At 45.7% G+C, this 72,089-nt stretch overlaps 1 protein-coding gene and 1 long non-coding RNA gene across 3 annotated transcripts; both read right to left on the reverse strand.

Annotated features, from left to right (window-relative positions):
- Nucleotides 1-7,297: 7,297 nt before the first annotated feature.
- On the reverse strand, nucleotides 7,298-9,336 carry LOC123408176. The gene is made up of 3 exons (XR_006612715.1): nucleotides 8,832-9,336; nucleotides 8,641-8,751; nucleotides 7,298-7,949 (listed from the first exon to the last, which is right to left on the reverse strand). It is a non-coding gene; the product is annotated as an uncharacterized LOC123408176 (long non-coding RNA).
- A 2,168-nt stretch (nucleotides 9,337-11,504) lies between these two features.
- On the reverse strand, nucleotides 11,505-45,580 carry LOC123427242 (NADP-dependent malic enzyme, chloroplastic-like). 2 transcript variants are annotated; one of them, XM_045111244.1, is made up of 10 exons: nucleotides 45,357-45,580; nucleotides 13,861-14,208; nucleotides 13,650-13,755; nucleotides 13,497-13,562; nucleotides 13,142-13,393; nucleotides 12,870-13,016; nucleotides 12,727-12,780; nucleotides 12,450-12,638; nucleotides 12,124-12,367; nucleotides 11,505-12,036 (listed from the first exon to the last, which is right to left on the reverse strand). In XM_045111244.1, exons 1-10 carry the CDS (start codon nucleotides 45,479-45,481, stop codon nucleotides 11,819-11,821), a joined length of 1,749 nt encoding a protein of 582 aa, XP_044967179.1. In that variant the 5' UTR covers nucleotides 45,482-45,580; the 3' UTR covers nucleotides 11,505-11,818. The 2 variants fall into 2 exon arrangements, with proteins under 2 accessions (XP_044967179.1, XP_044967187.1); XM_045111252.1 differs by lacking the exon at nucleotides 45,357-45,580 and adding an exon at nucleotides 14,840-15,277.
- Nucleotides 45,581-72,089: the final 26,509 nt, after the last annotated feature.

Consider the following 72,089-nt stretch of genomic DNA (forward strand, 5'->3'; position numbering starts at 1 on the left):
CTTTTGTGACATCTTCCCCGAAGTAATCATCAGGATTGGTACCGGGCACCATCTCCGGATGATTAGCGACGACGATATCGAGCTCGGGAATTGTTTTCCCACTTCTTCGTTCGGCTAACCTTGCATCACTAGAAGTAGTTCCCGACCGCACTCCTTGTGTTAATATATGTACATACCTTCGGGCTTAATTAATATATATACCTCGTCGGACATTGCAACATCTCCCTCCTCCTTTCGTTCACCGGAGCCGTCATCATGGTCTCCTTCTTCCTCCGGCCTTCGGTAACCGGAGCCATCATGATCGTACTTGCTCCTCCATTGTTTGATCATCCAAGCCGTCATCCTCTCCTTCCAGACCATCGGTGTCGTTGAGATACGAAAAATAATCACTCACCATTATCTCCCCCAACAATTGTTCTCTTTGATCCATATAGTTGTTGCAAATAATCACCGAGCATTATCTCCCCCAACAAATTTTTATTAGTATAATGAAATTTATATATTAAGATTTTGTTAAATCTCAGGTAACCTCAAATATTTCAAAGCTAGCAACATACAGATATAAAACAACACCGGTTGATCTCGCGAGCTACATTAAAATAGATCATTTGTATTTTTCTTATATTATCCGTTTAGTGCTACATGACTAGAATAGGTAAGTTTTTCTCTTTCACCTACAAAAATGTCGTTTAAAAATGTCGTTTGATATGTATTTTTTCTAGACTTTGGCATGTGCCTCCCTAGCGCCGGATGACACTATCTGGATGCTGCACCATTGGGAACATTTGTCGAACCGACGAATCCTACTTTATACTTTGCTACAGTTGCATGTTACAAGATACTATTATTGTTCTCCTCTCCCGTTGCAACGCACGGGCATGCTTACTAGTAATATATAATGCAATAGATCTCAAGAGGAAAAAAAGTTTTCTTTCAGTTAGAACCAATAATCAACTTAATACATCTCGAATTTAATCTCAAATACATCTCTAGTATAATCTATATATGAACAAAATTTGTATGAACAGCAATATGCACGGGCGGCGGCGGTGACAAGCAGAGCACGCACAAAGGAGGAGCTCACCAGGGCCGACGGGCTCGGGGCAGCGACGACGATGGGCTCGGGGCGGCGACGATGATGGGCTCGGGGCGGCGATGACGACGGGCTCGGGCGGCGACGACGACGCGCTCGGGGTGACGGCGACAGGCTCGGGGGAGGCGACGGCGACGTGCTCTGGGCATCGACGGCGGCGAGGAGGACTAGATCGAGGGCGGCGGCGACGACGACGTGCTCGGGGCGACGGCGACGGGCTCGGGGACGGCGGCGACGACGAGGAGGACTGGATCAGGGGCGGCGATGACGACGACTGGCTCGGGGGCGACAACGAGCAATGGGAGAGTTTTGGGGGAAATTTCGACAACTCCCGCCTATATGCGAAAACCTTCTATCCCGGTTGGTGGCCTGAACCGGCACCAATACCACCCTTTCGTCCCAGTTGACTCAGCAAACCGGGACTAAAGATCAATTTTCAGTTGCCAAATGGCGGGGAAGAAGATACCTTTACTCCCGGTTTGCGGAACCAACCGGGACGAAAGGGTGCCATTTGTCCCGGTTTGTTCCACCAACTGTTATTAAAGTCCTTTTCTGGTACCGGTTTGTGCCACAAACCGACACGAAAGGCATGTGCCTAGCACAGCCGGAGTGTGGTTAGATGTTTAGTCCCACCTCGCTAGCCAAGGGAGATGTGTAGTGGTTTATAAGCGCTTGTGCGCACACTGTCTCGAGCTCCTCTCATATGCAGGCTTCTGGGCCTAATCTGTCACTAGCTGTTGGGCTTTCTGCGGGCCTGAATCCTGGCCCAACTGTCTAGTTGGGTTTCTAGTTGTATTTAGGCCGTGGTGGCCCATTAGTTTACATTTTTTTAAATATAGTTTTTTGTTCCTACTTACTGGTTTTCGGTGATTCTTTCATTTTTTGGAATTATTTGAACTCCAGACCTTTTGTGTGTTCAACATGCACCATTCAAAGCCACATCATCAATTTTTCAACTATTTCTGACTTCATTTGGTATTTTTCGTGCATTTATTGATTTTTTTAGCTAAATGACCCATAAATTGAAAAGCACTACAAATGAACTCCGAAAATGTTTAAAGTTGGCATGGTATCATCATTTCGCCCACATAGCATGTGCTAAAAAGTTCAGAGGGTTGCGGCAAAAACTCGACGCACTTCGTGTACAAATCGGACAATCTCTTTCGAAGTATGAGGGTTTCATATGAAAACTCATCTGTTACAAAAGGGATTTCATTTTTTGGAATTATTTGAAGTCCAAACCTTTTGTGTGTTCAAAATGCACCATTCAAAGCCACATCATCAATTTTCAAGTATTTCCGACTTCATTTGGTATTTTTCATGCATTTATTGATTTTTTAAGCTAAATGATCTAGAAATTGAAAAGCACTACAAATGAACTCTGAATAGGTTGAAAGTTGGCATGGTATCATCATTTTACCCACATATCATGTGCTAAAAAGTTGAGAGGATTGCGGCAAAAACTGGATGCACTTCGTGTACAAATCGGACAATCTCTTTCGAAGTATCACGGTTTCATACGAAAACTCATCTATCACAGAAGAGATTTCATTTTTTGGAATTATTTCAACTCCATACCTTTTATGTGTTCAAAATGCACCATACAAAGCCACATTATCAATTTTCAACTATTTCTGACTTCATCTGGTATTTTTCATGCACTTATTGATTTTTTTAGCTAAATGACCCAGATATTGAAAAGCACTACAAATGAACTCTGAAAATGTTGAAAGTTGGCATGGTATCATCATTTCACTCACATAGCATGTGCTAAAAATTTGAGAGGGTTGCGGCAAAAAATGAACGCACTTCGTGTACAAATCGGACAATCTCTTTCGAGGTATCACGGTTTCATACGAAAACTCATCTGTTACAAAAGGGATTTCATTTTTTGAATTATTTGAACTCCAGACCTTTTGTGTGTTCAAAATGCACCATTCAAAGCCACATCATCAATTTTTAACTATTTCTGACTTCATTTGGTATTTTACATGGATTTATTGATTTTTTGAGCTAAATGACCCAGAAATTGAAAAGCACTACAAATGAACTCTGAAAATGTTGAAAGTTGGCATGGTATCATCATTTCATTCACATAGCATGTGCTAAAAATTTGAGAGGGTTGCGGCAAAAACTGGACGCACTTCGTGTACAAATCGGACAATCTCTTTTGAAGTATCACGGTTTCATACGAAAACTCATCTGTTACAAAAAGGGATTTCAGTTTTTGGAATTATTTGAACTCCAGACCTTTTGTGTGTTCAAAATGCACCATTCAAATCCACATCATCAATTTTCAACTATTTCTGACTTCATTTGGTATTTTCATGCATTTATTGATTCTTTTGAGCTAAATGACCCAGAAATTGAAAAGCACTACAAATGAACTGTGAATAGGTTGAAAGTTGGCATGGTATCATCATTTCACCCGCATAGCATGTGCTAAAAAGTTGAGAGGGTTTCGACAAAAACTGGACGCACTTCGTGTAGAAATCGGACAATCTCTTTCGAAGTATTAGAGTTCCATACGAAAACTCATGTGTTACAAAAGGGATTTCATTTTTTGGAATTATTTGAACTCCAGACATTTTTGTGTGTCCAAAATGCACCATACAAAGCCACATCAGCAATTTTCAACTATTTCTGACTTCATTTGGTATTTTTCATGCATTTATTGATTCTTTTGAGCTAAATGACCCAGAAATTGAAAAGCACTACAAATGAACTGTGAATAGGTTGAAAGTTGGCATGGTATCATCATTTCACCCACATAGAATTTTGTGTTTGCGCCAACTAAGACCTTTGGGATGGTCTACGGTGTTTGCAATTTAATTTTGCTGAAAAAACAGAAACTTTCAACCTCAGTCCAGGAATTTTTTTAATTCACTGGAACGTGTTTTTGATCTCAATTTCTTACACAAGATTCATATACAATTTACCCAAATTGTCTTAATTTTTCATAATTTTTGGAGTTACATAAGTATTCGAATTATACAGATTACTTCCGACTATTCTGATTTTGACAGATTCTTTTTTCTTTGTGTTGTTTGCTTATATCGATGTATCTATGGGTTGTATCGGGGGGTATAAACCATGGAGAAGTTTGAATACAGTAAATATTACCCCAATATGAATAAAGAATTAGTTCACAACAATACCTAAAGTGGTGATGAATAATGAAAGGACTAAATAACCATTCAAATTTGGAAACTCTATATAATGGCACAAACAGAAACTAGATATATATAAATTGATCCAAGAAGTACGTAATAATACATGCAAGCAGTACATAATAATAGCTAGCATACATATATATACAAGTGTTCGCCATTCTGAACACTACTCGTCTGAATCTGAATCTGCATCAGAATGTCCCAAAGCTGGTTCTTCGAGGTGACGCTGGCCATATCTCACGGTTTTAATCTTGCGGTACAACTCGTATGCAACGTATGCATCTTTTGCTGCATACTCAAGGTTGATAGGGTCAAGTGAGGTCTTCCCCCACTTCTTGTGTTGAGCCTTCAGGAAAGCCTTCTTCATATCATGGTACTCGTCGATCAACGCGACAACCATATGAGCCATCTAAGTCCTCAAATAATCAAGCTGGAATAGGCCTTGGAGATCAATGTGGCACGCAGCTGGTATCTCAATACCAAAGTTGCGCCTCATATTCGTCATGTCGTTCGTTATGTCAACGCTAGTGAAACGTATGCCGCTGCGAAGGAAGTCCATGAGTTTTGGACATTTCTTGTCACTACTGCAACATCAACAAAATAAAATGAAACAAATGTTACATACCGTTGCAACAAGGAAAAGTGTTTCAATACAACTAAAGAGAAATTTATCATAACGATTCAAATGGAACATATTGCTATTCTATGCAATTTTCATATCCTATGAATTGATCTTTATAGGATTCCAATATTGTAATATATTGCGATCCGATGCAATTTTCATATCCTTGGATCAAAGAAAGCCTATGTTGTAATATATCCAATGGAACCTAGGGAGATCAATATATGCTATCCAATGGAACCTAGGGAGATCAATATATCCAATGTTGTAACACATATTGCTATTCTATGCAATTTTCATATTGCTATCAAATGGAACATATAAAGAAACTCCATATTGCTATCAAATGGAACCTAGAGAAGATCAATACATGCAATTTTCATATCCTTGTATCAAAGAAAGTCTATGTTGTAATATATCCAATGGAACCTAGGGAGATCAATATATGTTATCCAATGGAACCTAGGGAGATCAATATATCCAATGTTGTAACACATATTGCTATTCTATGCAATTTTCATATTGCTATCAAATGGAACATATAAAGGAACTCCATATTGCTATCAAATGGAACCTAGAGAAGATCAATACATGCAATTTTCATATCCTTGTATCAAAGAAAGTCTATGTTGTAATATATCCAATGGAACCTAGGGAGATCAATATATGTTATCCGATGGAACCTAGAGAGATCAATATATCCAATGTTGTAACACATATTGTTATCCTATGTAACTTTCATATTGCTATCAAATGGAACATATAAAGAAACTCCATATTTCTATCAAATGGAACCTAGAGAAGATCAATACATCAATTTTCATAACCTTGGATCAAAGAAAGCCTATGTTGTAATATATCCAATGGAACCTAAGGAGATCAATATATGTTATCCAATGGAACCTAGGGAGATCAATATATCCAATGTTGTAACACATATTGCTATCTTATGCAATTCTCATATTGCTATCGAATGGAACATATAAAGAAACACCATATTTCTATCAAATGAAACCTAGAAAGATCAATACATGCAATTTTCATAACCTTGGATCAAAGAAAGACACAAAACTTACCTCGCCCATTGGAAGATCAAGACATGATGTTTGAAACACGGCTGGATGACGGCAACACCTTGATGGTTGGGCGTGAACTCCACATCAAGCCCCAAGAACACCTCATGCTCCGACGCGGCGTCAACCCACTCCCGGAACCATGACAGAAAATTTGGCACCACCCTGCTCTCGTTCGTGTACCCGCACGTGAGCCAGGTCATGTCATGTGCGTGCACCTCTCTGACTAGATATGTCATGGTGGAAGAAGAATGGAAGAAGAGAGGGGAAGAAGAGAGGAAGAAGAAGAACAGAGAATGGCGGGAGACTCTGCTTCGGTTGCAGTTTTCATTGTTGGAAACGAAGCGGGGGGCGAACCGTTTGGACCTTTAGTCCCGTGTTTGACGACAAACCGGCACTAAAGGGGTGATTCGAAGGGCCGCCACCCCGGTTTGATCCACCAACCGGGACTAAAGGTCCATACGAACGGTTGCACGAACGCCCGCCACCACACTTTAGTCCCGGTTTGATCCACCAACCGGGACTAAAGGGGATACAAACGGTTGCCGGCTTATTAGTCCCGGTTCTTGACTGAAACCGGGACAAAAGGGGTGAGACGAACCGGGACCAATGTCCCACGATGCCCGACCGGCGCCCTCGCCTCACGAACCGGGACCAATGTCACCATAGGTCTCGGTTCGTATCAGGACCTGGACCAAAGCCCTCTTTTCTACTAGTGTAGAGTATGTTGTAACTGAAGTGAATAACTAACAAAAAATGTTTCACATAATTTTAATTAACACGGATGGTTTCACTTGATTTTAAATAACTGAAACGGTTTAAGTTAATTAAAGGATAAGGTTTCAGTATATCTTAATTAACAAAAAAATGCTAATTACTGCAAGAGGACTTATTAACAGAAATATATATTGGAGGGCAAAAGAGAGCAACCACCCCTCTTATTTACTTCAAGAGGAATTACTTACAGAAATCACTACTCCTATTAATTAAAGGATAAGAAATTCTGCAACCACATTCTCGTGATGCCCCATGCTAACGAGTATGTGTGCAGTTTTGCTTCACTGAATTTTTAGTAACTGTAGTATTTCAGAGTACTCTAGCATTCCAGCATATTTTCAGTTAAATGTACCATTTCAGAATACTATAGTTAACTGAAATTATTCAGTTAAATGAAAATGAGTAGCATATTTTCACTTGATCACTTAATCATTTGATCACTTGATCATTTGGTCACTTTATCACTTGGTTACTTGAGAATTTGATAATTTGGCCGCTTGTCACCTGATCATTTGATCATTTTGTCAATTGGTCACTCGATCATTTGATCACTTGATCATTCGACAAGTTTCAGTTATATTCAGTTAAGGAAAAAATTCGTTTGGAGCCATTTGGTTTCCTTTGAAAGAGAAGAGAAAAGAGAAAGATAACAGAAAGAGAAGAGGGAAGAAGAGGAATATACTACGGTAGCTCTCTTCTTGCAAGTCCTACACTAAACTACTACTCCCTCCGTCCCAAAATTCATGTCACGCGTGCAGTACAGTGTTCTTTTTGCAAAAAACGCTCGTACTGTTAAGACAGTATCAAACAGGTCCCTGACTCCTTCTACTTCCTGTGTGTGTCACCCGCGCGTCGCCATCGTCCGGCGTCGTTGGATTCCACCGCCGTGATCGTGATTCCGGCGCTCACAGCCCGCATACCACCACCCACCCGCCACCAGATACCCGCCGATTCCGCCCCTACCGTCGTGACCACGGAGGCGAGCTGGTCCCCAGTCCGTCAGGACCAGCCGGCGCGCAGTTGCGCGATTTCGGCGCCCAGCCGTCGCTCAGGTGCGCAGCCGCCCACCTCCGTGATTCCGCAAAGATCCTTCCTCGCGCCCCGTGTCTGTTGCTGCGTGATTCCAATCATCGGCCCATCTCTTCTTCCCCGCCGGCTCTGCTGCTGATGTACTCGTTCCCTGCCAGCTCCTTCCCCGCACCTCGTCTCTGCTACACAAGCACAAAACAGTAGTGGAATTTGATGCCATTTGAACAGGCGGAATTCAATGCTACTCATACATAATCAAGGTACATATGTGTGTTGCAATTTACTGAATCAAGGTAAATCATCACACAATGTACAGCTGTAGGTACTAATCAAATGGAGCTCTCTTGGTCTCTTCACCCCTGCCAGCCTTCTGCATCTTTTGCATCTCTTGATCTAAAAATTACTGTATGACAGTACAAAACTTGCGTGCAATAAAAGCCCAACTCTCTAAAACTACTTTAACTGAATTTTAGACTGAATTTTTACTCCAACTTTTTTTATATTCAGATCATTTTAACTGAAATTTCGACTGACTTCTAGATTGAATTTTAAACTTGCTTGCTTGCATTAAGCCTGCAGTACACTTTATATTCAGATCAGGAGCCAAGCTCTAAAATTGAATTTTTAACTGACTTTTCAACTGAATTTTTACTACAGCACCTGTTACAATTTCAGTTTGAGATAGGGTTTATATTCAGATCAAGAGACTGACTTTTTATTCAGTTTAAGATAAGGACATCAGAGAATCTACAATTCTATTGTAACATTCCAATGAATTCTACTTAAGCAAAGAATCTATAATACTCAGGACAATCAGTATGAAAGCATCTTTGTAAGCAATCAAAGAATCTACAACACCGACGAGGAGCAAACCTTCAAGTTGGTGTGCTTGGCGATGGAGTCTCAGAACGGGCGGATGAACATGTCGGAGCTGGCCGCTCCCCTGCCGCCGCGGCTGCTGCGTGGCCGTAGTGAGACCTGCGCCTGATGCACAAACCGGCTCGAGTGTATGAGCATGACGAAGGCGTCCAGGTAGCCGCCGCTCCAGGAGACGAGCTCCTCACCTGACGACCGGCAGAAGCAGCCCTGGGCAGGCGACCGAAACAATCAGCTTCGTTGCACCTTCTTGTTAGTACCCTCCGTAGATCGAGCACGCCCGCTGGAGATCAGAGCGCCGGGCAGGAAAAAAAATCACATTTTCACTGATACGGAGGGACATGCGAGAGGAAGAGAGCGCCGGCGACGAGCGCAAGGCAGAGGGCGCTGGTGCGGGTGAGGGAAAGAAGGCACAGTCGACATGGAGCTACGCTAAGGGGAGCGGCGCCGGCCGATATGGCATGAAGGAGGAAGAGAGTGACTACAGAGAGGGACTTCGGGTTTAGTCGGGAAAAGTCTGAGGACTGAATTGCAAAATAAGCGCTGCGACATTAATTTTGGGACAAAGGGAGTACTTGCAAGTGCTACACTAAACTAAGCAACCACTAATGCTTGCAAGTCCTACACTAAACTAAGCAATCACTACTGCTTGCAAGTTCTACAATAAGCTAAGGCCCTGTTTGGTTTCAATAAGTCAGGTGACTTAAAACCAGTGACTTATAAGTCACGTCTGTTTGGTTGTCATCTGACTTATAAGTCATCTGTTCATGCAAAAGTAGGTGACTTATAAGTTTTAAGTTGGGGTGGAGCAACTTATGACTTATAAGTTGGGGTGACTTATAAGTTGGGTCTGTTTGGTAAAATAAGTCACTTTTTACACTTTTCAACTTATAAGTTGGTGACTTATTTGAAACCAAACAGGGCCTAAGCAAGCACTACTTATTTTGATTTCAGATTTACTCCTCTCTTGAATCACTCAATATTTTCACATAAAACTTCAGTGAATCACTGGATATTTTCAGCTAGAGAAGCTACACATTCATTTCTAAGACAATTTTATAAAAACTACTCCTCTCTTAAGAAGTTGGACAATTTTCATAAGATTAACATGACTAAGATACAGAAGTTCCCTCACCGAAGCAATGAACATTCATGACTAGCAAGGGAACTGCAAGATTAACAAATGTTCATGACTAACAAAAACTACACATTTAACTCCTGAAATTGCAAGTTCAACAAGATGCACATCCAAACCATGAAAGCAGCATGTTCATGACTACAGAAACTCAAACAATGTTCATGACTAAGCTACAAAAGTTCAACAAGATACATGCTTGATCTCTGTATACCTTCTTATTTGCCTTGAATCTGATGATTTGGCGCTTCTCTTGCTTCGGTCGCCCTGTTTCTTGATCGGTGACTAATTGTCGGAGTCTCACTCGGTTTCGAGAGCCTCATTCCTTGAGATTGTTTCCCCCGGGCAAGTTGTGATCAAAACAATGCAGCAGGTGAGACAGAACACTGGTGTGTCTCTATCAATCTCCTTCCAAACTGCAGATCAAAGAAGCAGGCCTACTACATCAAGCTAGAACTACTCCAAATCAGTAAATTTCTGCACATTGGATTAATCCATGATTTACTGCAACTACTCAAAATTAGTGTAAGTCGGTGCTACAACTACTGCTACTCCAAATTAGTGCAACTTAGTGCTACAGCTACTGAAGCTTGATGAGAAGACGAGGATATTACCATGCGGACGACGATGACCTGCCGCCGTGGCGTGGCGGGGCAGGGGTCGCGCTACCGTCAGGTGCTCCGCTGCTCCATCGCTCCAGCGCTTCGTTGCTCCGCTGCTCCACCGTCGCTCTAGATCCAACGCTTGGTCTGTGCTCTAGGTCCGTCGCTCCACATCCAACGCCTCCATCGCACACACAACATCGACGCACGCCTCCGTCGCGTAGAAGCTCATCAACGGTGCAAAAAAAACGATCTTTTCACCGACGGACACACACATCATAGATTGAGTTGCGGGGTGATGGGGAGAAAGTGGGTGGTGGAAGAGGACTGCAACGTCAAGAGGGAGAGGCACACGGGAGCCCGACGTCAAGAGAGAGAGGCCACCGACGAGCTGATCTGAGAGGAAGAGAGCGACAGGGAGAGGGAGGGAGCTTCTGGAGAGCGAGCGATGGGTTCGAGTGTGAGTGGGCAAGCGGTGGAGGGCAGTTTGGGAAAATTAGAAAGTTCCGTAATGTGATGAAAATTACACTAAGGCCCTGTTTAGAATCACTCAGATTATATAATTCAGTTTTTATAATCTATTCTGTCTTCGAACAAGACAGATTATGGTGCAAATTATAAAAACTAAATGGACAGATTATTAAAAACTCATAATCTACTCTACAACAGCTAAAATCAGATTATGGTTTGCTAATGATCCATTACCCTTGTAAAGTTGAAGACATTTCTACCACCGCCACCCTCCTATTTTAAAAAAGAACAGAGGACAGACCGATCATTATGCAATATAAAACCTGGATTACAGTTTATATAATTTGGCCTCCAAACATGTCCACCTGAATTATTTTTATAAACCAGATTATATAATCTACCTTCGTAATCCAGATTATCATAATCTATTGTGGTTTTAAACAAGGCCTAAAAAAAACTTAACGGACAGGCGAGCGGTTGCTCAAATCTTGGAGCCGGGCCTTGAGAGAGGACCAACACATGTTTGATGGATGTTCACCAGCGACGAATTGTTGACGCAACAGAAACATGTTTGATGCATGTTTGAAAGAGGACCAAACACATCAAACAACTTTTCAAAAAAAAACATCAAACAATTCGTCGAGCGTGAGAACTGAATGAGCAATCCTGGTGACACAAATCATCAAACTATTACACTCGTTTAACTCAAAATCTGACAAAAGAATCGATCCTCGACACAGATAGACAGGCGCATGCCGTGCTCCCGTAAACAGTAGAGTAGAGTAGAGTAGAGTAGAGTAGAGTAAAGTAGAACACCACAAGAGTATACATACGCATAGACGGACACAGAAGAAAACAAGCCTATGTTTTAGGTTGCGTCGGTGAAGCTTGAGCTGGCATATGGGGAGGGGAATTTGATTTTATTGGTTGGCTCCGTCCTCGCCGCACCGCAAGGCTGCCGCCACGCTCACCTGTAGCTGCGGTAGAGCGGGGTGTACATGCAGCTCTCGGCGTACTTGACCAAGTCGTCGGGCCGCGGCAGCCGGCTCGCCAGGCCCAGGTCATAGGCCTTTGCGGCCACCTTGGCGGCGATGTTGGCCGAGATCTTGCGGATGTTGGTGAAGGGCGGGAAGATGAGCCCCTTGTCGAAGTTCTCCTGGGTCACCTGCTCCGCCAGCGCCTCCGCTGCACCCAACCAAACACCATTCACCATCAGATTCAGATTCAATCACCATCCACCGCAAACGCGTGCGAGGAGATGCAGATACTTACAGGCGGCGAGGAGCATGTCGTCGTGGACGCGGATGGCGCCGGAGATGACGACGCCGAGCCCGAACCCGGGGAACACGTAGGCGTTGTTGGACTGCCCGGGCACGTACGTCTTCCCCTCGTACTCCACGGGGTCGAACGGGCTCCCGCTCGCGAACACGGCGGTGCCCTTGCTCCAGGTGTAGGCTTCCTCGGCCGTGCACTCCGAGTGCGACGTCGGGTTCGACAGCGAGAAGATGACAGGTTTCTGCATTTTTCACACGGCCTCTGTTTAGCGTTCCTGCACCTCAAATGAAGCAATAAATCGAGCTGACAGGTCTGCGTCCTACCTCGTTGAAGGAGGCCATGGCCTCGATCACTTCTTGGGTGAAGGTCTTCCCGACGCCAGATGTTCCGATCAGCACGGTTGGCTTGATGGACTGGACGGCCTCCAGCAGGGTCTTCAGTTCTTCATGCTCATGAGCGAACGGCTTCTTGAAGTGCTGCAGAGACTCTTTTCTAGACTCCACAAGCAGACCCTGCACAATACCACGACACAGAGCCCTACGTGTCAGAGAAAAAAATCTAGATGCATGCATGGTTTCTGGGATGAGATGAGCAACCAACCTTCGAGTCCACCAGCCAGATCTTCTTGCGGCAGTCGTCGACAGGGAGATCAGTCTGTAAAAACAGCAACTCGATGTCAGTGATAGGTAGTAATACACCATCGACCGACTGATCCATAAACAATGCAGAGCTTGCTGTCTTACGTGTTTGGACATCTCAAGCGCAATGAGTTCTGCAATGCCAGTTCCAGCCTCTCCAGCACCAAGAAAGAGGTAAGTCTGATCCACAAGGCCTCCACCGATCACCTTGAGCGCCGCCAAGAGGCCTGCGAGGACCACTGATGCTGTGCCCTGCAATATCACCATTTCCCGTTCAGTAACTCTGAAGATAAAAGACAATAAAAATAACCAAATGGTTCACCTCGTGGTGACCAGACCACTGCTTGGTAGGAACAGTGTGGGAATGAATGAAGCACCTGGATATCATCATTGAAGACGAGATGGCTCTTGCTGTACTTTGCGAGCAAATCGAATGCATTGTGGTTGGCAAAGTCCTCAAACTGGACCAGGACTTTCTCGCCGTAGTTTTGCTTGACTGCGGTCATGAACTCTTGAAGAAGCTCATGGTATTCGTCGCCGGTAGCACGCCGTTGACGGAGCCCGATGTAGTACTCGTCGTTGAGCAATGTCTCGTTGTTGGTGCCAACATCGATCGTAATTGGCAGGCACTGCACCACGATCGTTGCATTATTAATATAATAAATCGGTCAGCAGAACGATCCACTGGTTTTGATCCTTGCGTGCTTTCAGAACATTCAGAGCCACACTTACAGCTGATGGGCGAACTCCTCCGAGGGCGGTGTACAGAGACAGCTTGCCAACCGGAATCCCCATACCCTGCACAAGATCATCACAACATGCATGAGCATTCAGAATCATATAAAGGTTGGTGGTGGATCATCATCGATCATATTTATGCAGTACCTGGCAACCCAGATCTCCGAGGCCCAAAATGCGCTCGCCGTCGGTGACGACGATGACCTGGATGCTCCTCTCAGGCCAGTTCTTGAGCACCTCAAGCACCTTGCCCCTGAAAAGTGCTTGACATGTCAGACATGTACTCGGGTCTTGAACAGAGAGAAATGCACGGCGCGCTAGAGAGAGTAGGGAAGAGAGGGAAGACAACGAGACGCACTTGTCCTTGAGGCTGATGTAGAGCCCCTGCGGGCGGCGGTAGATGCTGCCGTACTTCTGGCAGGCCTCGCCGACGACGGGCGTGTACACGACGGGGAGCAGCTCCTCGACGTTGTCGATGAGGAGCTTGTAGAAGAGCCTCTCGTTCCTCTCCTGGAGGTCCATCATGGCGATGTAGCGCTGGAGGGGCACGGTGTACTGGCGGAGGTTGTGCATGATCTTCTTCTCCTGGTGCTCCTGGGAGACGATGGCCGGGGGGAGGAGGCCCCGGAGGTAGTGCGCGTCGCGCTCCGCCTCGGAGAAGGCCAGCCCCTTGTTATGCCGGGGGTCCCTCAGCAGCGAGTGCCCGCTGTTGGTTGATTGCACACAAGGAAATTGTCATCATTCATGTGTTTGAATGGAGAAGACGACGAAGAAACGTCAACGTCACGAAACAGAGTGACGCAAACGAGCACTGCGATACCGATACTAAGGCAGAAGCAGGATATCGATCTCAAAACTAAGCAACTCCATATGTTTTTTTTTAAATGAGGAACGAAGCCTCCGACCATTGCATCAATCGATGTATTATTGAATAAGCTCAAAAACAAGGTTTTAGAAGGAAATCCATATGTTGGCAGGGTTAAGGAAGGAAAAGATGCTTTACAGCGTACCCTAAATACTGTAGTTGCAATCGCGATAACAAGTTGCCGACTAATGCCTAAGTCACACGAGACCAGAACCGAAATCGCATGATCTCGCCGTGCCCATGCGAAACACACGCACCAACAAAACTCCTCCAGAGGGCGGAGGAGGTGGAATCGCCATCAAACTTCATTTCCGGCCGGAGGGGATTCGCCGTAACAAGACTCGGATCACGCGGGGGGGGGGGGGGGGGGGGGGGGGGGCAGAAGAAGAACAAGACGAAGGGATGGACAGGATAACCGCCAGGCCCAACTCTACAGCTCGGTTTCGTTAGGGGTATTATTAGTTAGTGTTACCTTGCGACGGAGAAGGACCATGGCGTGACGAGCTGCTCCTCGGTGGCCCTGTCCTCGCCGTAGGCGTCCTCGACACCGCCGCCGGCCATCTCCTCAAACTCTCGGCCTCGGAATCGGAAACGCACGGACGGAAGGAGCGCGATACGTAACACGAGACCTGGTTTGAATCGAGCTCTCGTCCTTCTTTTTTTTAATCTCGTGGACGGACGGATGGATGGATGGAATGCGGTGGTGTGGAGACCGGAGGGAGCAGCGGTGCCTATTTATGGAGGCGACCCCGACGCCCGTGGCCGCCGGGGAGGGCCCGCCAGGCAGAGAGGGGAGGGGAGCGGAGGGCGCGCCGTGGGAAAGGGAGGAATGGTCGGGGACGCGGATGGTGAGAGGAGAGGAGAGGAGAGGAGGCTCCTTCCCGGGTTGGTTCGTTGGTTGCCCATGACAAAGACAAGGGGAAACGAAACGAGGACTAAACAAACTCTTCTTTACAATACGTACACGATACAAGTGGGAAACGAACGTGGTGGGGAAACGGGGAGATGAGGAGGGCAGCAGCCGATGGGACGGAGAAGGTTGTCGGCGCGGGGCGCTCGGAATAGCATAGCAGTCTCCTGCTCAATCATGCTCGCGTTTGGTTTTGTTTGATGTGGTACGCACGCGTCCCCACGGCTGCTACCGGGCTAGTAGTAGCAGGTATCGTCGGCCCTCTCTCCCTCGGGTACGGAAGGACAGCGCCCCGGTGGAGCCGCGAGACAGGAGGGGGACACCAAGTCGGCTAGCTATGGTCGGGCCTAAGATGGTGTTTCTTTAAAGGGACTACACTAAAAAAGAAAATTAGTTCCTAGATAAAGAAAAACAGAAGGGCTTTTCCTTAAGAGATTAGAAAAAGATTTTATTTTAAGTATTTTTTCTTTAGTTCTTGGATTAAAAAATATCTAGTCCCTTAAAAAGAAACATCATCTAAGAGCATGGTTAATAGTATAGCCAACTGCTGGCTATAAGTCATCTTATAGCCATCTTATAGCTAGCTTGTACAATAGTTAGCTATAAAAGAGTAATACTTTTATTATATATGGCCCACATTTCATTCTCACAAAGTACCTAGGAGCACGTGCTAGAGCTGACTCTTCACAAAGAGCCCGCTTTCCTTCTCTCTTCTCTTCTCTCTCATCCAACTCAGCAAAAATATAATATTTTAATCCTTACAGCCTGCTGACTGTACCTTATTGTACTTGCTCTAAGGCTGGTCGTAATGGTAGTATCATAGCTAGCATCATGCATGCCAACTAAGCAATTTTGATGAGGTGGCATAGAATTAAATGAAGAAAAAGAGGGTTGAGTATCATATTAGGTTGGTTGTAATGGATAGTATCATATACTAGTATCATGCATATGATACTAGTTTATGATATCACATCCATAATGCATAGTATCATATGTTAGAATCATAAGGTAGTTCATTTATTGTCATGCAAGACACATAGTAGCACATCATTTAATATGATACGGTATCATGATATGATACTCAATCCTCTCTTTCTTCATTTAATTCTATGTCACCTCATCAAAATTACCTAGTTGGCATGTATGATACTACCTATGATACTTCCATTACGAACAGCCTTATGGTAACATATCATATTAAATGTTGTGCTACTATGTGTCATGCATGGCAATAAATGATCCATTCTATGATATTAAGATACGATATTATACATTACGGATGTAGTATCATACACTAGTATAATACTCTCCATTACAACCAGCCTAAGAGCACACGACAAATGGAGAAGATTAAGGACACAATGTGAACCCTTAAACTTCCACAATCGCATATACTCCCTCCGTCACAAATTCCACAATCCCATATACTCCTTCCGTAATGAAATAAGTGTCTCACTTTATACTAACTATAATATAAAATTATATTAAGCTTAAGATATTTATTTTAAAACGAAAAAATACATAGTTCCGCGAATTGGTTTGGATGTTTATTTTTCGTAAGCCAGAAACAAACAAAAGAGGCTTTGCAAGAGTCTGAATATCCGAACGGAATCAAATAATACAACATCATCACATATCTTTTCCTTGCGGACGGCGAAAGACCGTTGTTTTTTGGTGAAAATTAAGGACAGGGAGATTTTGTTTACGGTCGTAGTACCCCCGAACCGTAGTGTCGTTGTACTCGGGGTTAGATGTTATTGTAAACTTAGCTTTGAATGAGAGGCCTCCATCAGTAATGAAAATCTCCTTTACCACCGCAAAAAGAAATGACTATTTAATGACGAAAATACTAAGACATAAACATTACTTGAGAGAAGGCACATATGTAAATACTTATCCGACGGAAGGCTACGTTGGACGGAAGCATACATCATGGATATTTGATGGACAAAACACATTAAATCATGGATGTTCCGTGTATATTTGGCACAAGGCATACCAAATAGGGTGATTGAATCAAGGGATGCTTTAGTGTTTGGATGTTGGACGGAAGCACACACCATGGATATTTGATGGACAACACGCATTAAATCATGGATGTTCCGTGTATATTTGACACAAGGCATATCAAATAGGGTGATTGAATCAAGGGATGCTTTATGATGTGTTTGGTTGCAGGGATATCCTTCCAGGGACAGGGATAATCAATTTTTTCTGTGATTGCCATGCGTTTGTATCTGGGACGAGGAGAGATAGAGGCAGCCAGATGCTGGGAATATTCGCCAAAAAAGGGACGTGGTCAACCGCAAATAAGTGGCGGGTGGTGGCAATCACTCTGTGCGCGTCGCGGGGCTCTCGCATGCGAATCATTTTTTCGCTCACGCTCACCCCGAGATCTTTCCCCGATTACTCTCTTCTCTGCTCCATGCATAGCGACGGCGACGACGTGCACACCATCCCATGGACGGGCGTCGCAGTTGGATCTCAAGAAGCTGGATCTGGATCGATTGAGGTCGCACGTGACTAGCGATTGAGATCGGGGCAGCGACTTCGTGCATGAAGCTGGATCGATCTGCTGTTCTATTTTCTGCTCATGCATGCACATCGTGCATGCTGTATCTCCTGCTATTGTATTTCCGGCCATCGTGCTGCTATATCTTATGTGCTGTTGCATACTGTTGAGGCGTGCTCGATGTGTGGTGTGCTTGCGTGCATGATGTTGAGGTGTGCTTGTGTGTGTTTACTCATGTATTGCTGATCTATCCCTTATTCATCCCTCAAACCAAACACTCCAATGACTATCCTCAACCATGTTTCATCCTTGAAACCAAACAAAAAAGGGCTAACCTCACCCACCCAACCAAACAAAAAAAAGGGCTATCCCTAACCAGGTGGTTGGGGATACCCACAACCACTTTAGCATGTCCCTCAAACCAAACACATCCTTAGTGTTTGGATGTTTGGCATAAGACATAAGGCTATTATCATTTTTTTAGGATTAAGAGGCGGACATTTGAGGTATGGCCAACTTGCACATCACTGTCCATGGATAGATATGGTGTCCACTTTAGGGGTCAATGTTGGATATGCTTTCACCATATGGCTTAAGCCCTCTTCGATGGTAAAGGTTGGCGTGTGAGCCCCTTGTTCATATGGGTAGCAGAAGAAGCAATGTTGGTGTGACCGTCATGATGACGAGAGGTAATGTTGTAGTATCATTCGTTATGGATGATGGTCATGGTTCAAGGGTGACGTGACCACTCGGTTAGCAAGAGGCAACGATCGTAGCATCGACAATTGTGCTCGACTAGATGTTGGGATGTCTTTGTCGGGGTGAAGGCCCCAACCTAGCAGTTGATGGGGCGAGTGCAGTCGACATTCACAAGCATCCAATTTTTTCTGAAGGCGTCGATGTGCCTAGAGAAATCCTAAATCCGAATCCACAGATCGTGTGGCAACATTTTATAGGACACGCTTTTTCTAGAAACTGTTGACCTAGAGTACTTTCCTCGTGTGCCATTGTTGGTGGGCGATGGTTGTGCTTTGCGGTAGGAGGAACTACCTTGAGAGGAACTATTAATAGTATATATCACAAGGAGAATAGTCGCCCGCATAGGTTGAACGATGTTACATCTCTCTCTGGATGCATGTCTTTAGCCCTTCCTTTTTATAACAATGCTTCGAGCCTGCTCCATTCGTTTTGACCCATCTTGCTCTATGTCTCCGAGGGGACTTGTTTTCTTTGTCCTATTCCTTCTAGAGTTCCCAAACCAACCACCTGAGGCTCCTCATATCTCTTCCCCAACCTTCACATTCCGCAAGTGGGCGTGGGGTCCAGAGTCCAACTTATCATGTGGTACAATAGTTGGATTGTCCTCTATGGAAACTTCCCTGTGGTGAGTACGTGTTAAGTTCACTACCGACAATCGTGATGTCCCAAGCTTGATTGGAGTCTATCATTTTATTTTGTTAGTCATGCATACCTTCTTTGGTGAACGTCGATAAATTGGCCACTCCCCCAAGTATCCAAATCTAGGGTGGATTTTGTTTGTGTGTATGTCATTTTTCTTGTGGTTGATCCTTCTGTTCGAGCCATGTTGTCGGAGGAGCACTCAATGGGGGTCTTAATTCAAGTTAGGGTTCGTCCTTGGCATGGCTTTGGTTCTTGTCCATTGATGCTCCTCATGTCCGTTCTCTTCTCTCAAATAGCTATCTAAGAGCATATAAAGCCACATACCTCGACCCATCAAACGTCATGGGCGCGTCGTTTTGAGCCCCTATTTATTTGTACACGCTACCACAATCCTTTTTTTCCTCTTATGTCCGATCACTTGCACGTGATTGATGGAGATGAAGAGAGAGAAAGAAAAAAGGTGGTTCGGGGTGGGGACGCGTCCTACCTGTCGGGTTGATCGAGCGCGTCCACGATCCCTCATATCATTTCTATATTTGAGATGGAAATGAGGGTTCGAGGACAGCCGGGCGTATAGGGATGATATGAGGGATCTGGCCGGGTCAGTTTTTTTGTTTCTCTCTCATGTTCGATGACTGGCCGGTCGTGTCCGCAAACGTTTGAGGAGAATTTAGGAAGTCCGGTTGTAGATGCTCTAAGTGGCTTGGTTCTATTTCATACTATATGATGACTTCATGCACGAAGAGTACGCCTCCTAGAACCTGGCATACGTGTGGATGCAACTCCAACAATCGTGGACAATGTCAGGAATCTCTGCTGGCCGACATGCCCACCAACTGTTCGACCATATGACTCAAGAAAATAAGATTTTTTTCCATATGTATTTATCGAATAATTTTTAGGATGATGGTTTCATTGTGAAGCATCTTTAGGACTCATTCCTAATGGATATGATAAATGATGGCCATGATCCTCCAAATTATGAGATGTGTGATCATAATTTGTCTTTGTTTGATGTTGGGCAATCGTCGGGCACTCAAGAAAATAAGGTCAAGGCAAGAGGAAATGCATACTAAACCCATGAAGATGCCTTATTGTGTAATGCTTGGTTGGCCACAAGCATGTATCCTATATGTGTAACTGAGTAGAAGGCCTCGAAGTATTGGGAAACAATCCACATGTGGTACCATGAACACAAGCACTACATTCAATCCATACCACCCGCAATGATGGCTCTCTCCAACAAATAATGCCCGCAACCCAAATGTGTGTGGACGTCTTTTGCAGTTTTTTATGCACAAGTTCTCAATAGGAAACAAGGTGCCATTGCAGTCGATGGCCATGTAAGTTTGGTTTGCTTCAAATTGCTCATCATCTTTCTTTCTTGCTTTGTTTCTTGCATTATGTAGGCGTGTGACTTCTACTTGATAGATGGGGTTTGCATCCACTTTGTATCACCAAGTTGAGAGAAAGCCATTCATCATGTCTCATTGTTGTGTGGAATTGAGTAAAAAACAAAGTAGTCAAACTTCTTTTGAGATCTAAAAAATCCCTTCAAGAAGAAGACGAGGTGGCACAAGCTCTCATCAATCTATAATATTAGATGATGACAATGAGCTAGTGAAGGGAGGATGGACATGGGGCCGAGCCAAAAAGGAATAGACACTTGAGGGGGTGAAGTGGGAGAAGGACAGGGTTGCACATGACGACGCGACAAACAAATTTTTTGCCACGTGGACATGCATATTTTGCAACAATAGGGAGAGAATGAAGAAACCGAAGGAGAAATGGGAGCATAAGGAGGAGGAGGTACAAGATCTTTTAGATACACAAAGGAAGATAGTGTAGTTTGACCGAGAGAGAGTGTGGAAGAGGAAGGGCATTGAAAGCAAAAGCGGTCGATGCCGGTAGGTGTTCATCGCAACTTCGGGAGAAATATTTGCTCCGGTCTCCAGCGAAGGCGGCGACGGCGGCGCCTGCGGGTGTCGTGATCTTTCTTCGAAGCGTCGTCGTGGAGGTGTGCTCCTCCTCCCCACAACTTGGGCTCCAGAGGGAAACCTCAGATCCTCTGGGTCGGGCATTGAAGGCGTCCTCGTGCCTTTCTGCTCCTTGGGGGCAACGTCTTGGAGCCGACCACGACTAGGAGACTAGTGGAGTGCGACATCTTCGCCGTGGATGGCGCATATTCGCCGCATGGTTTGCTCAGGTGGGGCGCTCGTTACTGTTTGGCAACAATGATGGCGTTGAGAGGAGCTCGGGTCGCAGCCTGGACTTTGGTAGTTGGTTCTTTCCGGCGTGTCCGAGGTGGTCTTTTGTGGGTTGCTTGGTTTCTTTGAAGTCGGAGCTGCGGTGGAGCGAGTCGAGGCGGTAATGATGACAAGTGCTCGATGGTCGTTTGTGAAGGGCACGGTCGGCACAAGTCCTGCATATTTCACATTTTGACACTCGTCGTCAAGGTCGGAGCTCTCGACTCCTCGCGCGTGAGGTCATCCCGTGGCATGTGTCGTCGTGGTTTCTTTGCACCTCTTTGCGGGATGGCTTTGATGTTGGAGCTTGATGGTGAAGTCGGAGTCGCTCGTTCGAGGCAACCGGTGATGACCATGACACTTGCGACTCCGCGGCGGATGTCTTTCTTCTTTGCAGCTTCGGGTCCATGTTGGTGGCCAGGTTGACAGGTGGTGTCGTGTCATATGGATTGTGTATTATATCAGTTTTAGCCCGGTTTTCCGCCAAGTAAACGGGAAATTCTCTTCTTTAATCAATGAAAATGGCAAATCTTTTGGCTCGTTTAAAAAAACAATCAGTTTGACTCTAGCGGAAGAGGCATGGCGACAAGGAGGGTTAGAGCATCTACACCCAGACCTTGCAAATCCAGCCTCTCAAACGCCCGCGGGCGCGTCCAGGTGCGTCTGCGGGCACTGAAATGGCGCCCCTCATTTGTTGCCTTCCACATCCATGTCCATCATACCTGAACCCTCAAAACCACACAACCCATCCAACGCTACGTAAACATAGATCAACACACGGTTCATCAGATTGGCTAAACAAAAGGAGCATAGTTCATCGGCAAATCCTAACTATGAACTAGCTAAACATAGGTAAAATATAAATGGAGACAGGACAACCATCATTTCTTCACCGGTCCTTTGCCCTTCCGATCGCCGGCATAGCTGCAGGAGTCGGCGGCTGGTGGGGAATCGATCGAGTCATCGAACGAGGAGCCATGGTCGTCATCAGAGAGGATAACGAGCCCTTTTAGTCGTGGGACCACCCCGTCCTGCTCCCTCTTGAGCTTGGTGAGCCGAGTTGCCTCCACCGCCTCGCGCTCAAACTACTCAATGACAATTTGTAGCACCTTCGCGTTCTTCCACCGGACCCGCCGTGCGTTCGTCTCTACGGCCGTAAGCGAACGATGGTATACCTATTCGAGGAGGAGTGCGTCCTCGTCGGGCTCCACCTCCATCCCGCGGCAACGGCGCATGGATTGCTCCACCTCCGACATCTCCCTTTGTCGTTGCCGCTCGCGGGAGGTGGCGTATGCCTCTGATTCGAATGTGCGTGTCGAGGCTGGTGCGGCAGCACAAGCACCCACCATTGCCCACGTGGGGGAGGAGCAGCCGACGGGGCCAGGGAACGGTGCACGGAAGGAGCGAATTACGCACTCCGTCTGTCGGAGCTATGCACGGACCAAGAGGGCTAGTGCCGGTGTCCGAGCTGCGCGGGAGGGGAAGCGGCGAGGCTACAGATCCGGATCTACCCCCAGTTTCCACCTTGGACCTCTCCAAGGTGATGCGAAGGGCAATCTCATACTCCGAATCCAGATTGTCGTTGGAGCAACTGCCGGAGCTTGACATTTTGCCGGATTTGATCTGATTAGGCACGGGGAGAGGAGAGGACGGAGCGAGAGAGGAGAGGACGGAGCGAGAGAGGAGAGTGAGTGAGCTAGGGTTTCACAGAGATGAGTCACATGCAGCTTTTTGTGGGACAGGCATGGGGTCGTGGGTGGGTCGGGCCTGTCAGGCGAGCATGCCCGGATTCGCCCGGGCTCCCTCATATATGTCCCATATTTGGGCTGGATATGAGGGGTGCCGGTCGGCCCAGGTGTTTGAGGCTCGTTGAGGGCGTCCGTTTGGATAACTTTTTAGTGACCCGACAATAATCGGACACGCTGTCGAGGCATTTGTGACGGATATAAAAGGTCCCGTTGTCGATAGTGTTATATGCAACTATATTGGAAATGGAGGTTTTAAACTATTTGACTATGACTACGATCTTTTCCTAGTTGTGGGCCGAAGGTGGCAAAAAAATGGCACGAGAGCTCGTGGGCGCTTGGCACGAGGCGGCTGTCGTTAATTGGCAAGCTTTGCGGTAAAATGGTCTTCTACCCTCTAAGCCATTGACACGAAAGCAGATGGGTCACATTAAGTCCATCACCAAGACGGACCCTCAAATCTTCGGTATAGAACCGTAGTGTTCGGACCACTTTTGCCATTCAACGAGGATCTGTATATGCCCGCTTAAAAATTCAAACGTACTTTGCAATTAACATTGAATTATTCTTTTCTTGTCATGTCCGTGGACCACGTCCGAACATAAAATAAACATATATCAAAGAATTTGCGCGTCAATGTTGGAGATGCCCCAATGGCTAATAGCATCTCCAGCCACACCCCCAATAGGCCCGCAAGGTGCCTTTATTCCATCAGGCCAAAAAAACCTAGTCGCGCCCGAGGGATGTCGAATTCTGTCGGTTCGGGCCATTTTGGGGCCTCGCGATCCCAGGCCAAACCTAGCTCGCTGGGGGCAATTGGGGGCTCCGACGGAAGGGAAATTGGCTCGTGGACCACCACTGTCATGCGATAAATGCCTTTTTCCCAAATACTACCCACACATGGGAGAACACCACTTCTCCTTTCACCGCCATGTCGATACCAACGTCCCCCTGCCCACAACCGATGTCCCACCTCTAGAAAAGCCATTCCCGCGCCGGAAAGAGAGGGTTTCGCCATGACGGCCTTCATCCCCGATACTGTCCAAGCTTTCCATGTCTCCGGCCACGCAAGTGAGGATACCAGCGGCTACCCACTCACCACACCCTCTAGGTGTTCGGCGATTTGCCTATTCGGCGATGGACTCCGACGACGAGGAGGCATTCGCGGCTCTGATGCAGGAGGAAGCCAAGGTCGACACCGACGACGAAGAGCACCTCATGATCCTCAACGCTTTGGCCGGCGTGTTCATAAAGAATGCAAAGCCGCGGGAAGGTGACTCGGTGCGAGGCCGCCGCAAGAGCAAGCAGAGGCATTGAATATGGGGCTATTGTTTGCTCTACACCGACTACTTCGCTGGCGCTCCACTACACGGTGAGAAAGTATTTTGACGCCGTTATCAGATGAGCCGGAAGCTCCTCCCCAAGATTGTGAATGTGAACCGTTATCAGAGGAGCGAGTGTTTGACACTAAACCATATTTCACGCAGGGTCCTCTTGCGGCATGGGTTGCCTTCCTTAATATGCGTCAAGAACCGCAACATAATCTGGTGGAGCACCTATGAAGGCTCAAGGGCAACGCCTAATTCGATGTGTTTTAAGTTGTGTTCAAATTATGAACTTGCTTCGTTGAACTATTTGATTCGTATTGATTTCTGAGACAAAGTATGTGATAAAAATTGGCCATTTGTTGAATTTGTGTCGAATCTAAGTTCAAACTCGGCGGCTGAGTACAAACTTGGGGGGGGGGGGGTGGAAACCCCACGTTGAAAATAGCGCCCGCTGGACCCCAAAAGCGCTATTTTTTGCCTAAAAATGTCCTTGAAGGCGAACGACTGAAGATGTTGTAAGAGAATCTCTAGCAGACCCCATATAAAGCCGACCCGCAAAAGTCATTTACAGTTCGTGAAAAATGTCTTTTGCGGGCTGGCGCGGGCGCGGACGGAGGCAGACCCCCCCAAAACGGACCTGTAAAAAGGATATTCACAGAAGATGCTATTATATGGGTCGTCAATGCGGTGTGTGTTCGGTTGCCGCCGTGCCGACCCGCAAACCGAAAAACCTCCCAATAAAATATAGTTGGATGATTCCGGCAAATGAGTTAGAATTTAAACAATAAAACATCGTTCGCACGCAAAATGAAATTTTAGTTTAAAAGACAAATGCAAAAGGACTTCATCCATCCTGGTCACTCTGCACCATCGAGGTCATCACCGCTCCCGAATCCATCGACTCCCCTGAATCCATCGGTTGCACTTGTTCCTACTTCGGCACTTGTCCCTACTCCGACACCGAAATCATCGGTTCCGATTCTAGACGAGGAAACATCACCACCGTTGTAACACACAAGCATCCTCCTCTTCAAGATTTCTCTCTTTGTCATGTCATGCCATTCTTTGCTGATGTCGTCCATGTCATTGCGGTTCAAAGTCATGATCCTATTCTCTTCGGCAAGAAGGTTAGCCATGGTTCATGTCATTGTAACATGAACTCGGCAGCGACATTGTTCGAAGCACCGCTACATTGAGTGACATCACATACCGACCTACCACAATGGCGAAAAATCGTAGCAAAAATAAGTGAGCAAGATGCATACCTTCCCGCCCTTTCATCGAACACCTCACCTGTGGTGGAAGCAGCAACTTAGAAAGGCACCGTCGGGGAATGTCTCGCCGGGGTAGATGGAGTGGACGAAGGTTTTTTCGTAGGAACCTTCTTCCGCTTCACGCTCGAAACCTTGCTCATCTTCCCGGCCGGCGGTCGGGCAAATCGCGCAACAGCGGCGGAGCCCGACACGCCTTCCCTTCCGGCGGGGCCAGCCGAATGCCACCCTGCACGATAACGTTGCCTTGCCGCTTGCGGGCAGGCATGTTGGTGACTATGGCGATGGCGGGGGCGACATGACCGGCGACAAGATCCGCCAGACGGGATTGCGCATGCATGACCTCCACGTTGACTAGATCCGCCGTCTGGAACGCTTCCATGGCAGCAAAGAATGGTGGGGAAGAAGGTCCAGAGCGTGCGGTGGGCGAGGCAATGGTTGCCGAAAAGGGGGAAGCGGGGAACGGCCGCCCGGAAATTTCCCTCGCGCCAAATCTCGTTGCGCATAAGAGGCGAGCTCGGGTCGGCCTCCCACCCCGTGAATCTGAAGGTTAAGGGCGAACTTTTGCCACGCCCCGCAATTTTTTTTACGAATCGGACGCGTTTGCGGGTCTGGTTGTTGGAAATATGCCCTAGAGGCAATAGTAAATTGGTTATTATTATATTTCCTTGTTCATCATAATCGTTTACTATCCATGCTAGAATTATATTGATTGGAAACTCAAATACATATGTGGATACATAGACAACACACTGTCCCTAGTGAGCCTCTAGTTGAGTAGGTCGTTGATCAAAGATGGTCAAGGTTTCCTGGGCATAGACAAGTGTTGTCACTTCATAATGGGATCACATCATTGGGAGAATGATGTGATGGACAAGACCCAAAACTATGAACGTAGCATATGATCATGTCAGTTTATTGCTACTGTTTTCTGCATGTCAATGTATCTGTTCCTATGACAATGGGATCATGCAGCTCCCAAACACCGGAGGAATGCCTTGTGTGTATCAAACGTCGCAACGTAACTGGGCGACTATGAAGGTGCTCTACAGGTATCTTCGAAGGTGTCTGTTGGGTTGGCATGGATCAAGACTTGGATTTGTCACTCCGTGTGACGAAGAGGTATCTCGGGGCCCACTCGGTAATACAACATCACAATAAGCCTTGCAAGCAATGTGACTAAGGAGTTAGTCACGGGATATTGTATTACGGAACGAGTAAAGAGACTTGCCGGTAGCGAGATTGAACTAGGTATGGAGATACCGACGATCGAATATCGAGCAAGTAACATACCGAAGTGAACATGCGACGTTCCTCAACAGTGGCATCATGAGCTAGGTTCGTGCGTAGATGATATCTCGAGTAGAACACAAAAGAGTTTGTGGGCGTTGATGTTCAATTTGTTGCCCTCCTTAGTTTTTTCTTGATTCGGCGGTATTGTTGGATTGAAGCGGCCCGAACCAACTTTACTCGTACGCTTACGAGAGACGGTTTCTTCGACTAACATGCAACTTGTTGTATAAAGATGACTGGCGGGTGTCTGTTTCTTCAACTTTAGTTGAATCGGATTTGACCGAGGCTGTCCTTGGAGAAGGTTAAATAGCAATTTGCACATCACCGTTGTGGCTTTGCGTAAGTAAGATGCGACCATACTAGATACCCATAGCAGCCACGTAAAACATGCAACAACAAATTAGAGGACGTCTAACTTGTGTTTTGCAGGGTATGCATGTGATGTGATATGACCAAAAACATGATGTGATATATTGGATGTATGAGGTGATCATGTTGTAATAGTTAAATATCGACTTGCACGTCGATGCTACGGCAACCGGCAGGAGCCATATGGTTGTCTTTAAACTAACGTTTGTGCTTGCAGATGCGTTTACTATATTGCTAGGCAGTAGCTTTAGTAATAATAGCATAGATATCACGACAACCTCGATGATGGTACAATGATGGAGATCATGGTGTGGCGCCGGTGACGATGAAGATCATGTCGGTGCTTTGGTGATGGAGATCAAGAAGCATAAGATCATGGCCATATCATGTCACTTATGATTTATATGTGATGTTAATCTTTTTATGCACCTTATTTTGCTTAGAACGACGGTAGCATTGTAAGGTGATCACTCACGGAAATATTAAGATAAAATTGTGTTCTCCCCGACTGTGCACCATTGCGACAGTTCGTCGTTTCGAGACACCACATGATGATCGGGTGTGATAGACTCAACGTTCACATACAACGGATGCAAAACAGTTACACACGTGGAAACTCGGGTTAAACTTGACGAGTCTAGCATGTACAAACATGGCCTCGGAACACAAGAGACCGAAAGGTCGACCATGAATCATATAGTTGATATGATCAACATGAAGATGTTCACTACTGAAACTATACTCAACTCACGTGATGATCAGACTTGAGTTAGTGGATTTGGATTATGTGTCACTCGAATGACTGAAGGGATGTCTATTTGAGTGGGAGTTATTAGTAATATGATTAGCTAAACTCAATTATCATGAACATAGTCAAAAGGTCTTTGCAAATTATGTTGTAGCTTGCGTTGTAGCTCTACTGTTTTTGATATGTTCCTAGAAAAAATTTAGTTGAAAGGTGATAGCAGCAATTATGCGGACTGGGTCCGTAAACTGAGGATTGTCCTCATTGCTGCACAGAAGGCTTATGTTCTTAATGCACCGGTCGGTGTGCTGAACCTCGAGCGTCGTGTGTGGATGTTACGAACATCTGACATACACGTTTTTAATGACTACGTGATAGTTCAGTGCGTAATATTTAACTGCTTAGAATTGAGGCGTCGAAGATGTTATGAACTTGAGAAGGGGGATAGGGCTTACTGGCCCCGAAAGACGTTATTTTGGCCTAAAAACGTCCTTAAAGGCGAACAAGCGAAGATGCCGTAAGCAGGGAGATGAAACTTTGACTCCGCGTGAGCGTGGATGAAATGCGCTCCAAAGTCCAAACCAGCGCCCAGCCTCCAAGTATCGAGGCTCACATGCTCAATATAAAGCACCCCTCGAAGCGCCTCTACTAAATTGCGTAGTGTGTGTACCTCATGTGCGTTATCCAGCAGCGGCTGATCACTGTGTCTTTGCCATATTATTTTATGGTTAAGGCTAACTAATTTTTTGTCCGATGGTGACTGCATGTGGTCAGCAGTGGTGCTAACATGTGGTTAGCATAGTCACAGGACAGCGAGCAGCCAACGAACGGGAAGCAGTCGCACGATTCCTTGCGAACAATTTACAATCTCAAAATCGCACTTCCACTGAGGCACTGATGTAATAATAGTACAATATACGAAAGAAAATCTATAATCCCTGCTTGGGAAACGAACTTGCGCGTGTTCGTTCTCAGGCCCCGTGCGTCGCTTTCCACCCGGTTTCGTCGCAGCCCGATAACAAAACTAAAAATGAGAAGAAGAAAAAGGTCCTGTAATCCCTGCTGCGTTCCCCAGCCCCTTGGCTGCAGCAGTACTAGTGCACACGTGGCCGACACCAAAGAGAGGTCAAGCTCGAGTACTAGTGCACACCGGGGCCTGGATTACTCTGACCCGTCATCAATTTTCCTCCCGTTGCGAAAGAAAAGCACATGCTCGGGGATTCGGCTCACGCTCTTTCAACGACCTCCCCGCCCGTGGTCAACACCCAGCGGAACGTTTCAACCATGACCGCGTATTCTCTCTAGTCCCCACCAAACCCCTCTACACATTTTACTGCTCCCATCCCGTGATCGTGAGAAAATGCTGCAGCGTTCTCTCTCTCTGTGCGGTGGTAGGTTTGTGCAGTGCGGGTGCGATCTAGGCGTGCATCAGCTGGTCTCTGGAAAGTGAGAAAATACGGAACATGGGAAGAGAAAAGTAGGCGTGAAGAAAGGTGGTGTGGCGAGGCTTGGTCTGGTTTCGCACGCGGCGCCGCGTCGATCGGGTCGCCACCCGACCCTGACCGGACCCACTGCCGCGCCAGGGCGCCACCATACGGCCTTCACGGCGCTGACCGTATGCAGCTCGGGATTCGGCCGCTACCGCCTACCGACGACCGGCCGCACGACGGGCGTTGATGGTTGCAGTGACCAGTTGCTGAGCATGCGCGCCATTGTTTTTATTCTCTACTAGAGGCCTCGGTGTTTATGAACATCCGTTTCGATTGGACCGGTCGGAGAGGCATCCGTGCTTTCACTCATTGGCCCTGATACTCTAACTTGGCTAGAGGTTAGAGTTAGTTTCTAACTTTAGTCTAACCATGAACTAATTCTAGCCTTTGATGGTGTTTGGATGCAAAGGTTAGTTTGACAATAAATGCATTTTTTTTAATCATGTGTATCTTTTAACCAGAATTTGTTGTGCCCAGCTTTTGTGTAGGCCTGGTGCGGCCGGCGGGGCGAGCAGGGCGAGCGCGGCCGGCGGTGGCGAGCAGGCCGAGCGGGGGCGAGCGCGGCCGGCGGGGCGAGCGCGGAGGAGCGAGGCGAGCGCGACGGACGGGGCGGAGCGGGGCGAGCGCGGCCGGCGGGACGAGCGCGGCGGAGCGGGACGAGCGCGGCCGGCGGGACGAGCGCGGCCGGGCGGGGCGAGCGGCCGGGCGGGGCGAGCAAGGCCGGGCGGGGCGAGGGCGGCCGGCGGGGCGAGCAAGGCCGGGCGAGGCGAGGGCGGCCGAGCGGGGCGAGCGCGGCCTGGCCGGGCGGGGCGAGCGCGGCCGAGCGGGGCGGGCGGGGCGCGCGCGGCGGAGCGGGGCGAGCGCGGCCGGCGGGACGGGCGCGGCCGGGCGGGACGAGCGCGGCGGGGCGGGGCGAGCGCGGCCGGCGGGGCGAGCAAGGCCGGCGGGGCGAGCAAGGCCGGGCGGGGCGCGCGTGGCGGGCGGGGCGAGGAAAGGATCTGATGCGGTCAAAATATTATTATTTTTAGCTGTCCATCCCCAACTAGCTCCAATTAGCACATCTTTTCAGGGCTAGTTTTTTTGATGGGTTAGTTTGCATCTAACCCAAACTAGCCCATGTGTTTGGATACTTTGGGAGCTAGTTCAGCTCAAACTAGCTCAAACTAGCTCTAGCAGTGGGATCCAAACAGGGCCATTTTCTTTACACTAAAAAAGATTGGTTCATCCGAGAAAAAAAAAGATTGGTTGGTGTTGGCTGCAGGAGCCAGGATCTTTGAAACTTCTTCACGCTCCAAACAACACACATTCGTTAGCAAGGTTGGATGTCCAAACCATTTTCCGTTATTTTGTTCACCATCCTCACAATGGCCCAACCATGTCAAGGCTAGACAACAACGCTTGGAGCAACGCAACGGAAGTACCCATTTGGTCCACCCGCGTAGGTCGGTGCACATAAAAGCGATAGGCCAACGTGGTGATTTATTTTCATTTTGTGCCCGCGCGAACTCATTTCTAATGAAAATTTGGGTCATATTTAGGTTGTTGGTGGACACAAAGTGAACGTTTTCTGTGCGTGCGTCTTTCACATGTGTCTGGCCTGACCAACTTGTCACACAATGATCCATCCATTTGTGCCTACTTATTTAACTCGTTGGTACAAACACAAGTGGGTCAGGCCAGACACATGTGAAAGACGCCCACATGTGTCAGACGTAGGCGTGCATGTGAAAGACATCCATCCACCTCTCTTCTATTATTTTACTGTCACAATGTTGCTGCCCACTTGTTTTTCGTTGGGTGCATATGCTGACTCATTTAAAAAAAGGACACAGACAGGCCGGTGGACGACCCAAACGATAAAAAACAGACAAAAACGATGTCCGTTCGGGTCCGCGCTTTGGAGTTGTCCTTAGAGCTTCTAGCCGGACCCCTCAAACCCTTCTCAAACGTCCATGCTGGCTGCCCGGTCATTACTCGATCACAAAAATTTGATCCGGACGGACCTCTTAAACTGGCCTCATACGCCCGAGCTGACTGGCACCCCCATTTTCAGCCCAAATATGGGGTCAATATGGGGGAGTCCGAACATGCCCGCCACATCGGCGTGACGGCTTGGCCTCACGCGGACTTGTCAGGAAACCCGACGTTCTGACGAGCGTCTTGACCGTTGGTGCAGTGTGAACGCCGCATGGCGCTGCTCCGGCTCCTTGCCCGAGGTCAGGGACGGCTATTTAAGCCGCCCGGTGCCTCCAGACCTAGATCATACACCTCTCCACCGCAACTCGAGCGTGTCCGTCTCCTCTCGTAGTTTCCTCTCTGCCAGGATGGTCCGACGACTCATCACCACCTACGCACACCTCACTCCGGAGCGGCGCCTTCAAATCGAGGTGGAGATCCAGGCTCGCCGCGACGCCCACATCGTTGTGAGTCTTCCTCTCGACCCGTCGGAGAAGAAGGAGGAGGAGCAGAAGCAGCAGCAGGAGCGGCCGAAGGCCATGGAGGAGGACGACCGAGAGGAAGAGGCTCCCGGCTTGAGCATGGCAGAGGCGGAGTTCGTCGTCGCCCAATCGGAGGAGATAGCGGAGCAACAGACCATCTTAGATTCCATCTGGAATGAGACCGAGGTGGAGGCCAACCGTCGGCTAACCCGACTGAGGCAGGCGGAGGCCGACACCCTCTTCGACGAGCTGGACACGGAGATTGAGACGAAGGAGGTCGCAGCGGAGCAGCCAGAGGGGGTGGAGCTGCGGCACGCGACCATTTATTCGTAGAAGGCCACGGAGAACATCGACATCTCCGACGAAGAGTAGATAGGTTTTACGTAGTACGTAGGTTTCATATCTTGCATATTTTTGTATGCATTTAAGGATCCTAATATGACATGTGTGGATGTAGGATGCATTATTTGAGGCATGACCAGTCAGCCTCCACCCGCCACCACTACCTCCATCCTCTCCCTCCACTCGTTGTCCCAAAGGAGGCCGCCCGGAAATCCCGTCCACCATGAGTAAACGGGATGGCGGCCCCTGGCACCTTAAAGACACGACGCAGCTGGGAGGACCAGTGCATGGCGACGAATCAGATCGGTTGCACACCTTTTTTTTAGGGTGCTTCTGTTCGCGGCGTGGCGTGGAGGGCGTCTTCAATAGGGCGCGTCGTCCGATTTACGGCACAAGAATCCCGACGTGGCTGCTCCGAACATGGCAGCGATGACATCTTCTCCATCGGGAATGACAGGTCTGGAGGAGGCTCCTTGTGGCGGCGCCTAGCGGTGGATCATAGGTTCCCGAGCCTAGGTTCATCGTAGGAGGTCCCCGTGGTGATGATCTAGGAGTGGAGGTGTGTGGATTTGGGGGATCTTTCGGAAACCCTAGCTCGTGACTCACCGCTACTTTTCGGTTGCCGCCAGAGATCGTGGCGCTCGTTGTCGTGGCCTGGTGCAAGCCGGAGGGGCGAGGCAGGGGTAAGTGGCGCGTCCGCGCAGGTGACGCCACGGTTTCCCTCTCCTTCGTTGTTCTGACCCGCGGCATGGGGGCCTGTTGGTTTTGCTTCAACAATGGAGGAGGTCTTAGGGTTCTTCTAGCGTCATGATAGTGTTCTACTTGATATCGACCCTCTTTGATTTGGTCATTCATGAGTTCCAAGGCTCTGCTGGATATCTCCTTTGGGTGCTTGACGACTATAGATTGCTGGATCGGATGTGATTCAGTCATGTGCGCCCCTATTTTAGCCCGTGTGGCTTCAGGAGGGACTAACGCGAACCTTTGTCGTCTCACAACATTATGGGACATGTCGATATTTTCGAGTTCCATGATGAAGATAGTACTGGAGAAGGTCATTGTGGCTAAGGTGTGAGGCCTAGTGCAGATTGGATCTTCCAGACGATGATGACTTTGCTTGGTGTTTCGTGACTTGTAGCAGCAGGATTGGTAGGGGGGACACACAAGGACTACAAAGTTTTAGCTTTGAGGATGAAAACCCAAGGTGTGGCCTTAACTAGTTGTGCGTGGTAGTAGCCTGGTCGAAGGCTTGTGTTTTATAACGCGGATTTTCTCCAGGATGAAAACCTAAGATCTATGATCAGGCGACGACGATGCATGTGCACTGTTTTCTTCTTGGAGGCGTCGTTTATGAAAAATTTGGACTTTGAGTGTTGTCTTGGTGGTGACTTGTGCTGCCGTTACAAGGAGTTAAAAGGAATTGATCACTGTAGCAGGATCTTTCGCTTTTCTTCTTCTTTTTGTTTTTGGGTTTTGTGCATCCGTAGTGTCTTTAGGACATTGTGTTGTTACAGTTGATATATTCGCGATATTAATACATTTTCTTTGTCAAAGAAAATTACTTGAAATACATTTTTCGCATGATAGTACATATAATTTGTACTACAAATTCATAAGAAATTTTAAGGAACATAAAAACTAATATGTTTTTCTAAGAGTGCCCGTATCTCATGCTTCTCTACGGTGGAGACAAGAGTGACATGGATCATTCCACGAAGGAGCTTTAGGCCCTCACGTGTATCAAGATGTGACTACAACAACATATATTATAATTGCCATGTCGATGAGCAAACCTATGGGTGACATGTCATGGAGAAGAAATGACGAACTGTTCATCACACTGAGAAGAGAAGGTAAACACCAACTTCACAAATGTATAAAAAGTGATGTTATATAAGCTTGGCATAGTCCACATTCATAAGCATGTGTAGTGCACAAGCACAAATCAGGATATTCAGAGGACTACCTCCTTGAAGCTATAGTACACCACTCTACCCTCATAACAACATATACAATGAGACCAGCTTATACCTATGTGATGCCCTAAGAAATATTAAGATATTTTACACTCTCATGATGCCCTAATGAGAGTATTCCGTCATAGCTGTTAGATCAGCTCAATATAACCCTTAATAAAAATATCCTTTATCAAAAGTGCAAAACAATGAGGCGATTCCTCGGTGGTTGTGTGTGTATTCATCTACATTGTATTGTATTTGGTGTTTCTAAATAAAAAAGACTGCGACAACAACAAACACATTTTTCGCATGAACAATTGCAAAAGTGCATGTAGGTTGAATTAAAAGGATCAACTTATCCGACAATCCAAACACACACATGCAACTTATGAACAAACTATGCATCCATTCTATGGGCGGAGGGCGTTCTAAGACAAAATGGAGGACAACAACTAAGCGCGAGGTCAAATGGACAAGGGTTGCTTGTGGAGTAAACCCACGGGCAATATGTCATGGAGAAGACATGATGTAGTGTTCCTCACACTAAGAAGAGAAGGTAAACAACAATTTCACAAATGTGTAATAATTGGGACACGACTGTTCTAATCGTGAGCTCATGTAAGCTTGGATGAATAGTAAAAAAAATACGAAAATTCGGAATTATTTTGTGTTAAACATTGACAAAATGTTAGTTCGTTTGTGAAATTTCATCACCATATGTCATTCATGGAAATCGTGGCAAGAATTTGATGCTCCAAAATGTTGTTTTCAAATGCATTTTGGAGCACCGATTTAATTTTTTTGCCACATTTTCCATAAATATCATTTTATGATGAAATTTTGTAAGCTATGAAAAAAATTGTCAATGTTTCACACAAAATAATTCAAAATGTTTTGAATTTTGTTTTTATTTTACTATTCACCCGAGCTCACATGCGCTCGGTCTTAGAATAGCGCTTTCGGCAAAAAGTGATGCTACACAAGCTTGGCATGGTCCACATTCATAATCATCTGTAGTGAAGAAGCACAAATCAAGATTCACAAGACTACCTCCGTGCGGCTATACTCCACCACTCCACCCTCATAATCACATCTGCAATGAGGCCACCTTATACATATTTGATGCCCTAAGTAAGTTTGGCCTTGTGCTGTGTCCTGTCATTATATCGTTGGGATTTCTGTTGCCGGATCTTGCGAGCAGCCACCGATGGTCGCCTTCCTCGTTTTCTTCTTTGACTCCATGGTGGAGGAATGGAGGATGCGTTGGATCTGGTGAAATCCCTCTCAATAAGCTCGTGGCTGCAGGTGATGTTGGTGGTGTGGTTTCTCTCCTCGACTCATGTCGTCGTGGTGGTGGGAGTTGGTTGACGGGGAAGAACTGCCTTATTTGGTCCGCTTGGAGTTTGGCCTCGTCGGATCTGAGCTTCGTACGATGGCCGCGTCTCCCCCTCATCTTGAGAAGGGCTTCGGCCATGCTGGTGGAAGCTGATGATGGGTATCCGAAGCTCACAAGACGATGATTCTTGAGAAGGTACGACGCCCACGCCCGCTGGCCGGTCTTCTTCGTTGATCCATGTGATCTTATGGCTGAAGGGTGGCCAAAATATTTCCTCCCAGCCTTAATGCACAAAGGGAGGCAGTGCCGTTTTTTGTTGGAGTGTGTGGTGTCTCACCGTGGAGATCTCGTCGGACCAAGTGGTCCGTCGCAGTGCCTGCGGTTTTTTGATCCAACGGGAAGCAGTTTGGACCCGATCACGTTTTTTGTATCTGCTTGGGGTCCTTTTCGTAAGATTTGGGGGCCAGTCTGTATTTCTGCCTTTCTTTAGGGTTCTTGATGTAAGATGTACTCCCCAACCGTCTTATAATGCAGTGTTGGGTCTAGTGGGGGTCCTTCTCGTGTTAAAAAAAGAAAGATATTTTACTTTCTCAAGATGCCCTAAGAGCAACTCTAGCAGACCCCGCATCCGTTCCCGACCCGCAAAATAACCGCCAAAATGCGGGTCGGGGCGGAAAAGCCTGTCCGATCAGACCCCGCATCCCGCCCCGGCCCATAAAAACTTTTAGGGGCGCGGCAAATTCCTGATCCCAACCTGGGAAAATGCGGGTTTCCCCCTCGCGGCTGCGGTGCCGTGCATCACACAGAAGCAGCTGGCGGGAGGGACATTTGAGCCCACGCTATTTCCCCCCTCCTTCGCCGTCGCCCCGCCCTTGCTTCCGCCCGCCCGTCGCCGGTGATTCCGGCCTTATCTGCAAGCGAGCCGCTGCACCGCCCCTCCGGATCCGGCGAGAAGAGAAGAGCCGACGCCTGCCACCGCCGCCGTCGGGGATCGACCACCGCCTCGTCGTCGTCCGAGATCAACCGCCGCCGGTTAGTACCTTTTTTGTGGTTTTTGCGAGCTGTGCGAGAAGATGGAGTTGACCCCGTGCGAGAAGTTCCTACTATCCGATTCGTCCGATTCGGACGGCTCGGATGTTGAGACCATGTTTGCGACCTTTCGTCAGCAAACATTAGTCATGGCGCTTGCCGTGAAGGAGCATGAAGACGAGAACCGGAAGAGGAGGCGATGATCGATTGTCGGGCGTTTGTGCATTCCTCGAAATCGTCATCTTGGGAATGAGATGTTGATGCAAGACTATTTCACGGAGAATCCTACATGTCCTCCGCACATCTTCCGGAGAAGGTACCGAATGCGCCGATCCCTCTTTGTGAAAACTGTTCAAGCTTGCGAGGAGAATTGACGGTATTTTACTCAAAGAAGGAATGCCGCGGGCTTAAAGGGATTTAGTGCATATCAAAAAATCTCCGCAGCTATGCGGGTGATTGCATATGGCGTTCCAGCTGACTATGCCGATGAGTATCTTCGCATTGGTGAAGATACCACAATTGAGTCTGTGCGTAGATTTGCGAAAGTGATCATCCGTGTCTTCGGTCCTGAGTATCTTCGGGCACCCAATGAAGATGACACAAAGAAATTGATGGCATCTCATGAGAGGAGAGGTTGGCCTGGCATGCTAGGTAGCATTGATTGTATGCATTGGAATTGGAAAAATTGCCCCAAGGCTTGGCAAGAAATGTATTATGGCAAGTCTCGTGATGCAACAATTGTGATTGAGGCCGTAGCATCCGAGGATTTATGGATTTGGCATTGCTTTTTTGGTATGTCGGACACTCTCAATGATATCAATGTGTTGCAACGGTCTCATTTGTTTGCTAGGCTTGCTAGTGGTGATGCTCCTGCTTGCAAGTACACTATCAATGGGCATAAATACATAAAGGGGTACTATCTTACAGATGGTATATACCCTCCTTGGTGCACATTTGTCAAGAGCATCAAAGAACCCAAAACAAAAAAAAATGTGAATTTGTAAAGGTGCAAGAGGCAGCCCGCAAAGACATTGAAAGAGCATTCGGTGTTTTGCAATCTAGGTTTGCCATTGTCCGTGGTCCTGCTTGTTTTTAGAATAAGAAAACCTTAAAGAACATCATGACATGTTGTGTTATCCTGCACAATATGATTCTTGAAGATGGAAGATGATTGAACTTAGAATTCTTTTACGACAATGTGGGTAGCCGTGTCAAACCAGCTAGGGACCCAAACCGGATTAGAGCTTTTCTTCAGACATACAAGGAGACTGAAAATGCAGACACCCACTTTCAACTTTAGAAAGATCTCATTGAACACCATTGGCAAAGGGCTGGACAGTGACTTATTTTTGTATTCATTTGTATTTGTATTCAAGACAAATTTTGAATAATTATTTGTAACGCGAATGATTATTGTATTAAGTTTGATTCGAGTAATTCAGTTTGTTTTCCACTGTTAAATTATGTTGTATTTGATATTTGCGGGCTAATGATATGCGGGAAGCAGCGGCGCAAAGAACAGACCCCGCAAAGCCGACCCGTAAAAAAGTATATTCCGCGAATATACTTTTTTACGAATTCGTTTGGGGGGTCTCCATGTGTACCAGCCCGCAAAAGCTGTTTTGCGTGAACTGCAAACGCGTTTTGCGGGCCGGCGGGATGCGGGGTTTGCTAGAGTTGCTCTAATGAGTGTATTTGTTCATACTTGTTAGATTAACTTGATATAACACTTAAAAGTTGTTTTTTATCAAAAGTGAAAACAATGAGACGATTCATCGGTGGTTGTGTGTGTATTCATCAACATTGTATTGTATTAGTTGTTTCTAAATGGAAAATGTCTAAATAGCAACAAAACATGTTTTTTCCATGAACAATTGCAAAAATGCATCCACGTTTCGAATAAACTATGCACCGAAAACCAATATTTTAAGTAGTGGGCAATGCCATTTAGTGGCGGATGAGACAAAAGCTATAGCAAAGCTAGGTTCAATTTGGCATTTTCCTTAAATCAAGATTTTATTCAAAAAGATATATAATTTAACATTATATATGATATATCGCATATACTATACATGTTGAGACGTCAAAACGTGAGCACTAATCAGACATCCCATTTCAGTAACCAAGCTTTATATCAATGCATCATATATATCACAATAAAGTGAAAAAAGGTAATAGGATGGTTTTGTATAGCGGTTAGTTAGTTAAATGACTCAAGATTTAGCGCTACAGAGGAAAATAACGGGTTATTAGCATTAGTTTTAATTTAAAGTTAAAAGTGCATAACTTTAACGGAAGAGCTCTTCGAAGGCTGTAGCACAAAAAGTTACCAGTAGAGGACTTGAGGGCTTAAAAAAGAACACATTTCCACAATGCAAAAAAATCGAAAGAAAAATGTACGTACATAGGATGTTTAAGAAAATTATATATTATAGTAATATATTTTCATACGTGGCATAGACAGAGAAAAATACTTGCATGAAAATGGGCCATTTTTTGGTTACTGTTGGGCGGAGATGTTTTTTTGTAGTTTGCAAATTATAATATTTTTAAAAGAAAATTTATTCATCAATATGTATAAGTTTGCATAAAAATTGTTTTCTTAACTTGGAAATATCATTTTCTTTTAGAAAGAAAAACACGGCTCCGATGAGCCCGTCCTCCACAAATTTGTTTCCCCTCGGGCTATTTAAAACTTTGCCGGGAACCAACAATGGCCCTTCCCCTCCTCGGGCTCCTCCGACGCTGGACGGAGCAACTCCGGGCGGTGCTCTTAGGCGGTAGTGGTTCCTGCTCGGGCAGGGACGTGCTCTGGGCAGCGGCGTCGTCGTTGGCGACGGGGTTGCGACAGCGCGGGTTGGCGGCGCCCGCCAGGCCTAAATCTGGGCCCTTTGGGCCCCATCCGGGTCTTGGCGGGTCGGTGGCAGGTCGTGGGTTGGCGTGGCTCTCGGGAGGTGGCGACGCTGCGTTTGGGTGGTGGTGGATGGCGGCTCGGCTGCCGGCGTGCAGGAGCGCAGTGACCACGGCTTTGCGAGCCCAATCTCGGCCCGATCGGGCCCGGGTGGCCTGGTTTGCCTCAGCTGTCGGCGTACGGACAACAACCTATGTGGGTGCTCGAGGCAAGGGCCTCCGGCGCGACGGCGGTGGAGGTGGCTCCCTCTCGTGCGGCTCCCGTGCTCCTGCCCTCGCCGCTAGACGCTCATCGGCTTATCTCCTGACCTCGTGGTGGTGTTCGTAGCAAGGCGGCGTGGATGGGTGCAAGACCGTGGTGGCGCGTGCTTGCGGGTGGCAAGATGGGTGCATGGCTCCAGTTCGGGTGGCGGCGCATGGGGTGCGAAAGAAATGCCAGCCGGTTCATCCGGCTTCGATGCGATGACACCTGAGGGTGCCGCCGTTCCTTCATTAAGGACGTCAGTGCTTCCCATCCTCTGCTCCACGTCGCGTGTCGGAGAAAACCCTAGGTCATGTGCGGGCAGCATCATCGTTGGCGTCGCATTCTTTTTTGGAGGTGCTGTTTAGTTACGTGGCAGTCCCAAGCCATGACGAGTGGTGGGTCAAAAATGAAGGGCGCAGCGGTGGCGGTTCATGTGTGCTTATCGAGCCGTCGTTGTTGGTAATTATTTCTTCTTCTTTTTATTTGGACTTGATGTGATGTTCGCTCCAGCTATTTCATGACCAACAATGGACGCAGCAAACTATTAGACGCAGCAGAAAAGAGGCACACACATTCCATTAAAAAAAGCAGGCACACACATACACAGACATACGATGGGGTGCTGCAGGTGGGGAACGTCGTGGCTGGACAAATGCTAGGGCAGCCTCTTGCACCTGCCACACCGGATGTATAGCTTGTACGGGAGATACATGATGTGACAACGCCAGGTGATGTGCATGTACGTGAGATGCAAGCCGTGGCCACTGTACATGATTTGCATGCCGTGTCCACTACGGCCACTGTTGTACCGGAGGTTCAGGTCGTGCCTAATCCGGCTCCTGTACATGCATCCGCGATGGAGCCCTCCACACTCGTGGTTACCACTACACCGACAATGTCATCTTTTTCACACACGACATTATGTACCGCTGTTGAGGTGGAGGGATCTACACCAACCTCATCCTCTCCACCGACATCTAACTGTTTGCAATGTGCTTCTATGGAGAGGACACCCTCTCGTCGTAGTAGCCGTTATACGGTTGCGGAGGATGGGCGTATGTACACGGACGAGGATTCACTGGTCAAGGCAATGCGTTGTAAGGTTGTGCAAAACCTTGACAATACAGGTATATATAACTTCCTGTCCCAAATTCTTTTTATCTTTCTCTGCTACTACAATCACTTCAAATCTAAATAATGTTGGTGTTAGTCTAGGTAGCAATGAGAAAGAAATTTTCGTTTCGACTAATGCTTTGACACATATTGAATATGACTGATTAAAGGTTACTACATTAGTTTCTAGCAAACCTGTTTCCCTTTACTTGGATGGGTAGGAGCTGCATGCCATAGTAGATGGTCAGCTCCTAACTCACATAGTGGGAGAGGTTTCAGACATGGGTTTGGATGAACCTCGACTTAGTTTATTACACGAACTTACAACAGTAGGACGTAAATCTAAAGCATCCCGTTTGAAAAAGGATTGTAAGTCCTCTAAGAGGGCCAAAAAATCTAAATCTTCAGTTGTTTCCAAATGAATGGCATGTTTTATAATAGCACATGTCTTGGCGACTTGGCTAAACATTTATTCATTGCGGATTGTAATAGGGAACATAACCTAGATTTTTTGGCTATCTCCAAAACGGGTAGACGTGATTTCTCGGTAAGCCTTCTTAACCGTCTTTCTGGCGGTATAGACTTCACCTGGTTTTCACGTCCGCCTAGAGGTCATTCTGGGGCATATTAGTTGGCGTGAATACAAGAACTATAGATGTGTTGGCTAGTTCAGATGGCGAGTATCATATAAAAATCCATATCCGCAACAAGGCAGACAACTTCACATGGACCCTTGTTGCTGTGTATGGTGCAACACAGGATGAGTTCAAGGCTGACTTTCTTCGTGAGGTAGTTAATCTGGTGAATGATAATCCCTATCCTATTTTGATAGGTGGTGATTTTAATTTGGTAAGATTCCCAAACGAGAAAAGTCATGGTAGGTTTGATAATCATTGGCCTTTCTTGTTCAGCGCTGTTATTGACAATCTTGATTTGCGAGAGGTTTTCATGATTGGGAGACAGTTCACTTGGGCGAACTGTCTACCCGAACCGACATATGAGAAATTAGACCGCGTATTAATGGATAACGATTGGAAATCTAAATTCCCAATGGCTACCGTGCGTGCACTTCCTCGTATCGAGGCTCTATCAGATCGTGCCCCTATCCTTCTAACCACTGGTTTGTTACGACCACAAAGTAGACACAACTTCAAGTTCGAATTTGGTTGGCTACTTCGCGATGGATTTCATGATATGGTCAAGGAGGTGTGGGTGAAACCCGTAGCTGGACTTACTCCAATTCATAATTGGAATGATAAAATACATGCAACACATAAATTCCTTGGTTGGTGGGCTAGGCATACCGCGAGTATCCTAAAAAGAAGAGAAGCTTAGTCTCACGTATCTTATTAATGAGTTAGAAGCTCTCGCAGAGGTTCGACCGTTATCTGAACATGAAATTGAAATCAAGAGCCAATTTAATGCACATATAACTAGACTTCTCAGAGAAGAGGAGCTCAAATGGTACCAACATTCAAGCTCTCAATTCATTCTTAAAGGGGATTCAAATACTAGATACTTCCATGGTGTAGCCAATGACAGACACCGGAAGAAACTTATTCATTCCCTTACACAAGAGGAGGGTACGATTGAAGGCCATGAGCAACTTAAATCGTATATAACTAATTATTATAAAAATCTATTTGGGGCTCTAGAAGTAAGCAACTTGTCTAGGGATGAGTCCCGAATAGACGACATTCCCCAGGTTTTTGTTGAGGAAAATAACCTTCTAACAACTCCTTACTCTGAGGAGGAGATAAAGAAGGCGGTTTTCCTAATGGAACACAACAAGGCACCGGGTCCAGATGGTTTTCCAGCCGAGTTCTATCAAAACTTCTGAGAGATTATCAAACCATATCTTCTAGATTTATTTGGTCACCTACATGAGGGACAACTAGAATTGTGTCGTCTAAACTTTGGTGAGATAATTTTATTACCTAAGGTTAATGAGGCAGTAAAGATAGAATAATATAGACTTACCTGCCTCCTTAATGTTAGTTTTAAAATCTTCACGAAGGTGGCGATGTTTAGGCTAAACTCGGTGGATGACCATGTGGTTCGCCCTTCCAAGACTGCTTTCATGCAAGATAGAAACATCCTAGATGGAGTGGTAATCCTTCATGAAACGGTTAACGAACTAAATCGGAAGAAGCTGAATGGGCTAGTTCTCAAAATTGATTTTGAGAAAGCTTATGATAAAGTCAAATGACATTTTCTCCGACACACTCTCAAAATGAAAGGCTTCTATGCAGAGTGGCGCGCTCTAATCCATAGATTCGTTTTCGGAGGTAGTGTGTCGTTAAATTCAATGATGATGTTGGACGCTACTTTCAAACAAAGAAGGGATTTAGATAGGGTGACTCAATATCGCCCATGCTATTTAATATAGTGGTTGATATGTTAGCTGTCATGATTGAGCGAGCAAAGGTTGATGATCAAATTGACGGGATAGTTAATCATCTTGTGGGTGGTGGACTTTCTATCCTTCAATATGCCGACGATAGGGTTCTCTTTATGGATCATGACCTAGAGAAAGCGAGAAACCTGAAATTAATTTTGTTGGCATTCGAGCTTCTTTCTGGTCTTAAAATAAATTTCCATAAAAGTGAATTATTTTGTTTTGGCAAGGCCCAAGACGAGGCACATCTATACCCTGATTTGTTTGGCTGCGGGTTAGGCCAGTTTCCAATCATCTATTTGAGGATAGCGATACATTATAGGAGACTCACAAACGCTGAACGGAAACACGTCGAGGAGAGATTACAAAAAAGGCTAAGCAGTTGGAAAGGAAAATTGTTATCTCTGGGTGGAAGATTGGTCCTCATAAATTCAGTGCTAAGTAATATGGTATTGTATATGATTTCTTTCTTCCAATTACCTAAAGGAGTCTTGCATAAATTGGATTATTTCCGATCAAGGTTCTTTTGGCAAGGAGATAGTGAGAAAAAGAAGTATCGACTAGCTAAATGGAGTGTGGTTTGCCATCCCATAGACCAATGGGGGCTAGGTATTCATGACCTCGAGGTCAAAAATACTGCCCTCCTTGGCAAATGGTTGCTTAGGTTATTGACAGAAAACAGTGTATGGCAAACCCTCCTACGGAGAAATTATGTGGGCTCAAAAACAGTGTTCCAAGTATATTGGAAGCCTGGGGACTCACATTTTTGGGATGTGCTAATGGCTACGAAGAAATACTTCTTCTGCTATGGATCCCTCGTTATTAAAGATGGATCGGAAATTAGATTCTGAAAGGATAAGTGGCTAGTTAATGCTACACTCCAAGAACAATATCCGACTTTATACAACATTGTACGTCATAAAGGTGATACTATCGTCACTGTTTTGGATTCATTTCCGTCGAATGTGACGTTGAGAAGAGATTTAATTGGTCCTAGACTTGAATCATGGAACACTCTATTATTGAAATTATCCATGGTACAACTATCACAAGGAACCAATGAATTTCGTTGGAGTTTCATGTGAACGGTAAATTCACGGTAGACTCTATGTATAGTGCTCTGATCCAGTCAGAAGTGTCAGTTGATAAAAACAAAAAGATTTGGAAGATGAAGATACCACTTAAGAACAAAGTATTTGCATGGAATCTTCATCGAGGAATCATTCTTACCAAAGATAATCTTATTAACAGGAATTGACATGAAAGTACGCAATGTGTGTTTTGTCATCGCGACGAGACGGTAAAGCACTTGTTTTTTCAATTCAAACTGGCTCGTTCTATATGGTCAGTCATCCAAATAGCTTCTGGCTTGTATCCTCCACGTAGTGTTGCTAATATATTCGGTAACTAGATACATGGTATAGAATACAAGTTTAGAATTCTTCTCAGGATGGGAGCGCTTGCCATTATTTGGTCGCTTTGGCTATGCAGAAGTGATAAGATTTTTAATGATAAAAGTACTTTTCTTATGCCGGTTATCTACAGATGTACCGGTACGCTCCGTTATGGTCGTTTCTACAATGTGTGGAGTATCGAGACCTGTTTACGAAGGTGTGTACATGATTGAAGGCCACGGCGAGGGATACTTTTACCCGACATGGATGGCAACATGATCTTCGGATTAGTCCTCCTACGTCTTAGGCGTTATACAAACTACAATTAATTAAGTGTATTTCGCCTTTTTCTTATTTTGAAACTTGAATTTGCATATAGCTGCGTGCATATCAGTTATGCAGAGGTCGGGTATAATGCTTAAATCTTTTAAGTAATGAAATGCTTTTTTATAAAAGAAAATACAAACACATACCACATACACATACGTATATTGTCTTTCCATTCCACATCACTAACCTCTCAGCGTTAACATCGGAACCACCATTGGCGCGGCATGGGCTTACACCTTCCGTCCCGTGGTCTTGATCCAGCTTAGCTGCTTGGCCGGGTCCTGTCGCGGAGTTGAGTTCGCACTGCGCCATTGGGGGCTGCGGACGGAAGTAGCACGTGTGAGACCGCACCGGCCTGCCTTGCCCTGGGTGTGAGTGGAGCTCCTAGAGCAGCAGCATGAGAGGAGAAACGGTGCAGAAAGCGTGCTCCGCACCGCACTAAATAACTTGGTGCCAGTTCCTTTCGATCCCCTTTGCATTGTTGCTTGGCATGGCAGGCAAGGTACTAGACATGGTTTTCAGTACTGCCGGGATTAATTGGCGGATGCAGAGATCAATGCGGAATTAAGCAGGGACCAATATGGTTACACCGGCAATTGATTTGATTGTGTGCTCAACATGAGCCACACGAAGATTTTTTATCTCTCCAAAATCATCTGCATTCGAACGCCTCAAACCCGTCTCAAACGCGCGAACCGATGGTCCGAACACTATGATGGTCCGGTCGCACATCGGTCACAACAATGCAACCTAGACGGGTGTCGGTGCAGTTATGCACACGATCAACTATGGGGCCTTTTTGCCACTTTGTGTTTCGGCGGGGGTCGTATAACACAAAGAACAAAGACTACGAAGCACACGATGATGAGACTCGTTTTTTTCCTCGTTTTGGCCGCTGTGAAGCGTAAAATCGTATTCCTGCTTTGATGGATTGATTGGGGAAGACGAAGTTTGCACGGGGCTATACCCCGGCAAGGGTTGTCGGGGAGAGCTGACACGTACGTACACTTACACCTCGCTCTAATTCATTGGGGACATAGTCTACCAAGTGTCGAATCTCCAAGTGTTCGAATATCCAAATATCCCAATCCTTTCCTAGGTTGCCCCGTGCCTCCATTTATAGCTTAAGGGGCGTCCACAGTGGCAATTGACACGATCAAATAGCAAACAGTGCTATCATACCTAACTCTGATACTTAAGACAGAGCGTCATAAATGCGACCTTAGGTGGCGAGCGGGGGTGCGTTCCTGGCAGGCTTCTGCCACCTATGAGTTGGCCATGGCTTGGGGTCTTGACACACCTTTGAACGGGTGTCAACAGGTTGTAATTTGTCTTCCGGCACGTCATCACGTATCTAGCGAGAGCCACCTAGCCATCTCGGAGCTCGACACCTAATCGACAAGTGTCTGGTGTAGCGATGAGGTGGAGCTGTGGCAGGTTGGCCCGCATTTAACGGGGAGGCACCTTGCCGGGGCTTGGTGAGGATGCTTGTGCCTTCGCCCCCGGCAAGCGCCAGGGGTTCTTGGCATGCCTTGGGCTATTGGTGTTGGTCTTGCCGGCGTCTGGCTCCGACTCTCCGCTTGGGTTGGTGGTTGCTCTTGAAGGGCTACGCTCTCAACGCCTGTGCACAAGTCAGGGGCACTAGGTACCCCATTACTAGTTGATACGTCTTCGTCGTATCTATAATTTTTAATTGTTTCATGCCAATATTCTACAACTTTCATATACTTTTGGCAACTTTTTATACTATTTTTGGGACTAACATATTGATCCACTGCCCAGTGTCAGTTCTTGTTTGTTGCATGTTTTTTGTTTCACAGAAAATCCATATCACACGAAGTCCAAACAGGATAAAAACGTATGTTTTTTTGGAATATATGTGAATTTTGGGAAGTGGAATCAATAGAAGGCGTTGCCCGAGGGGCCCACAAGCCATAGGGGGGCGCCCAGGAGGTAGGGCGCGCTAGCCTGTCTTGTGGCCACCTTGTAAGGCGGTTGGTGCCCTTCTTTCGCCGCAATAAAGATAATATCTGGATTAAAATCGTGTTGAACTTTCAGCCCAATCGGAGCTACGGATCTCCGGGAATATAAGAAACGGTTAAACGCCAGAATCTGGAAGGCACAAAAATGTAGAAACAGAAAGAAACAGAGAGATGTCCAATCTTGGAGGGGCTCTTGCGGTCTCGCCCCTCGGTCGCCATGGAGGCCAAGGACCAGAGGGAAACCCTCCTCCTATCTAGGGGGAGGCCAAGAAACAACAAGAAGGAGGGGGGCTCTCCCCCCTCTCCCCCGATGGCACCGGAACGCTGCCATGGCCATCATCGTGACGTCGATCTACACTAACAACTTCGCTGCCGTCATCACCAACTCTCTCCCCCTCTATGCAGCGGTTCAACACCTCTTCTCACCGCTGTAATCTCTACTTAAACATGGTGCTCAACGCTATATATTATTTCGCAATGATGTATGGCTATCCTATGATGTCTGAGTAGATCCTTTGTGTCCTATGGGTTGATTGATGATCATGATTGGTTTGAGTTGCATGTTTTATTATTGGTGTTGTCCTATGGTGCTCTCCCTGTCACGCAAGTGTGAGGGATCCCCATTGTAGGGTGTTGCAATGTGTTCATGATTTTCCTATGGTGGATTGCTTTAGTCACAGAAGCATAAACCCGAGTAGGTGGGTTGTTGCATATGGGAGTAAAAAGGACTTGATACCTTATAATGCTATGGTTGGGATTTACCTTAATGATCTTTAGTAGTTGCGAATGTTTGCTAGCGTTTCAATCATAAGTGCATATGATCCAAGTAGAGAAAGTATGTTAGCATATGCCTCTCCCTCATATAAAATTGCAATAATGATTATCCGTCTAGTTATCGATTGCCTAGGTACAAATAACCATCTTGTGACAAAAAGATCTCTACTAAGACCAACATAGTTGTTTCTTTATCTTGGCTGCCCCTAGTTTTTATTTACGTGTTCTTTATTTTCTTGCAAACCTATCCTATGACGCCTACAAAGTACTTCTAGTTTCATACTTGTTCTAGGTAAAGTGAACGTTAAGCGTGCGTAGAGTTGTATTAGTGGTCGATAGAACTTGAGGGAATATTTGTTCTACCTTTAGTTCCTCGTTGGGTTCAACACTCTTACTTATCGAGAAAGGCTACAATTAATCCCCTATACTTGTGGGTTATCAAGACCTTTTTCTGGCGCCGTTGCCGGGGAGCAATAGTGTGGGGTGAATATTCTCGTGTGTGCTTGTTTGCTTTATCACTAAGTAGATTTTATGTGCCGTTTAGCTTGTTTTCTATCTTTAGATATGGGTAGGAAACGCAAAATACCAAAAAATAGATGTAGTTGTTGCACCAAAAGTCGAGGAACCACTAGTGTTCCGTACCATCGAAGAATATTACTTGGGTCATCTTCGATCCATTTGTGCTCGTGCTGAAACCCCAACTAGCTTAGTTGAGGGCAAATCATTAAATGAGCATGCTTATGATGTGCGAAACCGCTTATCTCAAAAAGGGAAACTTTTATGGCATCATATTAATACTTTGCAATTACATGCTTGGAATTTATGCGAAATTTATGATTTTACTTGTTGTTGTAAATACCCTAAAACACCTTCCCTATCAATGTGAGTTTAAGGATAATGGAATCATATCTTTTTATGCCAAGTGTGTTTATAATTACTATGATATTGACCAAATTGAAGAATTTGTTGCTTTTAAGGGTGCCTATGAAATTTCTTCTTTGATTGAAAAGTATGATGCTACTCTTTACAAATCTGAAAGTTTTGCCATACTTAAATATTGCTATGAAAACTATGCTTCTAATGCTTATGTTAAGCCCTATATTGAGGAATCCTCCGCTGTCCAGGAGGAGACTAACACTTTGCATGAATCTATGGAAGAAGAAATTGATGACACTGTGAGCTCATTGGATGAAAAAGATGAGGAGGAGAGCGAAGAACGAAAGGAGGAAGAGCGGATTAGCTACCCGTGCCCACATTCTAATGAGAGTAACTCTTCAACTCATACATTGTTTAATTTCCCTTCGTGCTTACCAAAGGATGAATGCTATGATAATTGCTATGATCCCTTAGATTCATTTGAAATATCCCTGTTTGATGAACTTGATGCTTGCTATGCTTGTAGCCATGATGCCAATATGAATGATGATTATGGAGATGAACCTGCTATAGTTCCTTATTTTAAGAATGAAATTGTTGCTATTGCACCCACACATGATAGTCCTATTATCTTTTTGAAATCTCCCAACTACACTATATTGGAGAAGTTTGCACTTATTAAGGATTATATAGATGGGTTGCCTTTTACTATTACACATGATGATTTTGATAGATATAATATGCATGTGCTTGCTGCTCCTACTTACAATTATTATAATAGAGGAATTACATCTCTGCCTCTCTATGTTTCCAATACGATAAAATTGCAAGAAATTGTTTATACTATGCATTGACCTTTACTTTGTGTGCATGAATGGTTCTTTTATGACATGCCCATGCATAGGAAGAGAGTTAGACTTTGTTGTTGTATGATATATGTTACTTTGTGCTCACTACTAAATTACAAATCACTCTTAATTAAAATTGGCTTTGATATACCTTGGGATCCGTGTGGATCAATTACTTGAGCACTTTATGACTAGCTTAATGGCTTTAAAGAAAGCGCTGCCAGGGAGACAACCTGGAAGTTTTAGAGAGTCATTTCATTCTGTTGTGTGCTATCATATAGTTTAAAAAACAAAAGAATTAAAGAGGGGAACAAAAAACTTTTTCAAAAAGAAAAGTGAAAGTGAGAGAGACGAGCATTGTTAAAATGGGAGCATGCCTTGAACTTTGTTCATGCCCATGAAAACCTTGTGAATCTTAATTACAGAAACTTTTCAACAAAAATAATCATCCCCTTGTATAAATCCATTGTATTATAAAAATAACGTACCAAGATTTGCCTTTAGGATGATTAGATTGCTTGTTTGGTGTGTGAAGTGCAAAAACAAAAACTTTGGCTGTAGTGCGTGAATTTACAGTTTTTACTGGAATGTCAAAACTTTCTCAAAGTTTTACACAGTACTTCTATGCAAATTGTTTATTTCGTCCTAAGTTTTCAGAATTTCTAGAGTTACATAAGTACGGTCAATGTACAGATTACTACAAATTGTCTTGTTTTTGATAGATTCTGTTTTTGATGCATTGTTTTGGTCGTTTTGATGAAACTATCGTTTGTATCAGTAGTATAAGCCATGGAAAAGTCATATTACAGTAGATACAATGCAAAAACAAAATATTGATTGGTTGGTAACAATACTTAAAGTTTTAATTTGCTTTATTATTACTAACAGGCCTCACGAGGGTTTTGTTAAGTTTTGTGTGATTGAAGTTTTCAAGTTTTGGGCGAGATCAGGATGGATGAAGGAATAAGGAATGGAAAGAGATTAAGCTTGGGGATGCCTGTGGCACCCCAAGGTAATATTCAAGGACTCCTAAGCAACTAAGCTTGGGGATGCCCCGTAAGGCATACCCTCTTTCTTCTAACAACCATCGGTAATTTCACTTGGATCTATATTTTTATTCATCACATGATATGCGTAAATCTTGGAGCGTCGTGTGCTTTTTATTTTTCTTCTAATAATGCACCATGCTGGTATGAGATAGTCCTTGGTTGATTTATAGAAGGCTCTTTGCACCTCACTTATATCTTTTGAGTATGGCTTTATAGAATGCTTCATGTGCTTCACTTATATCATTTGAAGTTTGGATTGCCTGTTTCTCTACACATAGAAAACCGCCATTTGTAGAATGCTCTTTTTTCACTTATATTTGTTAGAGTGTGGGCATATATTTTATAGAAAGAATTAAACTCTCATGCTTCACTTATATCTATTTAGAGAGTTAACCGGAGTTGGTCATTCACATGATTAGTCATAAAATACTAGATAAAACTTGTAGATCACTGAATATGATATGTTTGATTCCTCGCAATTGTTTTGCAATATAAAGAAGGTGATATTAGAGTCATGCTAGTGAGTAATTGTGGATTGGTAGAAATATTTGTGTTAAAGTTTGTGATTCCTGTAGCATGCACGTATGGTGAACCGTTATGTGAAGAAGTCGGAGCATGATTTATTCATTGATTGTCATCCTTTGTGTGGAGGTCGGGATTGCGCGATGGTTAATTCCTACCAACCTTTCCCCTAGGAGCATGCGTGTAGTACCTTGTTCCAATGACTAATAAATTTTTGCAATAAGTATGTGAGTCCATTATGACTAATGTTTAGTCCATGGATATACGCACTCTCACGCTTTGTGTGGAGGTCGGGATCGTGCGATGGTTAACTCCTACCAACCCTTCCCCTAGGAGCATGCATGTAGTACCTTGTTTCAATGACTAATAAATTTTTGCAATAAGTATGTGAGTTATTTATGACTAATGTTGAGTCCATGGATTATACGTACTCTCACCATACCACATTTGCTAGCCTCTCTAGTACCGCACAACTTTCGCTTGTGAATTAAACCCACCTCCCTCCAAACAACCACCATATACCTTCCTAAAAAATAGCCACCATATACCTTCCTAAAAAACAGCCACCATACCTACCTATTATGGCATTTCCATAGCCATTCTGAGATATATTGCCATGCAACTTCCACCGTTCCGTTTATTATGACACGCACCATCATTGTCATATTGCTTTGCATGATCGTAAGATAGCTAGCATGATGTTTTCATGGCTTCTCCGTTTTTTGATGTCATTTCTATGCTAGATCATTGCACATCCCGGTACACTATCGGAGGCATTCATATAGAGTCATCTTTTATTCTAGTATCAAGTTGTAATTCTTGAGTTGTAAGTAAATAGAAGTGTGAAGATCATCATTATTAGGGCATTGTCCCATGTTAGGAAAGGATGATGTAATCTATGATTCCCTCACAAGTTGGGATGAGTCTCCGGACTTTTTGAAAAATAAAAGAGGTCAAAGAATCCCAAATAAAAATAAGAGGCCAAAGAAACCCACCAAGAAAAGGAGAAACATATGAGAGAAAAGAGAGAAGCGGGAATGCTACTATTCCTTTTTCCACACTTGTGTTTCAAAGTAGCACCATGATATTCATGATAGAGAGTCTCCTATATTGTCACTTTCATATACTAGTGGGATTTTTTCATTATAGAACTTGTCTTGTATATTCCAATGATGGGCTTCCTCAAATTGCCTTAGGTCTTCGTGAGAAAGCGAGTTGGATGCACACCCACTTAGTTTCTTTTTGAGCTTTCATACACTTATAGCTCTAGTGCATCCGTTGCATGGCAATTCCTACTCACTCACATTGATAAATATTGATGGGCATCTCCATAGCCCGTTGATATGCCTAGTTGATGTGAGACTATCTCTTTCTTTTTGTCTTCACCACAACCTCCACCATGTTCTATTCTACCTATAGCGCTATACCCATGGCTCACGCTCATGTATTGCGTGAAAGTTGAAAAAGTTTGAGAATACTAAAGTATGAAACAATAGCTTGGCTAAAACGGGGGTTGTGCATGATTTAATACTTTGTGTGATGAAGATGGAGCATAGTCAGACTATATGATTTTGTAGGGATAACTTTCTTTTAGCCAAGATATTTTGAGAAGACATGATTGCTTTATTAGTATGCTTGAAGTATTATTGTCTTAATGTCAAATGATAGACTATTGATTTGAATCACTCATGTCTTAATATTCATGTCATGATTAGATTATATGATCAAGATTATGCTAGGTATCATTCCACATCAAAACTTATTATTTTTTATCCTTTACCTACTCGAGGACGAGCAAGAATTAAGCTTGGGGATGCTAATACATCTCCGTCGTATCTATAATTTTTGATTGTTTCATGCCAATATTCTACAACTTTCATATACTTTTTGCAACTTTTTATACTATTTTTGGGACTAACATATTGATCAAGTGCCCAGTGCTAGTTCCTATTTGTTGCATGTTTTTATTTCGCAGAAAATCCATATCAAACGAAGTCGAAACGGAATAAAAACTTATGGAGATTATTTTGGAATATATGTGAATTTTGGGAAGTGGAATCAATAAAAGGGGGTGCCCAAGGGGCCCACAAGCCATAGGGCCACAACCTCGGGGTAGGGCGCGCCAGGCTGTCTTGTGGCCACCCCGCAAAGCGGTTGGTGCCCTTCTTTCGCCACAAGAAAGCTAATATCCGGATAAAAATCGTGTTGAAATTTCATCCCAATCGGAGCTATGGATCTCCGGGAGTATAAGACATGGTGAAACGCCAGAATTTGGAAGGCAGAAAAACACAGAAATAGACAGAGATCCAATCTCGGAGGCGCTCTCTCCCCTCCGCCACCATGGAGGCCAAGGACTATAGGGGAAACCCTCCTGCCATCTAGGGGGAGGCCAAGGAAGAATAAGAAGGAGGGGGGCTCTATCCCCCTCTCTCCCGATGGCACCGGAACGCCGTCGAGGTGATCATCGTGACGGTGATCTACACCAACAACTTCGCCGCCGTCATCACCAACTTTGTCCCCATCTATGCAGCGGTTCAACACATCTTCTCACCGATATAATTTCTACTTAAACATGGTGCTCAATGCTATATATTATTTCCCAATGATGTATGGATATCCTATGATGTTTGAGTAGATCCGTTTTGTCCTATGGGTTGATTGATGATCATGATTGGTTTGAGTTGCATGTTTTATTATTGGTGCCGTCCTATGGTGCTCTCCATGTCGTGCAAGCATGAGGGATCCCTGTTGTAGGGTGTTGCAATGTGTTCATGATTTGCCTATGGTGGGTTGCTTGAGTCACAGAAGCATAAACCCGAGTAGGTGGGTGGTTACATATGGGAGTAAAGAGGACTTGATACCTTATAATGCTATGGGTTTTACCTTAATGATTTTTAGTAGTTGCGGATGCTTGCTAGAGTTCCAGTCATAAGTGCACATGATCCAAGTAGAGAAAGTATGTTAGCTTATGCGTCTCCCTCATATAAAATTGCAACAATGATTACCGGTCTAGTTATCGATTGCCTAGGGACAAATAACCTTCTTGTGACAAAAAGATCTGTACTATGACCATCTTAGTTGTTTCTTTATGTTGGATGCCCCTAGTTTTTATTTACGTGTTCTTTATTTTCTTGCAAACCTATCCTATCACGCCTACAAAGTACTTCTAGTTTCATAGTTGTTCTATGTAAAGTGAACGTTAAGCGCGCGTAGAGTTGTATCGGTGGTCGATAGAAATGAGGGAATATTTGTTCTACCTTTAGCTCCTCGTTGGGTTCGACACTCTTACTTATCGAGAAAGGATACAATTGATCCCCTATACTTGTGGGTTATCACTAGTGCACCAACAGGAGCCCCCGGGCCTGGCCCATACGCGATCGCCTAACATTGTTGGGTGAGTCCCAAAGTTCGTGCACGGGCATGACATTCACAAAGAGGTAACCGTCATCCCACCGTTCCACGTCGTCCCACCACTTCTGGCCGTTTCCGCCATGTGTGCCGTATGCACTGCACGAATCTCGCGGTGGGTGCACGTGGCTTAAAGGCGTGGTCGTGGCAGAAGCCGTAGTGTCGTGGATTGGATTGATGGGGAGGTTAACTGTTCGCGCATGATGGTGGGTAACGACATAGGTGGAGATGGGCGTCCACCCTTGGAGCGTAGGAGAGCCAGCCCCCCACGCCCTCCTTATAAAAGTGGCAGGGGTGCGGTAGACGATGCTCATCCATCCTTCTCCTCTTATCTAACCTAGGGTTGCCCGGTTTGCTCTTCTCTTCTGGCTCTTTGAGGTGGCTTCGGTTCTTGGCCATGTTGGGGAAGCGTGGGCATCCCCCACCATCGTGGGAGCTACAAGAGCTTCCCGTTCGGATCATGTAGCCGCTTCATTCGTGGTGCCGGAGGTTGGTACCAGTACTCGAGGCATGGGCGTTGGAAGGGCACGGGGCCGCTGAGGAGCTCGTCGAGGACGGGGACAGAGCGTTATGCCCGACCCTCCTTCGATGATGCCGACGTTTCTATTGCCGGGGCACACCGAAGGCACGACGTTGGAGTTTTTCGTCAGGCTGCGCGGTCATCCCCGCCGCTGTGTGCACCTCCCTCACCCTTTCGCTAAGGTGGTGGAGGTTGACAAACCGGAGGAGTGTGGCTCCGCGTACACGGTTGCCGCAATGACTTCGTGTATGCCGACGTTGAATATCCGGCGCCCCGTGTCATGTTGTTCAGGCGCGGGTGGAAGACCTTCGCACGTGCCCATAACTTCATGGCGGGGCATGTTCTTTGCTTTAAGCTGGTGGAGGCACACATGCTTTTCGTCAAGATCTATGGGCACTCGGGGGCTCGTGTTGGCTGTTGCAAAGAGAGCTCGAGCGACACTGAAAGTTCATCTTCGAGCGACAGTGACAAGGAGGATAGTGTTGACGAGGATGGCGACAATGAGTCCCGAGCCGTCGAGTCGGAGTATGACGACTCGAGATCGAGCTGACCGGTGTCCATCGGTCACACCATCACCGTTAGCTACCACCCCTCCCCACCCGGCAAGATGGTCTTACTGGGGCTCCATGGCCCGGATGCTGCCTCATCTTCCAGCTGGGCCCTGGCAGACCTCGTGGACTTCGGCTTCGTCTTCACCACCGATGGGTACGCCGAGCCTCGTCCATGTGGTCCTGGCGGGGTCATACTGGGCTTCTGTTGGGGCCTCTCCATGCCTTCTTCTTCTCACCCATCCAATCCCTGAGAGGAGAGGGACAAGAAAGACATTACGGGGCACTTATCTTTTTGCTCGTCCCCACAAGGATTCCTATCATGCATAGAGTTCCATCGCACACAATTGAAAAAGGAGCGATAGGTATTTCCTCAAAGAAAAGAACGGAACCACACTTAAGATAAGATAGTTTTGAACTTATCTCCTTGGGGGGGGACCCCTTGAAGGTGTGATGGTTCCTCGTCCTTGCCTTTGTGTTGTCTCCCGTTCACCTAGAGGCAAAACATACAGAGCAAAAGAGAGGCTTCACCCTCTCGAAGAGAGGGGAGACCCGGTAACAAGGATCACGAGTCCATCAAGCATTCTTAATAACTAGTAAACTAGGGCAGTAGTGACATCATAACACAAGTAAATGCGTAATGCATGATGCATATGCAGATGATGATATGATGCAATGCCTAGCTTTTTTTATGCGCAGGGTCTGCACCTTGCTTTCTACAAAGGGTTACATGCAACTTCGACAAGGCTTGTACAAAAGGTGGTTGCTGGGTTCTGGGACCGTCAACCGCGCCTTATGGGTAGAACTTACGAAGATGCTCAATATTCTATGAGTTAAGCACTTTGATGCCATCTTCGGTCTCCAAACGGATTGCACGAGGCCTGGTGACTTGTACTACCCGGTAAGGGCCTTCCCAATTCGGCGTCAACTTGTTGGAACCCTTGGCAAACTGAACGCGCCTAAGGACAAGGTCGCCTTCCTCAAAGCTCCGGACGTGGACCCTGTGGCTATGGTAGTGGCAGGGCCTACTGGTAGCGTGCATCACGTGTAGCAGCCGAGAGACGATCTTCCTCGAGGAGCGTGGCCTCGTCATGCCGCAGCTGTTGTTGCACCACTTCCTCATAGGAAAGCACTCGAGGTGACCCGTATATGAGTTCCGTGGGGATAATTTCTTCTGCCCCATATACTAGGGAGAAAGGTGTCTCGCTCGTAGCTCGATTCGGTGACGTTCTGAGGGATCAAAGAACCACCGACAGTACATCAATCCAGCGTGTGCCGCAACTTTGCAGTCTATCGAAAGTTCTTGTCTTGAGCCCCCGCAACACTTCAACATTCATCCTCTCGACTTGCTCGTTTCTCTTTGGGTGAGCAACAGAGGCGAAGGATACTTGCTTCCAAGGCTTTGGACGTACTGCAAGAATATGCGGCTCGTGAACTTGGTGCCGTTGTCAGAGATCATTCTGTTGGCTACTCCATAGCGGCACACTAGTCCCATCATGAACTTGATAGCTGACTATGCAGTCACATTTCTAACTGGCTCCACCTCACGTTATTTCGTTAACTTGTCGATTGCTGTGTACAAGAACTCAAAACCCCTAGTAGCGCGGGGGAAGGGTCCCAAGATATCGAGCCCCCAAACCGAGAATGGCCAGGACAAAGGGATCGTCTCGAGGGCTTGTCAGAAATATGCCCTAGAGGCAATAATAAATTAGTTATTATTATATTTCTTTGTTCATGATAATCGTTTATTATCCATGCTATAATTGTATTGATTGGAAACACAAATACATGTGTGGATACATAGACAAAACACTGTCCCTAGTAAGCCTCTAGTTGACTAGCTCATTGATCAAAGATGGTTAAGGTTTCCTAACCATAGACAAGTGTTGTCACTTGATAACGGGATCACATCATTAGGAGAATGATGTGATGGACAAGACCCAAACTATAAACGTAGCGTATGATCGTGTTAGTTTATTGCTACTGTTTTGTGCATGTCAATGTATCTATTCCTATGACCATGAGATCATGCAACTCCCAGATACTGGAGGAATACCTTGTGGGTTATAAAACGTCGCAACGTAACTAGGTGACTATAAATGTGCTCTACATGTATCTCCAAAGGTGTCTGTTGGGTTGGCATGGATCAAGACTGGGATTTGTCCCTCCATGTAACGGAGAGGTATCTCGGGGCCCACTTGGTAATACAAAATCACAACAAGCCTTGCAAGCAATTTGACAAAGGAGTTGGTTATGGGATCTTCTATTACGGAACGAGTAAAGAGACTTGCCGGTAACGATATTGAACTAGGTATGGTGATGCCGACGATCGAATCTCGGGCAAGTAACATACCGAAGGACAAAGGGAACATCATACGGGATTAACTGAATCCTTGACATAGAGGTTCAACCGATAGAGATCTTCATAGAATATGTGGGAGCCAATATGGACATCCAAGTCCCGCTATTGGTTATTGACCAGAGAGTGTCTCAGGTCATGTCTCCATAGTCCTCGAACTCGCAGGGTCTGCACACTTAAGGTTCGATGACGTTTCAGTATAGTTGAGTTATATGTGTTGGTGACCGAAGTTTTGTTCGGAGTCCCGGATGAGATCCCGGACGTCACGAGGATTTTCGGAATGGTCCGGAAATGAAGATTGATATATAGGAAGTTGGTATTTGGATTCTGGAAGGTTTTCGGGCATTGTCGGAAGTGTACCGGGAGTGACGAATGGGTTCCGGGGGCCCACTGGGTGGGCACACCATGCCCCAAGGGGTCCACATGGGTTTATTGGATGCACAATAAGGCATAATGGGCTGACAAAGTGATCCAAGGAAAGCCCATGAGGAAAAAGTGGAAAATCCAAAAGAGGTGGGAAATTAAGGAGGGAGTCCTAATCCAAGTGGAGTTGGAGGAGGACTCCTCCCTCCTCCACTTTGGCCGACCCAAGGGAGCCTCCCTTGTGGCACCAAGGCTGCCTCCTCCCTCCTCCTATATATACTAGAGGTTTAGGGCTTTTTGAGACACAATTTTGCCACGTGCCGCCCTCTCCTCTAGATCGTAGTTCTTCCTCTAGATCGGTTTTCTGTGGAGCTCGGGCGGAGCCCTGTAGGAATAGATCACCACCACAAACACTGGAGCACTGTCGCGCTGCCGGGCAACTCATCTACATCCGTGTCTCTCTTGCTAGATCAAGAAGGCGGAGATCGTCATCGATCTGTACATGTGCGGAACGCGGAGGTGCCGTCCGTTCGGCACTTGATCGGGACGGATCACGAGACGGTTCGTGGGACGGTTCGTGGGACGGATCGTGGGACGGTTCGTGGGACGGATCGTGAAGACGTACCACTACATCAACCGCGTTTATTGATGCTTCCACTTAGCAATCTACAAGGGTATGTGGATCCGATCTCCCTCTCGTAGATGATCATGACCATGATAGGTCTTTGTGTGCGTAGGAAAATTGTTGTTTTCCGTGCAACGTTCCCAACAGTGGCATCATGAGCTAGGTTCATGCGTAGATGTAATCTCGAGTAGAACACAAAATTTTTTGTGGGCGTTGATGTTTGATTTGCTGCCCTGCTTAGTCCTTTCTCGATTCGGCGGTATTGTTGGATTGAAGCGGCCCAGACCAACATTACTCGTACGCATACGAGAGGCCGGTTTCATCTACTAACATGCAACTTGTTGCATAAAGATGACTGGCGGGTGTCTGTTTCCTCAACTTTAGTTGAATAGGATTTGACCGAGGCGGTCCTTGGAGAGAGGTTAAATAACAATTTGCACATCACCGTTGTGGTTTTGCGTAAGTAAGATGCGATCATACTAGATACCCATAGCAGCCACGTAAAACATGCAACAACAAATTAGAGGATGTCTAACTTGTTTTTGCAGGGTATGCATGTGATGTGATATGGCCAAAGACATGATGTGATATATTGGATGTATGAGATGATCACGTTGTAATAGTTAACTATCGACTGGCACGTCGATGCTACGACAACCGACACGAGCCATAGGGTTGTCTTTAAACTAACGTTTGTGCTTGCAGATGCGTTTACTATATTGCTAGGTTGTAGCTTTAGTAGTAATATCATAGATAGCACAACAACCATGATGGCGACACAATGATGGAGATCATGGTGGGGCGCCGGTGATGATGAATATCATGTCGGTGCTTTGGTGATGGAGATCAAGAAGCACAAGATCATGGCCATATCATGTCACTTATGAATTGCATGTGATGTTAATCCTTTTTATGCACCTTATTTTGCTTAGAACGACGATAGCATTATACGGTGATCCCTCACTAAAATTTCAAGATAAAATTGTGTTCTCCCCGACAGTGCACAGCTGCGACAGTTCGTCGTTTCGAGACACCACGTGATGATTGGGTGTGATAGACTCAACGTTCACATACAACGGGTGCAAAACAATTGCACACGCGGAACACTCGGGTTAAACTTGACGAGCCTAGCATGTACAGACATGGCCTCGGAACACAAGAGACCGAAAGGTCGAGCATGAATCATATAGTTGATATGATCAACATGGAGACGTTCACCACTGAAACTATACTCAACTCACGCGATGATCGGACTTGAGTTAGTGGCTTTGGATCATGCGCCACTCAAATGACTAGAGGGATGTCTATTTTAAGTGGAAGTTATTAGTAATATGATTAGCTAAACTCAAATATCATGAACATAGTAAAAAAGGTCTTTGCAAATTATGTTGTAGCTTTCGCTGCAGCTCTACTGTTTTTATATGTTCATAGAGAAAATTTAGTTGAAAGATGACAGTAGCAATTTTGCGGATTGAGTCCGTAAACTGAGGATTGTCCTCATCGCTGCGCAGCAGGCTTATGTCCTTAATGCACCGCTCGGTGTGCTGAACCTCGAGTGTCGTTTGTGGATGTTGCGAACATCTGACATACACGTTTTTGATGACTACGTGATAGTTTAGTGCGTAATGCTTAACGACTTAGAATTGGGCGCCGAAGATGTTTTGAAAACGTCACGGAACATATGAGAAGTTCCAAGAGATGAAATTGGCATTTCATGCTCGTGCCCTTCTTAAGAGGTATGAAACCTCTGACAAGATTCTTGGTCTACAAAGTAAGGGAGAAAATCTCAATCGTTGTGCATGTGCTCAGATTGTCTGAGTGCTACAATCGCTTCAATCGAGTGGGAGTTGATCTTCCAGATGAGAGAGTGATGGTTCCGCAAAGTCACTGCTACCAAGCTACTAGTGTTTCGTGATGAACTATAACATATCAAGGATACATATGATGATCCTTGAGCTAATCGCAATGTTTGACATTGCGAAAGTAGAAATCAAGTAGGAGCATTAATTGTTGATGGTTAGTAAAACCACTAGTTTCAAGAAAGGGCAAGGGTAAGAAGGGATACTTTATGAAACGACAAAACAGTTGCTGCTCCAGTGAAGAAACCTAGGGTTGAACCCAAACCCGAGACTAAGTGCTTCTGTTATGAGGGAAACGGTCACTGAGGCGGAACTACCCTAGATACTTGGTAGATGAGAAGGCTGGCAAAGTCGACAAAAGTATATTGGATATACCTAATATTGATGTGTACCTTACTAGTATTCCTAGTAGCATCAGGGTATTAGATACCGGTTCAGTTGCTAAGTGTTAGTAACTCGAAGTTATAGCTACAGATTAAAAGGGTACTAGCAAGGGTGAGGCGACGATGTGTGTTGGAAGTAATTCTAAGGTTGATGTGATCAAACATCGCACGCTCCCTCTACCATTGGGATTGGTGTTAAACCTAAATAATTGTTATTTGGTGTTTGCGTTGAGCATGAACATGATTGGATCGTGTTTATTGCAATACGATTATTCATTTAAAGAGAATAATGGTTATTCTATTTGCTTGAATAATTACCTTCAATGGTTTATTGAATCTCGATCGTAGTGCTACACATGTTCATAATATTGATGCCAAAACATACAAAGTAGTAATGATGGTACCACTTACGTGTGGCACTGCCACTTGAGTCATGTTGGTATAAAATGCATGAAGAAGCTCCATGCTGATGGATCTTTGTACTCACTCATTTTTGAAACGTTTGAGACATGCAAACCGTACCTATTGGTATAAACGCATGAAGAAACTACATGCAGATAAATCGTTTGGACTCACTTGATTTTGAATCACTTGAGACATGCAAATCATACCACATGGGCAAGATGACTGTAGGCCTCGTTTTCTAGTGAGATAGAACAAGAAAGTAACTTGTTGGAATGAATACATTTTTGATGTGTGCAGTCCAATGAGTACCGAGGCACGCAATGGATATCGTTATGTTCTAACTTCACTGACGATTTGAGTAGATACATGAGTATTTACTTGATGAATCACAGGTCTGAAATATTGAAAAGTTCAAAGCTACTTCAGAGTGAAGATCGTCGTGACAAGAGGACAAACTGTCTATGATATTATCATAGAGATGAACATCTGAGTTGCGAGTTTTGGTACACACTTAAGACAATGTGGAAATTGTTTCGCAATTCATGCCACCTAGAACACCATAGTGTGATGGTTTGTCCGAACGTCATAGCCGCGCCCTATTGGATATAGCGCATACTATGATGTCTCTTATCGAAATACCACTATCGTTTTGGGTTAGGCATTAGAGACAACCGCATTCACTTTAAATAGGGCACTACGTAATTCCGTTGATATGACACCGTATGAACTATGGTTTGGAGAAACCTAAGCTGTCGTTTCTTGAATGTTTGGGGCTGCGATGCTTATGTGAAAAGTTTTAGCATGATAAGATCGAACCCAAAGCGGATAAATGCATCTTCATAGGACACCCAAAATAGTTAGGTATACCTCCTATCTCAGATCCGGAAACAAAGTGTTTTTTCTAGAAACGGGTCCTTTCTCGAGGAAAAGTTTCTCTCGAAAGAATTGAGTGGGAGGGTGGTGGAACTTGATGAGGTTATTGAACCTTCACTTCAATAAGTGTGTAGCAGGGCGCAAGAAGTTTTTTGTGTGGTGCCTACGCCAATTGAAGTGGAAACTGATGATAGTGATCATTAAGCTTCAGATGAAGTTACTACAAACCTCGTAGGTCGACAAGGTCGTGTACTGCTACAGAGTAGTACGGTAACCCTGTCTTGGAGGTCATGTTGTTGAACAACAATGAACCTACGAGCTATGGAGAAGCGATGGTGGGCTCGGATTCCGGCAAGTGGCTGGAGGGCATGAAATCCGAGAGAGGATCCGTGTATAAAAACAAAGTATAGACTTTGGAAGAACTACTTGATGGTCGTAATACTATTAAGTACATATGGATCTTTAAAAAGGAAGACAGACGATGATGGTGAAAGTCACCATTAAGAAAAGCTCGACTTATCACAAAGATGTTTCCGACAAGTTCAAAGAGTTGACTATGATGATACTTTCTCACTCGTAGCGATGCTAAAAGTCTGTTGCAATTATGTTAGTAGTTGCTGCATTATTTATGAAATATTGCACATAGGATGTCAAAACATTGTTTCCTCGACGGTTTCCCCGAGGAAAGGTTGTATGTGATACAACCAGAAGGTTTTGTCAATCCTAAGGATGCTAACAAGTATGCAAGCTCCAACGATCCTTCTATGGACTGGTGCAAGCATCTCGAAGTTGGAATATACTCTTTGATAAGATGATCAAAGCTTTTGGGTTTATACAAGGTTTATGAGAAACTTGTATTTCCAAAGAAGTGAGTGGGAGCACTATAGAATTTCTGATATGTTTATGTGGTTGACATATTGTTGATCGGAAGTAATGTAGAATTTATGGAAAGCATAAAGGGTTGTTTGAAAGGAGTTTTTCAAAGGAAAACCTGGATATAGCTACTTGAACATTGAGCATCAAGATCTATAGAGATAGATCAAAACGCTAAATAGAACTTTCAATGAAATGCATGCCTTGACAAGTTTTTGAAGGAGTTCAAAATAGATTAGCAAAGAAGGAGTTCTTGGCTGTGTTGTAAGGTGTGAATTTGAGTGAGACTCAAAGCCCGACCACGGCAGAAGAAAGAGAAAGGACGAAGGTTGTCCCCTATGCCTTAGTTGTAGGCTCTGAAGTATACCATGCTGTGTACCACACCTGATGTGTGCCTTGCCATAAGTCTGTCAAGGGGTACAAAGAGTGATCCATGATTGAATCACTAAACAACGGTCAAAGTTATCCTTAGTAACTAATGGACTAGGGAATTTTTCTCGATTATGGAGGTGATTAAATATTTCATCGTAAAGGGTTACATCGATGCAAGCTTTGACAACTCATTCGAATAACTCTAAGCAGTAAAGCGGATTCGTATAGTGGAGCTTTCATTTGGAATTGTTCCAAATATTACGTAGTAGCATCATCTACAGGATAACATAGAGATTTGTAAATCACACACACATCTGAAAGGTTCAGACTCGCCGACTAAAACCTCTCTCACAAGCAAGACGTGATCAAACCTCAGAACTGTATGGGTGTTGGATTCGTTAAAATCACATAGTGATATGAACTAGATTATTGACTCCAGTACAACTGGGAGAGTGTTGGAAATATGCCCTAGAGGCAATAATAAATTAGTTATTACTATATTTATTTGTTCATGATAATCGTTTATTATCCATGCTATAATTGTATTGATTGGAAACACAAATACATGTGTGGATACATAGACAAAACACTGTCCCTAGTAAGCCTCTAGTTGACTAGCTCATTGATCAAAGATGGTTAAGGTTTCCTAACCATAGACAAGTGTTGTCACTTGATAACGGGATCACATCATTAGGAGAATGATGTGATGGAAAAGACCCAAACTATAAACGTAGCGTATGATCATGTCAGTTTATTGCTAGTGTTTTCTGCATGTCAATGTATCTATTCCTATGACCATGAGATCATCCAACTCCCGGATACCGGAGGAATACCTTGTGGGTTATCAAATGTTGCAATGTAATTGGGTGACTATAAAGGTGATCTACAGGTATCTCCAAAGGTGTCTGTTGGGTTGGCATGGATCAAGACTGGGATTTGTCACTCCGTGTAACGGAGAGGTATCTCGGGGCCCACTCGGTAATACAACATCGCAACAAGCCTTGCAAGCAATGTGACTAAGGAGTTCGTTATGGGATCTTGTATTATGGAACGAGTAAAGAGACTTGCCGGTAACGAGATTGAACTAGGTATGGAGATGCCGACGATCGAATCTCGCGCAAGTAACATACCGAAGGACAAAGGGAACAACATACGTGATTAACTGAATCCTTGACATATACGTTCAACTAATAGAGATATTCATAGAATATGTGGGATCTAATATGGAAATCCAGGTACCGCTATTGGTTATTGACTAGAGAGTGTCTCAGGTCATGTGTGCATAGTTCTCGAACCCGCAGTGTCTACACATTTATGGTTCGGTGACGTTTCGATATAGTTGAGTCATATGTGTTGGTGACCGAAAATTTGTTCGGAGTCCCGGAAGAGATTCTGGACGTCACGAGGAGTTCTGGAATGGTCTGGAAACGAAGAGTGATATATAGGAAGTTGGTATTTGGATTCCGGAAGGTTTTCGGGCATTGCCGGCAGTGTACCGGGAGTGACGAATGGGTTCCTGGGGCCCACTGGGTGGGCCCACCATGCCCCAAGGGGTCCACATGTGTTTATTGGATGCACAATAAGGCATAATGGGCTGACAAAGTCATCCAAGGAAAGCCCATGAGGAAAAAGTGGAAAATCCAAAAGAGGTGGGAAATTAAGGAAGGAGTCCTAATCCAAGTGGAGTTGGAGGAGGACTCCTCCCTCCTCCACTTCGGCCGACCCAAGGGAGCCTCCCTTGTGGCGCCAAGGCTGCCTCCTCCCTCCTCCTATATATATTGGAGGTTTAGGGCTTTTTGAGACACAACTTTGCCACGTGCTGCCCTCTCCTCAAGATCGTAGTTCTTCCTCTAGATCGGTTTTCTTCGGAGATTGGGCGGAGCCCTGCAGGAATAGATCACCACCACCACCGGAGTGCCGTGGCACTGCCGGGGAACTCATCTACATCCCCGTCTCTCTTGCTGGATCAAGAAGGCGGATATTGTCATCGAGTTGTACGTGTGCGGAACGAGGAGGTGCTGTCTGTTCGGCACTTGATTGGGACAGATCACGAGACGGTTCGTGGGACGGATCGTGGGACGATTTGTGGGACGGATCGTGACGACGCACCTCTACATCAACCGCGTTTATTAACGCTTCCGCTTAGCGATCTACAAGGGTATGTGGATCTGATCTCCCTCTCGTAGATGATGATCACCATGATAGGTCTTCGTGTGCGTAGGAAATTTTTTATTTTCCATGCAACGTTCCCCAACAGGGCTTGCGCTAGCTGATGGATGTTCTTGGAATGGAACTGGCAGGCTTCACACTTGGTGACTAGCTCAGTTGCATCTTGGAGGGTTGTGGTCCAATAGAAACCCTGGCGGGAAGCTTTCCCGACAAGGACCCTTGATCCTATGGGCAAACCACACATGCCTCCATGAATCTCTGCCAACAGCTTTAGTCCTTTTTTCCGGCAGATGCACCTTAATTTCACACCGTTGGGCCTCATTCTGTATAGAGTGTCGTCGACAAACTGCTACATACTGGACAAGCGGGCTACTCTCCCGACCTCTTCTTGTTCTTCGGGAAGTTCTCTTGTGTGAAGGAATTGGATGATGTGCTACACCCTAGCCAGAGCGTGTGGCTCGACGGAAAGGACTAAAGGCATATCCACATTCGTGGGAGGGCTTGCCTCTACCGCGAGAACCTGGGGTTTCGCGGGAGGGAGCTGCTCACCATGCAAAATGGGACCGCCTTCGGCAACTTCTCTACCGGGGCTTCAGGAAGTTGTGCCGTGAAATGTTTCCTGGAGTTCAGCTTTCTTCTCTTCTTGGTCATCGTTGAGGGGGAGTGAGGTGAAGGACAAAAACCCCTGGTTCCACACGGAGCTTCTGCGCAACACACTTTGACAGGTGACCAACAATGCCGTTTTCCGCACACGGCACATGTTCTACATGTAGCTCTTAAAAGTATTCTTCCAACTTCCTCACTTTCTCTACGTAAGCCTCAATCAACGGACTCTGATAATCATTGTTGACCTGTTTCACGACTAGTTGGTAGTCTCCTATGATGATCAACTTCTTCATAGCCAACTCCAGTGCCATTCTTTGTCCCGCAAGGAGCCCTTCATATTTGGCGGTGTTGTTGGTAGCTTCTTCCCATGGAAAATGCATTTGGACCACGTACTTGAGGTGCTCTCCGGTGGGGGCGATGAGGAGCACACCTGCCCCGGCACCGCGGAGTGAGAATGCACCATCAAAGTACATGACCCATTCCATGGGTGTTTCCCTGCAGGGGAGAATGGTTTCTTGGACTTCTTCGTCTGGTGTGGGCATTGATGACCCACAAGTGTAGGGGACCTATCGTAGTACTTTCGATAAGTAAGAGTGTCGAACCCAACGAGGAGCAGAAGGAACTGACAAGTGGTTTTTAGCAAGGTATTCTCTGTAGGCACTGAAATTATCGGTAACAGATAGTTGTGTGATAAGATAATTCGTAGCGAGTAGCAAGTAACAATAGTAACAAAGGTGCAGCAAGATGGCCCAATCCCTTTTGTAGCAAGGGACAAGCCTGGACAAACTCTTCTATGAGGTAAAGCGCTCCCGAGGACACATAGGAATTTCTGTCAAGCTAGTTTTCATCATGTTCATATGGTTCGCGTTCGCTACTTTGATATTTTGATATGTGGGTGGACCGGTGCTTGGGTGTTGCCCTTACTTGGACAAACATCCCACTTATGATTAACTCCTCTTGCAAGCATCTGCAACTATGAAAGAAGAATTAAGACTAAGTCTAACCATAGCATTAAACTAGTGGGTCCAAATCAGCCCCTTACGAAGCAACGCATAAACTAGGGTTTAAGCTTGTATCACTCTAGCAACCCATAGACTACTTATTACTTCCCAATGCCCTCCTCTAGGCCCAAATAATGGTGAAGTGCCATGTAGTCGACGTTCACATAACACCACTAGAGGAAAGACAACATACATCGCATCAAAATATCGAACGAATACCAAATTCACATGACTACTTATAGCAAGACTTATCCCATGTCCTGAGGAACAAAAGTGACTACTCACAAAGCATAATTAAGTTCATGACCAGAGAGGTATTGAATAGCATTAAGGATCTGAACATACGATCTTCCACCGAGTAATCCAACTAGCATCAACTACAAATAGTAATTAACACTACTAGCAACCTTAGAAGTACCAATCTGAGTCGCGAGACGGAGATTGGTTACAAAAGATGAACTAGGGTTTGGAGATGAGATGGTGCTGATGAAGATGTTGATGGAGATGAGTCCCCTCCGATGAGAGATGTGACAGCCCGATGCCGATGTTCCACAAGATTCCCCTTCTATTCCATTTTCGTCGTGTGTCTATTTTCTTTTGTCGCATCATCATCGCATCATGCACATCATCAGCATTGCATCGGCACCCCGTTGCCGCCAGTTTTCAAAACTTGCATCCATTGTTAGTTGCCGGTTCTCGTCGTTGTCCGTTCTGAGCCCGTCCACACACGCACGCGCCTGCGGCAACGTTTAAATCTTGTTTTCAAAAGTGTGCGTAAAATTTTCTCTGATTGGGTTGAGATTTGACGTGCGGTCTTATTTTAATATAGCTAGACCGCCTATCCAATTTCGTCGCGATCGGAGTCCGTTTGGTACCCGAACAGTCGACCGTAGCGGCACCGTATTCGGTCTATCGTCTGACGTTTGTCGATGTTTTAAAATACGTTGCCGGGCCGCCCGTTTTCCCCCTCGTCTCCAGTTAACCACTCTACACAGTCACGTACCCGTTCCCGAGTGCGGAATCGTTCGAACCCGACCGTGCGGTTGAAACCGGGGCGGAATTTCGCTAAACCTAGCCCCCCATTTGTCTATAAATAGTCCCCGTGTGCATTTTTAGACAACCCCCCTTCCACCTCGGGATCCGCGCCACCTACCCTCGAAACCCTAGCCTCTCCCACAACCTCTCTCTCCTCTGCCAGCCACCGCGGGCCCGCTGAGCCCATCCGAGGCCTGCCTGGGCCCGAGCCGCCGCCACCCCGTTCTGCCTCCCGAGCTCGTGCCCGAGGCTCCTCTCCAGCCCGAGTCAAGATCCCCCGTGCCCCGTCGCCAGCAGCAGCTCGCCGGAGAGCCGAGCCCGCAGCACCTCGCCGCCGGTATCCCCGCTGGCCGCCAAGGCCAGCAGCCGCCGCCCTCGATCCCAACACGAGTGGCCGCCGCCGACCCCGAAACCAGCCGGATCCGCTGCCGCGCTGTGGCCTCCCCTCGCCGACAGCCGGAGCTCGCCTCCTCGCCGTTGCCCGCCTGCACCGTCCGCCGGAGTGCCGCCTGTCTCCAACCTCACCGGCGCCTGCTGCCGCCATGTGGAGTGCCGCTGCCAGCCCTGTTCCTCGATCCAGCGGGATCGGGAGGCCACAGTCCCGTCGCGTCCCCGTTGACCGCTAGGTGGGCCGCCTCCCACGCAAGTCCCCAGGCCCAGCTGGCCTCGGTCCGCCTCCCCTCTGCTCCAGCAGGCCCGAGCCGCCAGCCCCTCCCTCCAGGCCGGCCCAGGTGAGAAATCGGGATCTATTCCTCCCCCCTGTGTCTGATTGCGAATTGCGCCACTGTTCGACCCATTAGTTGTTTTAGGTTGTTTTCGGAATTAAATTAAATTCCAGTAAATAACGTATATTACGTCGCCCGTAGTTTAATAATCGTAAGTCGGATCGCGATGAGTTATATATGGTTTTTGTGTAGTTTTGCACGTAGATTATGTTTGTGCAACTTGCATAATTGTTTGAGGTAGTTTGATGTGCCGAATGCATAGTTTTACATGCTGGTCCAATAGGTTTCGTCCCGTATTATTTTCTCGTGCGTGTCCGGATTGCCCGAATGCCGTAGTAGAAATGTTCATGTTTTAGGAACCCCTTTTCCATGTATTTTAGAGTAGTCTTTGGTATTTTTTGCGTGTAGGGATTTGCTGCTAGTTTATTTTCCGTGTTTAGGACATTATCTCGCATATACGTGTGGCAATATTTTCGTGTTGCAACCCCACTTGTTTTATATGTTTTCGGGGTAGAAAAATCCATAGGATTTAACTGTGTATTTAGTTTTAGCTTTTGAGCAATTTAGTTCACGCGATATTTTTCCATGTTGCCCTCTTGTCTATTTCGTAGGATTTATTCCGTGCACGATATGATTAAGTTGTCAACTAGAGAGTTGCCCTTTGATGTTTAGTCTAGCCCTTGGTATATTTGTTTGAAATAGAAATCCATGTTTAGGTGTGGTTTTCTTGTTCTTTATTTGCTAGGAAATAGTGTTATTTTAGAGATGCTGAAATATTGCTAAGTCTCAGATCTGTTATATTTTGTTGCTGTCTTGTCTTGTTTCTATCTTGTGATCTGTAGCTCTTTTGAGGTTGGTGCAATGGAGTTAGTTGTAGACTTTGGGATTCTCTAGCATGTTGTGAATTTTCATGCCATTTGGAGTCCTGTAGCTCATGGTTTTCCTGCTGTCAATATGCCTTCAGATCAAAAACTGCAGCTTCATAAACTGCTATTTTCACTAAGTCTGAAACTGTGTGTGGGAATCCATTTTGTGACTTATTTTCCCAGTGATCCATGCTTCCATGCTAGGTGTTGTTAGCTGTATGTTGTAGTGCTTCTTGCCCTCTATCGTCTAATGCCTTGGTTGAGCATATTGGGATTTTGTAGCTCGTAGTTGTGGGGCGTAGGAAATGCTATGTGGCCGATTTTGGCAGATTGTAGTGTTTTCTTGTTTTGCTCGTAGTTGTTGAACCGTAGCTCCGTTTTGATCGTGTCCTACATGAAACTTGCTTAGAATCTCGTGTAGTTTCATTTTCTCTTTCAGTTTGTATGTTTTGAAGTGCTCGTGACCGTCGTTGCACACGTATTGCATTGATGCCATCATATCTTGCGGTGTCCGTATCTTTTGATCCGTAGCTCCGCTGGAGATGTTCTCTATGTGTAAATTGCTTGTAACGACGCGTAGAATCATGTGAACCTATTTTTTTTTGCGGTTTAACAACTAATTAAATGTGTTAGTTCAGATCTAGACAGAATTATAAATTAACATGTGAGGTCGTCTCGGAGCTGCTATATGTCATTTCCGACCTCATTTAAAATGCCTAGATTGGTAGATTAATTACGCTTCACCTCTTGCCATGTTTAATAACATTTAATATTGTCGAGTACCTAATCGGGATAGAATTAATAACCCCTATGTGGAGTTTTGTCAATATGCAACCCGTTGCATATTGAACTTCACTTAATGTGCAGTGTTTGATTGTGTGAATTGTCATGCCGTGACTTGCATGCATTCTCCGTTCATGCATCATTTGTGTTGTGCATCGTGTGGTGAATATCGTGTGTTGATCCTTGTTTCCGGTTTCCTCCGTCTCGATAGAGTTCCGCAAGCGTGTCGGATTGTGAGGACCCGTTCGACTACATCGGTTCGTCTGCTTCACGGAGTCATTCTTCTTCCAAGCGGGATCTCAGGGAAGATGACCATTTCCCAGATACCATTACTATCATTGCCATGCTAGTATTACCATTTCTATCAATTATGTCTCCTTGCCTACCACATGTTAAATATCAGCCTATCAACAATGCCATGAAACCTTCAACCTGTTCAACCTAGCAAACCACTGATTAGCTATGTTACTGCTTGCTTAACCATGTGTTAGCGTTGCTAGTTGCAGGTGCATTTGCTTCCACGTGATTATATGGGTTCCTTGTTATATCACCATATTAATGCTATTTAATTTAATGCACCTATATACTTGGTAAAAGGTGGGAGGCTTGGCCTTTCTAGCCTGGTGTTTTGTTCCACCTTTGCCCCCTTAGTTTCGGCTACCGGTGTTATATTCCATATTTGAGCACTCCAAACACGATCGGGGTTATTATGGGGACACCCCTTGATAATTCGTTTTAGATTAAAGCTGGTCTGGCAAGGCCCAACATTGGTTCTACATTTGCCCAACATAATAATTTTGTTAATACTGAGATGCATAGGGCGTCATGAACCCGGGGAGTAATTTTACATAAACAGGAGGGGCCAGTGCTGATGGTGTTGGTCCCAAACGGTCTGCCTGTGGGGCCACCGCTAGGAAACTCGAGGTTTGGCACTCGTAGCTAGTTCCATCCGTCGTGTCCTGAGAACGAGATATGCGGCTCCTATCGGGATCGTCGACACGTCGGGCCACCTTGCTGGATTTGTTTTACCTTTGACGAGATATCTTGTGCATCGGGATTCCGGTGATGCTTTGGGTAATCTTAGAGTTGAGGTCTT

Source organism: Hordeum vulgare, chromosome 1H, assembly GCF_904849725.1.
Source record: "Hordeum vulgare subsp. vulgare chromosome 1H, MorexV3_pseudomolecules_assembly, whole genome shotgun sequence".
NCBI classification, from domain to species: Eukaryota; Viridiplantae; Streptophyta; class Magnoliopsida; order Poales; family Poaceae; genus Hordeum; species Hordeum vulgare.

Excerpts from the sequence above, each read along its gene's own strand:
- LOC123427242 (XM_045111244.1), bottom strand. The coding sequence starts at position 45,481 with ATGGCGCAGTGCGAACTCAACTCCGCGACAGGACCCGGCCAAGCAGCT. Across the intron at positions 13,394-13,496 it reads GAGGAGTTCGCCCATCAGCT|TGCCTGCCAATTACGATCGA; the intron begins GTAAGTGTGGCT and ends ATCGTGGTGCAG. Across the intron at positions 12,368-12,449 it reads CCATGGCCTCCTTCAACGAG|AAACCTGTCATCTTCTCGCT; the intron begins GTAGGACGCAGA and ends TGAAAAATGCAG.